The 57,224-nt window shown below is 45.7% G+C and overlaps 2 protein-coding genes and 1 non-coding gene across 3 annotated transcripts; 1 reads left to right on the plus strand and 2 right to left on the minus strand.

The window, feature by feature from the left end:
* Positions 1–3,035: 3,035 nt before the first annotated feature.
* Positions 3,036–27,731, minus strand: PTH1R (parathyroid hormone 1 receptor). Its single transcript, XM_048517683.1, has 13 exons — positions 27,343–27,731; positions 19,006–19,111; positions 16,839–16,949; positions 15,407–15,531; positions 13,022–13,116; positions 12,065–12,257; positions 9,306–9,459; positions 8,261–8,321; positions 6,454–6,520; positions 5,539–5,633; positions 4,975–5,116; positions 4,846–4,887; positions 3,036–3,642 (listed from the first exon to the last, which is right to left on the minus strand). Exons 1-13 carry the CDS (start codon positions 27,418–27,420, stop codon positions 3,253–3,255), a joined length of 1,659 nt encoding a protein of 552 aa, XP_048373640.1. The 5' UTR covers positions 27,421–27,731; the 3' UTR covers positions 3,036–3,252.
* Positions 27,732–33,985: 6,254 nt separating this feature from the next.
* Positions 33,986–34,057, minus strand: TRNAC-GCA. The gene has a single exon. It is a non-coding gene; the product is annotated as a tRNA-Cys (tRNA).
* Positions 34,058–38,553: 4,496 nt separating this feature from the next.
* LOC125444013 (dickkopf-related protein 1-like) lies at positions 38,554–49,585 on the plus strand. Its single transcript, XM_048516451.1, has 6 exons — positions 38,554–38,565; positions 40,824–40,906; positions 41,283–41,463; positions 43,724–43,901; positions 45,032–45,227; positions 49,262–49,585. Exons 1-6 carry the CDS (start codon positions 38,554–38,556, stop codon positions 49,314–49,316), a joined length of 705 nt encoding a protein of 234 aa, XP_048372408.1. The 3' UTR covers positions 49,317–49,585.
* The last annotated feature ends 7,639 nt before the right edge of the window (positions 49,586–57,224 follow it).

The following is a 57,224-nucleotide window of genomic DNA, read 5'->3' on the forward strand; positions in this document are numbered from 1 at the left end:
TTCCTCACCTCAGTTGCTCAAGTCATTTTATGTTTTTTTCTGCTGGTGAACATGAAAGGAGGGGATTTTCCTCTGACCACCTATGCTGGGGCTTGTGGGACCTTCATGAATGGAAACCTTGTGGACAGGGGCTGTACAAAGGAGGAGAAATTGAGTGAGACTCAGTGAACGAGCTGACTGGATTCAGCCCATGATGTTTAAAAGCTTCATCTACTATGCTCCAATCCATGTTCATGCAAGATATGTCTTTCAGCCTAAAGCGTCCTTGGCAGCAAGTGCAAGGGACTTATTGGTGCTCCCTAGAATCATAGAGTTGGAAGAGACCCCAAAGGCCATCCAGTCCAAGCCCCTGCAATGCAGGAACAGACAATCAAAGCACTCCTGACAGAGGACCATCCAGCCTCTCTTTAAAAACCTCCAAAGGAGGAGACTCCACCACACTCCAAGGCAGGGCATTCCACTGTTGAACAGCCCTTACTATTAGGAAGTTTTTCCTGATGTTTAGGTGGAATCTTTTTTCCTTCCCCTTGAACCCATTACTCCTGGTCTTAGTCTCTGGAGCAGTGGAAAACAAACTTCCTCCCTCACCAACATGACATCCCTTCAAATATCTAAACATGGCTATCATGCCACCTCTTTATCTTCTCTTCACCAAACTGAACATCCTCAGTTCCCAAGTCACTCCTCATAGTGCATGGATTCCCGACCTTTTAACATTTTGGTTGTCCTCTGAACCCATTCCAGCTTGTCAATATCCTTCTTGAATTACGGTGCCCAAAACTGTACACAGTATTCCAGGTGAGGTCTAACCAATGCAGAATAGGGAGGTACAATTGCATTCCTTGATCTTGACACTATAGTCCTATTGATACAGCCCAAAATCACATTGGCTTTCTTGGCCGCCGCATCACGCTGCTGACATCACACTCCTGACTAGTTGACACCCTTTCCATAAGGTTGCTGTCCTTAGGAGAAAACAGCCACATTTCTCCTTGAAATATAGGCCAGAATCTATGTCAACCAATTTGTGTTTCCAAATTTCTACAGCGGAGGAAAAGGCGGCAGAAAAATTCTGCTCGGCTACACTTATTTCTTAACCATTCTGCCTCCAGCTGGGAGCGCAGACACTTATTTGCAACAAAAAACATGGCAATGGAATCTCAGCAGAGGTAAAGTTGCAGGGAGAAAACAGCAGTGGAAAATTTTAAGCATACTACTTCATGTTTTTCTGCTGCAGCTGGGTGCTTGGAAATGCAAGTTGCACGTTATTTTCAACCTGAAAGAGATTCTATAATTGCCTTGAATAGCTATTCTAGTGGGGGAAATGGTCCCGCCTTGAACTATAGTCTATTGGGCTTGTAGATTGCCTGTCACCTCTTGTCTGCTCTTCAGAGTATAGGCAGAGTGAATGAATGATCTAATTCCCAGGTGTCAAACTCGCGGCCCTCCAGATGTTATGGACTACAGTTCCCATCATCCCCTGCCAGCATCATGCTGGCAGGGGATGCTGGGAACTGTAGTCCATAACATCTGGAAGGCCACGAGTTTGACACCTATGATCTAATTCTTACCGCTTTCTCTGACCGTTCCACTGCTGTAGTTCATTTTGGGTTCAGAATTCTTTAAAAAAAAGATTTCTAACAAGATGGCAACGCCTCTCTTTTGCTATCGATCAAACCAGAGCTATGCAAATGTGTCCGGTTTTCCTGTGAGATTCCAAGCCCAGATAATTTCAAACAGAGAAAAAGGGAAGTGAGGTTTGCGGCTGGTGAAGATCCGTGTGCATATTGTTGGAGGAATGTCGAGGAGTGACCAAAAAGAGGAGAGAAAAGAAAGCCCTATAATAAACCTTTCATTGTCCATATATCCATATATCATCCATCCACTACCTCAGAGTGTGGTGGAGTCTCCTCCTTTGGAGGTTTTTAATCAGAGGCTGGATGGCCATCTGTCAGGAGTGCTTTGATTGGGTGTTCCTGCATGGCAGGGGGTTGGCCTTGATGGCCCTTGGGGTCCCTTCCAACTCTATGATTCTATATGAGCAGATCCAATCTTCGAATAGAGAAAAGTGTCAGGGATACCTTGGTCTGCCAAAAAAAGGTTGAAGGCAGCAGGAAAAGAGAAAGACTCCACCTGAGATGGATTGACTATAAGGAAGCCACGGCCCTCCGTTTGCAAGACCTGAACAAGGCTGTTAACTATAACTATAAGGCGTTTGAGAGGACCTGGATTCATAGGTCGCCACAAGTCAGAAACGACTTGCCAGCTCTTAACTCACACATACAGTCTAAGAGTGGGAACCTAGTTTCGTTTAACTTCCAACACGAAGGCCCACAAAGACACCAAGTTCGAGAATGGTGCCATTCTTTGTCAACAGACAAAGGAAAAATAATGACGAAGGACAGCTTTCAGGTGTTACAGAAGTTCAGACTATATGCCGATCCGGGAGGTTTCTATTTAGGTGTGGCGTTCAGCCTATTAAGTATCCCTTACTGTTGGCAGAATGCTTGCTTTCCTCTGCCAGAAGCGTTAATGTTTTTCCCTGTTCTTTATAGTGTTTCTAAACAAGGCATAGGAGCCATGTGACGTAGTAGTTAAGTGTTTGCACTACCACTCACACAGGAGTTCAAACTCCCTGTGGGTCAGATATCCTGGCAGCTGGCTCTTGGTCAACTCAGCCATCCATCCATTTCTTGGTCGGTAAATGAGTACCTAGCTCATAGCTAGGGGGTAAAGAGTAGTGGGGGAAAGCAATGGCAAACTACCCCACAAAAGAGGCTTGCCTATAAAATCACTGCTCACAGTGGTACCCCAGGGTCGGACATGACTGAAGGGGAAACTTTACCTTTTTAAACAAGGCATAATATCGTTTTCATTCTACGATAAAACAAAAATTAGGACAGTTGCCTAACTAAATTAGTTTGTGTTGCTCAATTAAGAAGCCGATGATTACATTAAAGTCTCCCAACCCCCCTTTTTGAGCTGTTGGAGGAAATTGGGGTGAAAGTTGTAACTAATCGACAAGCTGCTATTCATTGCAAGAAAGAAACGCCTTGCGTGCTTTATTCCTCATTACAATAATACAGCTAAGCCAAAAGAGCCTTTACAATGAAGTGCCCTTAATTCTAGGCCTACAGATTCAAATTGCTCCTCTATGTAAAGCCTCAGTTGAATATCTTGCAGCGCCAAAATTCTCTCGCCTGCCGATTCTGTGGCCCAGTCTTAACCCAGCTGGTCGTCTTCTGGGCTTTTTCACAACATTGTCTCGAGCTCCTTCTTGAGGCCAGAGTGGCTTCCCTCTGATTCGAGGGACCTCCTTAATGCCTTTAGGTTCTCCTCAAAGGCTGTCTCAGTCATCTCTTGGCTGGGAGGCCTGGGCAGTGTAGGAGAACCAGATGTGTATTCCAGGGCAGCTGTAGAAGCGGGGGTAAGTTGTAGCAGCCAGCTCTTGGCTCCCAGAGGCAAGGCAACGGCTGTTGAGGCTGTCCCCCAGCCCGCCATGCTCAGACTCACGCTGTTGGTGACGTGAGACACAAGCCCTCCGTAATAGTAGCTACCCCCTGTGCTGGTCACTCTGGTTTTCTGCTTGATGTCTAGGACCAGGTTTCTCCGGAAACGGGCTTTTTTAATTTCAGCTTGTACCTAGGGATGAAGACAGACCATCAAAGGACCACAGCTGGGACAATCCTAGAGGTGATGACATGTTTGCAGCAGCAAAACGGAGCAGGGATCAAGAGGCACCTCAGATGTCAAACGTGCCTCTTGACTCCTTATTTAACTGAACAAGACGGGTGCTTTTTTGGGGACTCGGACACTGATCAAAACAACTCACAAACCAGTGGCTAATTTCCCATGTCCAATATCCACTTTCTTTTTGGTGTCTTCCTCCTGGCTTTGTTTCCACTAAAAAGTGATCGTCAAATTCAGCGCAGGTATAACTTGAGATTCCATGGATGGAACGCTGTCTGTACCTGAACTGCCTTGCCACATTAGAAAGGTGGGAGATGCAGGTTATGGGAGGGAAATCTGCCTGGGTACAGGGGTGCAAACAGGGCTCATACTGGGCCAGGGCTGAGGAATGCAAGTGTATGTAGTGGTTAAGAGCAGGTGCACTCTAATCTGGAGAACCGGGTTTGGTTCCCCGCTCTGCCACTTGAGCTGTGGAGACTTGTCTGGCGAACCAGATTAGCTTGTGCACTCTAACACATGCCAGCTGAGTGACCTTGGGCTAGTCACAGTTCTTCTGAGCTCTCTCAGCCCCACCCACCTCACAGGGTGTTTGTTGTGGGGGGTGGGAAGGGAAAGGAGATTGTAAGCCCCTTTGAGTCTCCTTACAGGAGAGGGAGGGGGGATATAAATCCAAACTTCTTCTTTAAGCATTGGATGTGAAGTTGCTAATGAGAAGAACTACTGGGAGAAACTTCGGGAAGACAGGTGATGATGACAGAATTCTGAATGTTCTTGGGATGAGAACTTGTGAAGTGGTGGCAGGTATTTCGTTTCCAGACAATGTTTGGCTTTGATAGGAGAGGGCTGAGGGAATTTTGGGAGGTGACCATCTCTGACCATCTCTACAATTAGCCTATTTAAATCAGAGATCAGGAAGAGCAAATGCCACCTCAAAGGATCTGGTTTCTTGGGAATACCTTCCATTTTAAAAGATTAAAAGATTGCCATGGAATATGTGTCCATTCCCCAGAGAGACAGTGGGGAGCAAGATAGATCATCCACATCTCAAAAGATGAAACTACACATAAACATACATGTCTTCCTGCAGAGGGAAGTGGAGATTTTGCAGAAATCATACACATGCATTCCCTTAAGGTGAGTGAAATCTTAACTTACCTCGCCATTGCAAAAGCAGTAAATGAAAGCCACAAAGAAACCCTGCCAGGAGAAACAAGAGAGCTGTGGATGAAAGAACAGAAGCAGTGGAGTAGACCAAAGATGAATTTCACAGCCACAAAGACTCACCTGTAAAGAATTAAAGAGCATCTCATAGTGCATCTGAATCTGCCACAGGGTGCTGGAGACATCTGTGTAAGGTATGGCCATAAACACCACATAATGGACACCAAACAGGGGCATCAATACCAGAGTAGATTTCAGGAGCTTCCTGAATGGAGAAAAAAAACCCAGCATGCCACCTCTTAGTCTCTTGGCTACAACACAAGGACTAGAACAGTGGTGGTGAACCTTTGGCACTCCAGATGTCATGGACTACAATTCCCATCAGCCCCTGCCAGCGCCTTAGCCGGCAATTGGGGCTGATGGGAATGCTCAGTCCATAACTATCTGGAAGCGTAAAGGATTCCTGCCACTGGACCTTGCAGGGAATTTAGCTGTTGGGGTTGATAACGGTAAGGAGAGACTCGTAATAAAGAGGAACCATAGCACAAGGGAAGGCCAGCAGCAAAAGGCCTTTATTTATTGGAAATATTTATATTCCACCTCATCCGGCTTGCAAGCTTGACACAAAAAGTTTGCACGAAGAGTCTAAAGCGCTAAAAATGGCAGCTTTCCATCCAGACCACATACCTATACTGCTGGCGGGGGTCCAATTTTCCTGCATTCGCTTCCCACAGTTTGGATGCCAGGACTCTCACAATGTTGAGGAAGAGGAAGAAATTGACCTAGCAACAACAACAAAGCATAACTTTGCCCTCTGTTGATTTTTTTAAAAAATCAGTAGGTTTGCAAGAGTATAACAGTACAGTGGAACTTCGGTTTTCATCGGTTTCGGTTTTCATCGATCTTTTCAGTGAAAAAATTGTCTCGGTTTTCATCGATTTGCAGTAAGGTGCAGGGGTTTGTGGAGAAAAATCACCCAGACAAAGCTGTTGCAGGCCGTGTCTGCAACTTGTTTAATGACAATGTCTTGCCCCATTTCAGACAAATCTTAAAGAGGCGTCAGAAACAGACCTCTTTGGACAGCTTTCTGGTGCGACATTGGTCCACTGGCTCTGAAGCTGGTACTAGTGTTATTGTTTGTTACTGTTTTCAGCATTAAGCACTATATTTATTCATCAAAAACGTGTTTTTGGTATGTTTTTTGGAGTGCCTCGAACGGATTAATTGGATTTATGTTGATTCCTATGGAAAAGTTTGCCTCGGTTTTCATCGGTTTCGGTTTTCATCGATTCTTTTCAGATGGATTACCAACGAAAACCGAGGTTCCACTGTAGTTTTGATGCAGTGCCCGGGAGCAAGAGCCAGGAACATCATTCCTCTCCCCCACCCCCACCCCTTTCTTTCTGTACTGCACTGGTGTCTTGTCAAACTGTAGTTTCTTATGAGTTTCTCTACAAAAATCCTGGCTATAGCCATCAGCAAAGCAATGCAAATATGAGCACTTGGGCGTGGCTACTGCAGGTGGCTATTAGAAAGTACCCTCTCCCTACCCAGTGGCATTTGGGGGCTATTTTTTTTAGCAGCTCACAGTGCACACCTTACCACAATTGCTGCTAAGATTGGGGTTTGGTAGATCCATTTCATGCGTCCAGCGCTGAGGTCCCAACACCTGATGAAGAGAGTCTGCAGTAAATACAAACGGCTATTGTTGGGGTGAGCCAGCTTAACCCAACAGAGCCTCAGACAGAGCACAGGGACACCTGTGCCATCTGTTGCCTTCTGGGCAGGTGAGCTCACCTGTCGCAAGACCCCATGACTCACGGTCATGGGATGCCCTGGACAAAGGGACAAAAGGTACATACCCCCAGGTATGGATTAGGCCCAGACAGGAACATTTCCTCCTGCACGTATGCAGCCCCCATGAGTCATGTACTGTACAGTATTCTCCCACTCTCCCGCCTCCTGACCTGCCTCTTGGGAAACCCTAATAAAAGGTGCCAGGGACCAGAGCTCGGCGGATTAGCTAGATCGATCTGCCGCTGGCTTCTCTCCACCAGACCCTGATATTGCTGCGTCCTGCCTATTCCTTGCGCCGAACGTAACGACTTCATGCTATGACTACACACCATCCCCCACTTGACCGCTTTGAAACTCAATTTCACTGTGCCCTGTTCCTTTCATAAGTCTCAACAAAGCACAGAATTTAGGCTACTTTCTAGCTACTGAAGATCAGAATCTGGGCTTAGAAATAGCTGAATTGTATAAGCCAGAAGGAAGTTTAAAATTTATATAGCATCCTGAGAAAGGTTTGTAGAATCGTAGGGTTGGAAGAGACCATAAGAGCCATCAAGTCCAACCCCCTGCTACGCAGGGACACACAATCAAAGCACTCTTGACATGTTCATCCAGTCGCAGTTTAAAAACCTCCAAAGACTCCACCACTCTCCGAGACAGTGAATTCCACTGTCGAACAGCCCTGACAGTCAGAAAGTTCTTCCAAATGTTTAGGTGGGATCTCTTTTCCTGCACCTTGAACCCATTACTCCGTGTCCTAGTCTCTGAGGCAGCAGAAAACAAGCTTGCTCCCTCTTCGACATGGCATTCCTTCAAATATTTAAACATAGCTACCATGTCTCCCCTTAACCTTCACTTCTTCAAACTAAACATCCCCAGCTCCCTAATTCTCTCTTTGAAGGGGAATGGATTCCAGACTTTTTACCATATTGGTTGCCCTCCTCTGGACACGTTCCAGCTTGCCAGTATCCTTAAATTGCAGTGCCCAGAACTGAACACAGTTTCACATATTATTTTTCTTGCACGGAAGGATGGAAGAATCTGAGGCTGAGGAATACCTGATCTAAAGGGACCAGGTGAGTTCAAGCCAAAATTTTAACCCAGTACCTTCCTGATTCAGAGATTACATTATTTCAGCCTTCACACTTTAGGGCAATTGAAGGTTGTTGCACAAGACTTTATCTCTTGGTGATCCATGGCATTGTGCACCTGCCCTTCCCAAACCCCATCTTACCTTGGTGCCACTCCCAGATCTCCAGGAATTTCATAACATAGAGTTGGCAAGCCTAGCTAAAAATGTTGCAACCCTACCTAACGTGATTAGAAACGTCAATGGTTGACGTTGATTTTAAAAAATGCAGTATCTAGCTCAATTCATAAGCAGATTGGGGTTTATTTGGGAGAAGGATTTTCTTTAACACAGAATAACCAGCTGAGCTTATTATGCCTCCATTATTTTTTTGGTGTGAGGGGGGGTCTTTTTAGAACCATAAAAGTTGGTCCCAAGGTGGAAATGGTTAAGCACGTGGCTCTCATCCTTCTCACTGACTCCTCCTCCCGATTTACAGACTTGTTCCGTATTTTCCAAAATACCTTTGAAGAGAACAGTACGTACTGTGTATCTGCCAAAGATGCTCTGACACTGGCCCATATTGACACAAAGACAGCAGGCACCCCTCGAGGGAGAAAAAAAGGGGGGAAACAGAAACATAACTAGGTTTACAATAAGATCTTAAAAGGATAATAGGGGGGAAAAAGTCCTGACCTGAACAGACCAGGTTTGTCCAATCTCATCAGATCTTACAAGTCGAGGAGGGCCAGTCCTGACTAGTAGCAGAAGAGTTTGGATTTCTACCCTGCTTTTCTCCAGGATAAGGAGTCTCAAAGCAGCTTATAAACTCCTTCCCTTCCTCTCCCCACAACAGACACCTTGTGAGGGAGGTGAGGCTGAGAGAGTACAGAGAGAACTGTGACTAGCCCAAGGTCACCCAGCAGGTTTCATGTGGAAGAGTGCGGAAACACATCTGGTTCACCAGATAAGCCTCTGCCACTCAGGTGGAGGAGTGGGGAATCAAACCCAGTTCTCCAGATTAGAGTCCACCTGCTCTTCACCACTACACCACGCTGGATGTGGATGGGAGACCTCTACGGAATTCCAGACTCGTGGAGGCAGGCAATGACTAACCACCTCTGAACATTTCGTGCCTTGAAAGTCCTACAGCACAGGTGTCAAACTCGTGGCCCTCCAGATGTTATAGACTACAGTTCCCATCATCCCCTGCCAGCATGATGCTGGCAGGGGGATGATGGGAACTGTAGTCCATAACATTTGGAGGGCCACGAGTTTGACACCTATGTCCTACAGCGTCGCTATAAATCAGATGTGACTTGGTGGCACTTTCCATCACTGAGAGAAAATGGTACACAATGACTACATTGTTCCCCCCATCTCTCATGCCAGAGAAACTAGGCAAATAGGGTGAAGGGAATGCTAGCTACTGTGACAAGGGCATCAAATACACACGTGCGAGGGGTGTGTGTGTCTCTTCCTGTATACCCCTTTGACCTAGCCTTTAGGTAAAGTTTCTAGTCCTGGCTGAGGATCCCCATAAAGATTATTGTTAGGACAGACAGTAGAACATGAACTGGGCTGTGCTTACCCCAACCGATGAGGGTAAGGGCCCACAAATAGCTTTTGTTCGAGAGGAAAGCCATGAAGATCAAGCTGTGTAGATAGAGACCTTCAACCAAGATCCAGTAATGGTTGGTGGCCAAGAAGTAAAGGAAAATGGTTACAGCCACCTTGCAGCCTGCCTGAAAGGACACAGAACGACACAAGGCTTATCAATCGAGAGCATTTTTATTCCAATCTAGAGCATTTTTATTCCAGCTGATTTTGTCCTGATCAGCTTTGAGCATATACGATTCTCCTGTCCTCATTTTATCCTCCCAGTAGCACTATGGAGTAGGTTGGACTCGCCTGAAATCACCTGGAAATGTCCGAATGGAAATTTGAACGTAGGTCTCTTGGGTCTCTTAACTGTTCCCCCATTGTAGCTCTCAGTAATCTACTTTCTATTATACGCCCACAGCCAGCTAATCTAGGATTATGCAATCTCGTTGGTCTAGTACAGTGATGGCGAACCTTTTTGAGACCAAGTGCCGAAATTGCAACCCAAAACCCGCTTATTTATTGCAAAGTGCCAACACCGCAATTTAACCTGAATACTGAGGTTTTAGTTTAGAAAAAACAGTTGGCTCCAAGGCGTGCGTTAGTCAGGAGTAAGCTTGATGGTAGTCGGTGGTTTTGCTTTGAAGCAACCGTGCAACTCTTCCAACGGGTGAATCACGACCCTAGGAGGGTTTACTCAGAAGCAAGCCTCGTTGCCAGCAACCAAGGTTACTACCAGGTAAAGGATCACACTTTAGTTCTTCACAAGAATATCAGTGGGGTTTAAGAGCACTTAACAGGGTTACCTACACTGCTTTCCCAAAACCAGGGCTTAGGTTTAATGCTAATAATTGAGCACAGTAGCCCAGGCCAGCCTAGATGTGTGGGGGGGGGCACTCTGAGAGGTCTCTGAGTGCCACCTCTGGCACCCGTGTCATAGGTTCGCCACCACTGGTCTAGTATCTTTATCCCAGCCCGTTCTTTTCTTCGGTTCCGAGATTTCAATGATCTACTTAAGGAACTGAAAAGGGAAACACGTTCACACCTCAGAGATCACCCAACTCTGTTCTTGAAGGGTTTTTCCTTTCTTGCCAAACTTGAAGCCAGATTTGTCAGAAACGTTGAGTTACCAATTGGCCATGCTGGCAGGGGCTGATGGGAATTGTAGTCCATAACATCTGGAGTGCCAAAGGTTCGCCACCAAGGAGTTAAGCACATTGAGTCTGCTTAATCTGAAGTCAGGCAGAAGGAGGCAGAAGGAGTCTTCTGCCCGCAAGGGAAACAGTTGCCACCTGTGCTTCCCTCGCAGTCCACATCATATCATGCGCCATTTTGTTCCCCTGAACCTCACAAGCAGCAATTTGGGAAATAACAATTTGGCTGCATGTGGTTGGAAGTGAGAAATTTGTCAAGATGCAACACGTTCTTCTTGTTACCTAAAAAATACCTGAAGCGTATTGTCTTTGAAGCAGGGTTGCTGGCTCCAGGTTGGGAAATACCCAACCTGGATTTTGGGGGTGGAACCTGAGGAGGGTGGGATTTAAAATCATAAAGTTGGAAGAGACCCCAAGGGCCATCCAGTCCCACCCCCTGCCATGCAGGAACACACAATCAAAGCACTCCTGACATATGTTCATCCAGCCTCTGTTTAAAAACCTCGGAAGAAGGAGACTCCATCTCTCTCCGAGGCAGTGAATTCCACTGTCGAACAGCCCTGACAGAAAGTTCTTCCAAATGTTTAGGTGGAATATCTTTTTTCTGCACCTTGAATCCATTACTCCAAGTCCTAGTCCAGCCATTCTCAACCAGGGTTCCGTGGTACCCTGGGGTGCCGTGAGCATGTCCCAGGGGTACCGCAGCAACACTATGGCCCCCGTCATTTTTGTGGTGTCTCCCACCGGCGCCAGCAAGGACATGGAGCTGGCCCATGGGGCAGGGCCTGCCACAAGGTCAGCAGCCCCCCACCCCACCCCCGTGCTTCCCTTCACCCTGGGAGGGGAAGGTGGGGGGTGTGGCAAGCAGGGGCAATGGGAGGGGAAGGTGGAGGGTGGCGGCAGGGGTACCGTGAGATATGAAGAGTGAGGTCAAGGGTACCCTGACCTCGAAAAGGTTGGGAAACACTGTCCTAGTCCCTAAGGCGGCAAAAAACAAGCTTGCTCCCTCTTCGACATGGCATCCCTTCAAATATTTAAACATGGCTATCATATCCCCCCTTAACCTTCGCTTCTCCAGACTAAACATCCCCAGTTCCCTCAGTCTCTCTTTGTAGAGCATGGATTCCTGACCTTTTACCCTTTTGGTTGCCCTCCTCTGGACCCGTTCCAGCTTGTCAATATCCTTCTTAAATTGCGGTGCCCAGAACTGAACACAGGACTTTAGGTGAGGTCTGACCAATCAATGTGATATATAATGCCATTAGAGTTCACCTTCCAATGTGGCCACTATCCTCCAGGTGAACTGGTCTCTGTTGCCTGGAGATCCGTTGTAATCCCAGGAGATCTCCAGCTACCACCTGGCAACCTTACTGTGAAGATTTAAAGCCCCTTGAAGATTTAAATCAGAGCTGTCCAACTCTGGCTGTTTGGATGTTCATGGATGACAATTCCCATGGACACTGGCCATGCTGGCAAGGCCTGATGGGAATCATAGTCCATGAACATCTGGAGAGCCAGAGTTGGACACCCCTGATTTAAAGCTATCTGAATTCTAATGGGTTAATGAGAATCCTGTCTCTGCACTGGTACTCACCAGCTGAGTTTTCTTAGGTCCCCAAGAGAGGTTGAGCTCTTCAGCATTCCAGTCCCCAATATGTCCTTTTTCCGGTCCCTCTGGGATGGTGCTGGAATACAGCACGACGTCCTTCACAAAGATGCTTGTCGCTCGGCAAACGAAGGAAGCAAAGAGGTGGAGATGGATGTAATTCCGAGTGCAGTGGAGTCGCCTAAAGATACCCATAACCCATGCAGGAGGAAAGGTCATAATGACCATCAGGTACAATTAAGAGGATACAGGCTAGTAAGGAGCACCGGAAAGGAAGTGGCCAAGGTGTTACCCCCTATCTTCCGTTTCATGTCTCCCAAATGTAGGAGAGTACTGGTAAGAAATATACATCAATTTAATCTTCGTATTGGTCACAAAACAGTCAATTTCTATGGCTGATTCCGCATGGGCCAAAAACAGCAGTGTGAAAACGCTGTGAAAACAGTATAAACTCTTTTTCACCATTTTAAACCCTTTTACACCATTTTCACACTGTTTTCACACTGCTGTTTTTGGCCCATGCGGAATTACCCTATGTGTCTCTCAAGACGCAAATTACCACCCCCCCCCCTCATCTGCAATGCAAAATAAATTTAAATGACTTATTAACAGTCTCGCCCCTCGTGTGTTGCTGGCCATGCGGCACTAATGGGGCGCTACAGGTCAGAACTTTTTCCCATGCCACAAACTCAGATCTGTGACATAATAAGGCAAGAGGTCCACTAAGCATGCACAGAGTGTCTTTCCTTACCTCTAAATGCATTGCTGGGATTTGGTAGCTTGGAGTTTCCAAGTCAGAGAATGTGGTCCCCATGCAGATTTGGAGCCCAGGTGTATCTCCTTTTGCTAAATAAATCCTTTGCCAGGCAGTTGAGGAAGGATGCTCTCTGGGTACAGGGGATAGTACAGGATGTGTATAGTAAGTGTTTCCCACCCCCTACTTACTTGAAATAACAAAGGATGAACATGGCCACCACAAGAGAGGCAAGGGAGATGGAGTAGCCAATGGTATATATGATGTGCAGGCGGTCAAACACCTCCTGGGTGGGGGGAAGAGAGAGAAATTCCTTTACTGATGGTCTCTTCAAGAGCAGTCTGCTAACAGCTGGTGTGAAGTTTCTATCCTCTACCTCTATTGAGAACCTTCCCCAAAAGGAAACTCCTTGGTCTCTTTACAAGCCCATAACCAACCTAACCAGTAACTATGTCTTAGGAATTCCCTACCCTGAGCTAGCGCAGTGTAGTAGTTAAGAGCAGATGGATTCTAATCTGGAGAACTGAGTTTGATTCCCCACTCCTCCGCCTGAGTGGCGGAGGCTTATCTGGTGAACCAGATGTGTTGCCGCACTCCTACATCCCTGCTGGGTGACCTTGGGCTAGTCACAGTTCTCTCAGAACTCTCTTAGCCCCACCCACCTCACAAGGTGTCTGTTGTGGGGAGAGGAAGGGAAAGGAGATTGAAAAGCCATCTTGAGTCTCTTTACAGGAGAAAAAGGTGGGATACAAATCCAAACTCCTCCTCCTCCTCCTCTGATGATTTTAGGAATGTGTACTTTTGCAATCTCGCATTTGGACGTCTGCAATAGGGATGCTAGACTCCAGGGGAGACCTGTGGATCTCCCAGAATTTCAGCTCAGCTTCAGACTACAGAGATCACTTCCGCTGGAGGAAATGGATGCTTTGGAGAGTAGGCTGTCTGGGACTGAACCCCACTGAGGTCTCTTTTTGCCTCAGGCTCCACCCCCAAATCTCCAGGAATTTCCCAACGAGCTGGCACCAGGGGCGTAAGGAGGCAAACTGGAGCCCTGGGCAAAACCTGAGTTGGACCCCCCCATGGGCAGTCACCCCACCACGACCCCCTCTCCAATTTTTTTTTGCACCAGGTCATTGGTGCCTGCAGGGGGTACATTTTTAGACATATCTGCACCAATATGACATATCAGCATCCCGCCGGCCAATCAAGCGGGAGGAGGAGGAGGGGGAGGAAGGGCAGCGGCCCAATCGGCGCGCTCTCTCGGGACTCCTCACCCCGCAGGCGACGGGGAGGGACGGAGGGAGGGGCTCCCGTCATTGGCTTCAAATGCCCCCCCCCCCACTTGGCCTGGCTCCCCCGGAACCCCCCTCTCCCCCTCCTGATCGGGTGCCGCAGCTGAGGAGAATCTGCCCCACAGTGCTCAGGAGAGACCCCCGTCCCTCCCCTGGACCACGCCACGCTGACCGCCGCCTTCGCACGAGACCGCATGTGGGTGTTATGGGGTGATTCCGCTATCTTCCCTAGCCTCTTTGAGCTTGGCAGCCCGTTTGGACAATGTAGCCCAGAGGCTACACCTTCGCATGAGGCCCCACGTCGAGGTTGTGGCGTGTGGGAGCCTCTTTGGGCAGCGGAGCCGCTCGGGATTCTGCTGCCCTCCAGTGGCCAAAGGTGTGAATTACAAGCACAATCCCGAGAGCGTGCTAGCGCTCCAGCTGCTGCAGAGGGCTCCCCCAAGAGCGTGGTAGCACTCCAGCCGCTGCCCCGAGAGCGTTGTAATGCTCCAGCCGCTGTCGAAGGGGGCTCTCGGAGAGCGTGGTAACGCTCCAGCCACTGCACTGTTCTTTCATCAACTGGGCAGGGGAGCCGCTGGGGATGCTGCTGCCCTCCAGTGGCCAAAGGTGTGAATTACAAGCGCAACCACCACCCCCACAGCATTTCTCAGGTTATAGTTACTATAATGTAAAGTGTCTTTGGGCAGGGGAGATGCTGCGGAGGGCTGCGTCACCACGCTCTTCGAGAGCCCCTTGGCAGCGGCTTGAGCGTTACAACGCTCTCGGGAGAAACCCTCTGCAGTGGCTGGAGCGTTACCACGCTCTCCGAGATCCCCTGCAGCGGCTGGAGCGCTAGCGCGCTCTCGGGATTGTGCTTGTAATTCACACCTTTGGCCACTGGAGGGCAGCAGAATCCCGAGCGGCTCCGCTGCCCAAAGAGGCTCCCACACGCCACAACCTCGACGTGGGGCCTCATGCGAAGGTGTAGCCTCTGGGCTACATTGTCCAAACGGGCTGCCAAGCAAATAGAGGCTAGGGAAGATAGCGGAATCACCCCATAACATCCACGTGCGTCTGGTGCGAAGGCGGCGGTCAGCGTGGCGTGGTCCAGGGGAGGGGGGTCTCTCCCAAGCATTGTGGGGCAGATTCTCCTCAGCTGCGGCACTCGGGAACCTTTTGTTTGCAAAAGATGTGGTTCACCGTGGAGTCATGACCACTCCTCCACAAAACCCCCAAACCTCTATTTTCTTCTGTGATCCCCCTTCCAGTTCTTTCCCCCTTATTCATTGTATTAAATAATTCAACCTTCTCTTTCTTCTGTTGTTCCGGGGCAAAGAAGATGGCACATTCTGTATAATTGGCCCATGTCTTGTTCATGGTGGGTACCAAGTCCCAAGTCCCGTTGCCATTGCAGTATCGGTAGGCATGACCTGAAATAAGGGGAAAGCGGAGGTCCATGGTCAAAACCAGACAAGGGGGAGTTGCCAGAAGGTGCAAATCTAGCACTTCTTTCTCAGTGCAAATGCCTCCAGCATTGGAGTATGCAAACATCAAGTGAAAGAATACTTCTCTGTGTGTGCTGAGCCGCTTTAGCCAATCATGAGGGATGGTTGAATGTCGGCCAGTTTGGTTCATGTCCTGTTTGCCAGGTATGAACAGGGAGCCGATTTTTCAACGAACTGTTTATTGGCCAGTCCACAGCTGTTTGTTTCACTTATTATTTCCTATCAGTGCAGTTGGCTCTTTGTGCAAGTGCATTCTCACACAGCCCAGCTAAGTTCTATAGTCCCCTCTGCTGTGTCACGGTTGTGTTCAACAGGCAATTGTTTAATAGACAGTCAAATCAGTCACTCACCATAGAAATTAGTCATAAATAAATGCTGGGTGGTGTAGTGGTTAAAGAATAGTGGACTCTAATCTGAACCAAGTTTAATTCCTCATTCCACCACATGAGCAGTGTGGACTCTACTCTGGCAAACTTTGTTTTGTTTCCCCACTTCTCCATATGAAGCTTGCTGGGTGACCTTGGGCTAATCACAGTTCTCTCAGAACTCTCTTAGCCCTACCTATCTCACAAGGGGTCTGTTGTGGAGAGGGGAACGGAAGAAGTTTGTAAGCCACCTTGAGTCACCTTACAGGAGAGAAAGGGGGGGATATAAATCCAAATTATTATTCTCCTCCTCCTCCTCCTCCTCCTCCTCCTCCTCCTCCTCTGTTGCTTTTGTGAACCTCTTCGCCCTTCCAAAATTATGGGCTAGAAACCAGTGTGGCATTCAAACATACCTGAGGGGGGTGGGGGAATCATCGTCGTTGGGGAACCTGCATTTAGAAGCAGTTTGTTCATTCACTGCCCCTGAACATAAGTTTCATGTTCAGCTAGCCTGATACTCAGGAGTTCAGTGTTAAATACCAGAAGTCACTGTTTTCTCCACCATCTCACTCTGTAGCAAAACCAACACCAAGGATGGATCCTACCAAACGCTAGTGCTCTCAGAACTAAGAATAAGGCATGATTTAGACATGTGGGGCTGTGAATTCTGTGTATGTTAGGAGAACACACAAAGGATCGTATTGGACTACCATGTTCCAGAACATGAGATGTTCCCCTAGGACACCTGGCAAATCTATCACCATCCCAAGGCCCATGAGGTAAAAACCTGGTTGCCCATATTTCAGCCATCTAATAAGCTCCCTAGGTATCAGAAGCGTACAGTAATGCTTGAAGGAGAATGCATACCATCATGGTTGAAGTCATAGACGTAATCCGGACATGGGACTGCCACCAGTTCATTGGAGAAGCTTTTCGGCCAGCAAATAATTCCATCCCACTCAGGCAAGCAATTCTCATCTGACAGAGAAATAACAAGTGGCAGTACTTTGTGTGATCAGGGAAAGATATTCTTAGTCAGTGAAATGGAGACGTTAGAAGCATTCATTTTGGTCTTCAGCACATTCATCCTAGTTTGCAATTTCTCTCGAGTGTCTTTTTGTGATCGAAAGGTTATCAGTTACTATGACCAGATGCTGAGGGTTTGGGATTTTTCCTCAAGAGCTCTTTACAGATATCCTGTGGGTAGGTTATGGCAGCAACTGTCCCTCCACATCCCTATTTGCTTTCATCTGCACAGATGTATCGTCAAAGACTTTCATGGCCAGAATCAACTGACTGTTGTGTGTCTCAATGTGACATGCCTCTGACGATGCCAGCCACAGAAGCAGGTGAAACATTAGGAGCGAAAGCTATCAGACCACAGGCATCAGACCGGAAAACCCAGAACTGCCATCTGTGTAAAGCCAGGAATTCTTGTAGATTATGTGCTCATACCCTGTTTCCCTGAATATAAGACATCCCCAGAAAATAAGACGTAGTAGAGGTTTTGCTGAAGTACGAAATATAAGGCATCCCCCGAAAGTAAGATGTAGCAAAGTTTTTGTTTGGAAGCATGCCCGATGAACAGAACACAGAAAAATAAGACATCCCCTGAAAATAAGACATAGCACATCTTTGGGTGCAAAAATTAATATAAGACACTGTCTTATTTTCGGGGAAACATGGTAGGCACACCACTGCCTATGGAAACAGATCTGTTTTGCTGTGAAATATTTACATACCACAGAACAGGGGTCTGCAACCTGCGGCTCTGCAGATGTTCATGGACTACAATTCCCATCATGCCAATTGGCCATGCTGGCAGGGGCTGATGGGATTTGTCGGCCATGAACATCGGCAGAGCCGCAGGTTGCAGACCCCTGTTCTGTAGCATGTAAATATTTCACCATAATAATCAAGGCAGGTGTACAACAGGTACTGTCACAAATATTACACCCATGCGTACTCCAACTCACTAGGTGAGAATCATTTTAACATTATCTTACTATCACAAATATACAAAAAATGTTTAGTAAGTACACCGTCAGGTATGGCTATAAAACCTCTAGATTAGGGTTTTTTATCCTTTGTATTTTGCAGTCCCTTTTGTCAAAGCCACATAATTGTTGTACAAAGTATTCTTTTTTCTTACTCCTCTAGGAGCACATGAGATCCCTGATATCCAGAGAGAAGGACTATTTAAAGAAGGAAGAGCCTATTGAAATTGAAACTTTGAGAATTCAGTTTGGAAAACTATCTGGTGTGAAAAAACGGTTGGTGCTCTAAGAGGGAGTAAAGAAGAATACTTTGTACAGCATTATTGAAAACCGATGAGACTGCGAAATAAATCTAAAGGATTTGAATGTACTGACAAAGCATACTTTTTTAGAGATACCAGCTAGTATTTAATAGCCGATAATCACCTAGTGAAGTTAAATGCATGGGTATATAGATAATTCAGACAGTAAATATTTCACCATAATAATCAAGGCAGAGTGTGCAGCAGGTACTTGTGTAACAAATATTACGCAAAAAATGTGTATCCAACTCACTAAGTGAGTATCATTTTAACATAGTCTTACTATCATAAATATACAAAAAATGTTTACTAAGTACACCGTCAGATATGGCTATAAACCCTCTAGATTAGGTTTTTATTTCGGCAGTCCTTTGTCAAGCCAATCTGAAATGTACAAATACAAGTGTCAATTAATCCTTTCGACAGCTATAATTAGAAAACAAAAATCCAAAGAACCCTCCCACTGCACTTACAATTGTTGTACAAAGTATTCTTTTTCTTACTCCTCTAGGAGCACAACTGTTTTTTCTTACACTATACAAAAAATAAAACATTCATATTATTCAATATTAAACCTAAATTTTCATATCAATAATAATACAACAATTTTCATTGTTAAAATTATACTCACTTAGTGAGTTGTAAATATTTCACAGCAAAACAGATCTGTTTCCTTTTTTTAAAAAATGCCCTTGTTTCCATTCCAAGTGATGGAAACGTATGAAAATCATGTACCTTTCACACTCTCTTGCTGGGCACGGATCTCCCTGTGACAATTTGCTTTCGCTTTGTCTAGCAAATACATCTGTTCTTCTTTGGTCAGCACGTCATCTGTGTCCACCTGCCGGAGGAGAAAAAGAGGAGAGAGGCTCAGAGGAGGGCTGGAGGGAAATGTGCCAAGACTTGTCCATATAGTTATGGTACAAATGGTCCAACAGTGGAGCAAAACACCCAAGATGGGGGTCAGACTATTTCGTCGCTGTGTGTGTGTGTTCAAAAATGCTAACTGCACATATTTATGGCTCCATGGTATCGGCGAGCAATTTTTTTTGAAAAGTGCATGTAGTAAGTCTAGCAGACTAGAAGGGGTTCCTGAAGAAACTCCTGCCTTGTGAACCAATAGGTTGGATCCAGCCAATTTTTCCATCTTATCCAATTTTCCCATCTTATCCTAGGATCATAGAGTTGGAAGAGACCACAAAGTGCCATCAAGTCCACCCCCTGCAATGCAGGAACACACAAACAATCAAAGCACTCCTGACAGATGGCCATCCAGCCTCTCTTTAAAAACCTCCAAAGAAGGAAAACCAGCTTGCTCCCTCACCAACATGACATCCCTTCAAATATCTAAACATGGCTATCATGTCAACTTTTAACCTTCTCTTCACCAAACTAAACATACCCAGCTCCCTAAGTCTCTCCTCATAGGGCATGGATTCCAGACCTTTTACCATTTTGGTTGCCCTCCTCTGGACCCGTTCCAGCTTGTCAATATCCTTCTTGAATTGCGGTGCCCAGAACTGTACACAATATTCCAGGTGAGGCCTAACCAATGTAGAATAGAGAGGTACACTTACATCCCTCAATCCTATCTCTTCGCTTCCATCCATGTATGCCCCGTGATCCCCTCCTTACTGGAGAGAAAGACGGTGTATAAATCCATTTTTTTCTTCTTCTTAGGCCTGCGCATCTTGTCATGCCTCAACCTGAAAACAGTTTTTGGACCACATATTGCGCTCTGCAATAATTCACATCTTTGACAGTCCCGAGCAAGACGCAAAACCATAAGCTCCATCTACCTTGTATGGCTAGTGGGTTTCCTTTGACGCGGTACCTCACAGATTGTGCTAGACTTTTGAGCAGCTACATACCGTGTTTCCCCGAAAATAAGACAGTGTCTTATATTAATTTTTGTTCCCAAAGATGCGCTATGTCTTATTTTCAGGGGGTGTCTTATTTTTCTGTGTTCTGTTCGTCGGGCATGCTTCCAAACAAAAACTTTGCTACGTCTTCCTTTCGGGGGATGCCTTATATTTCGCGCTTCAGCAAAACCTCTACTACGTCTTATTTTCTGGGGATGTCTTATATTCGGGGAAACAGGGTATTTGAACAGTGATATAGAACACAACATTGTGTGTGTGTGTTTGTAAAGGCATCAGTAGAGTGAAATGTTAGAAGAAAGGACAGAAACGGGTCGGGAGAACAGATAACGGCCAAGCCATCCGAGCGGAAATTGAGATGAAAAGGAAATCCAGCAAAGGACCCTTAAAGGTTGGTCCAGGTACCCAAGTCCTCTTGGCAGCCTCAAACGATCATAAACTATGTCCAAAGGCGATGAGATCGCTTGGCATCTGGACAGGCTCATTTCCCTTGCAAGGATTGTCAGGAAATGGGAGCAGCTTCAAGAGATAAAACAGGACACTGAGAAACAATGAAAACGGGTGCAGGCATTGACAGCTGCAATTAAATTGCCACTCTGCCCAGAACGTTTTGTGAAGACTGATAAAGTTTTCTCAATAATGAAATGTCCATCACCATTGGCAGGAGCAAGACCAGGACACACTGAAACCCTGGATGCAAACAGGGTGATCTAATGGGATAAGAGAGCTAAATATTAGTTTAAGATTTTTTAAAAAAGATTTTCTATTGCTGTGTCTTTTCCTCTTTTCCTTTTTAAGTTTTTATGTTTTTCTTCAGTCAACAATGAAGACTGATGAAGTTTTCTCAATAATGAAATTTCCATCACTGTTGGAGAGAACGAGACCAGGACACTCTGAAACCCTGGATGCAGTCAGTTTATCCCATGATGGATCATCCTCTGGTCTTATATGAATCCTGCCTGAGTCCGTTTATTAACTGGATTTTTAAAAAGTATTTTCATTAAAGTTAAAACCAGCAAGGAGCAGCCGAATAGCCAATTCCATCCAGCAGAGGTTTAAAGTAGACAAGCTCCAAGTGGTGGTAATGCAAACATTCACCAGCAGTTAGCACTGTTTAGTTGGAGAAGAACATACAGTAATAGCCTAGTACAGGAGTCTGCAACCTGCGGCTCTCCAGATGTTCATGGACTACAAATCCCATCAGCCCCTACCAGCGTGGCCAATTGGCCATGCTGGCAGGAAACTGATGAAGTAGCGAACCTCCATAATTTCTGGAATACCGCGGAATTACCGAACAATCTAATAAAGGGGTCAGAGGCAGGCAATGGCAAAACAATTTTATCTGGACTTAGAAGCCTAACAGTTTGCAGGAATTTGGACTTGCGATGATGATATTTTACACCCACAACACAGTGGTCCGGGACCTTTCTGGCACAGTATGATGGTCACAGCGATAAAAAATGGCTGCCACAAAGTAAGCTTGCAACGCCAAAGGCGGAGCCTGTCAAACGTGCACAACAATAGTAACATTGTGTAGATCCTTGGGCTGTGGTGGCAGCTGCTGCCGAAACAACACTTAAAAAAAAATCTGCACAGCCAATCGAATCTTCAACAGTTAATCGGAAGTCTTGCCGGGCAAAAGCCTGCCTTGCCCTGTCCACTTTTTAAAACCGCTTGGCGGGGTGCCAGAAAAGGTGTCAGTGGGTGCCATGTTGGGGACTCCCATAGTAACACAAAATGGGGTCACACAGTCTTTGGAGTCATTAAAGCTCACATATTCCATTGTGCGAAATGTGCAACGGAGATTCTTATGAGATTCAAACATCAGTGGTGGCGAACCTTTGGCACTCCAGATGTTATGGACTACAATTCCCATCAGCCCCTGCCAGCATGGCCAACTGACCGTGCTGGAAGGGGCTGATGGGAATTGTAGTCCATAACATCTGGAGTGCCAAAGGTTCGCCACCACGGAGCTAGGTGATCGGAATATATATAGTTTACAAGGTTACAAGAATGCTAAGGTTACAAGAATGCAAAAATTGAAGCCAAGAAAGATAATGGGGAGAAAAACAGGATTGGTTGATAAAGCAACCAAAATCCTGGTACAGGGCAAGGGGTGGTATGACATAAAGAGCATGCCCAAATATGGGAGAAGGTAAAAGTAAGCGGTGTGTGTGTGTGTGTGTGTGTGTGTGTGAGAGAGAGAGAGAGAGAGGGGGGGGGGGGGACCGGCCCAGCCAATGAGTAAAGAAACAGGGTGTGTACACTCAAGAAGGGAATAAGTAATATTTGCAAACAATAGAGCGCTGATACTCCTCCCTGAAGCTCACAAGAGATCTCCCTAAACTGCAGTTTTGAACAAATAAAACTTTGAAACAGAATTTTTTTAAAAGAACTGGTTCATTTAACCTGACAGAGTTCTGCTCTGTGGCAGAGCTTTTGCTCTGTGTCTATCATAGGCATTTCAGATCTTTCTGATTAAAAAAAAAAACACAATTCACCAGTAAAAGAGAAACGGCTGAATTAGGATTTGTCAAGAAGTTTGATACCATTTCCCAAGGACTGGGGATTTCTCAATCGTTACGGGTGTTAACTGGCTTAGCAAAGCGAAGGAAATTGCGTTACTCCCTAATTACTGCTTTTGCAAATGGCCTGTGTACTCTTCTTCATTACATTTGAATTTTACCAAATGACAGCTACCCTGTGTGCAGAGGTGGGATCCAGCAGGTTCTCACAGGTTCCCGAGAGTAGGTTACTAATTATTTGTGTGTGCCGAGAGGGGGTTACTAATTGGTGATTTTGCCACGTGATTATGCCCCTCTTCTCAGCAGTAGCGCGCAGAACTTGAAGCAGCCTAGCAGGAGGTGCACCGGTGTGTATGGCAGTCTGCGCCTGCGTGCATTCGTTTCCTGCCCAAGGACCGGCGCAGCGGCTGCATCCTTGCCACAGCCCTGCCCAAGAATGCCCCGCCCCTGGAATGCCTGGCCACACCCCCATCGTGCCCTACCCAGCCCCATTGGCGCTACGCCACAGTTTGAATCCAACCACCATGGGAACCTGTTACTAAAATTTTTGGATGCCACCACTGCCTGTATGTCCTGCATTGCACGCTCCTTTGACCCCACTGTTTAAATTTTATTGTCTTCATAAGCTCATACATAAATGTCTGCCTGAAGAGAACCTACCGCATGAAGCATCCATGAAATAATCTGTTAGAAGAAAAAATTGTTAAGTTTTTCTGGGGTCACAACAAGACTCTGGTTTTGTTTTGTTTTTCCCCTACCCAAATGTGTGGCTCAGAAGAAAAGTCATTTCCAGAACTGTTCTTTTTTTCTTTTTACATAACTTGAAACTGCTAAAAATGTTGAACTAGCCCAGAGAATATGCAAATAGGGGGGAAATACGAGTCCAAGGTAGTTGAAATTTCTCAGCCCACGGCCCCTTCCTCTTTCACTATCGAAGGAAACAATCCTGCTGACAAAACAGTCCTCACTTTTCACCATCGTTTCTTGACTGAAAACGGCACAGACAGAGGTGGGATCCAACCAGTTCTCACCACTTCTCTAGAAGTGGTGACTAATTTTTTCTGAGTGCCGGGAAGGGGTTACTAAAGCAACCTCCCTGCCCAATAGGGACTGGAGGTGCGTGTGTGCGCCGCCGCCACTGTTTGAATCCCACCACCATCGGAACCTGTTATTAAAAATTTTGGATCCCACCACTGGGCACAGAGTATCTTCATTTCAGTCTCTGCACAAAGTTCAAACAGCCCAAGTAGAGGTCTGAGCCAGAAAGTATCATGACTATAAGCTGGGTCAGGTCTGGCTAGTAGTCGGATGGGAGACCACCAAAGAAGAGTACATAGAGGACGGCAATAGCAAACTACCTCTGTTAGTCTTCTGCCTTGAAAACCCCACTGGGTTGCCGTAAGTCAGCACTTTACACATACAACAGTGCCGTTCTGTGCAGCGTCACGACCTCCTCAGTCCACCAACAGCTTCGGACCACGTTACCAATCATCCAGTGGTCATTCTTGTCTTTCAAATTGCTGCGAAGCCCCCTTGTCTCAAACTTTTCTTTATTCAAATATACCCCTGCCTTCTTCCCCAGTGGGAACCTAAAGATACTTGCATAGCTCTCCTCTCCTCCATTTTATCTTAACAACACCCCTGCAAGGCAGGTTATGCAGAGAGTGCAAGACTGGGCCAAGGCCACCCAACAAGCTTCTGAGGTAGCATGCGGATTCAAACTGGGATCTCCTGGACCCTATACACTAACCACTATGCTCCCCTGCCCTTGGTTCATAATATAAACTGACAAGACCTTTGAAGACCCATTGCAGTCCTAGGGGTGAAAAGAAGCGCCAAAGATTCTCCTGGGATACATTTCAAGGTTCTGTGCCAAGCGTCAGGATTTCTACACCAGCTTGTTATTCCCGTCACTACCCTACCACTCCTTTGCCTGGGGGTGGCAGACCACCCTGCGAAGAACAAACCGTCTCTTGTCGTGCTCAGATTTCGACAGCCTTGTGCAAAGAGGGGCCAGCGACAGAAGAGGGGCCAGCGACAGCGACAGAAGGCAAGGCGGACCCCGAGGAACGAGAATTGACACAGTCCTCAAAATCTGTTTTGCAGTCAAGCCCGTGTGGGGGAATATGTTCCTATCTGCACCCCCTTCATCTTGCGTGTCCATCTTTTTATTGCATTGTTTTGACTTGAAGATGTCCTTCCGGGCTGGGGTGTGTTTTTACCTCCTTTTTGAATGAGCAGTTGTTGACTCTCGCTCTGATTCCAGCCATCAGAGCTCTTCCCTTCAATGCCGTGTTTGCTGCCTTAGTTCAAAAGCAGTGGTTCTCAACCTTCCTAATGCCATGACCCTTTAATACAGTTCCTCATGTTGTGGTGACCCCCAACCTTAACATTTATCCATTTTACAGATGGAGAACACTGATGCAGAGAGTCTTCGGCGACCCCTGTGAAAGGGTCGTTCGACCCCCAAAGGGGTCCCGACCAGGGGTGGGATCCAAAAATTTTAGTAACATGTTCCCTCACCAGCCCCCCCTCAGCAAAGGGGGCAGAGGCAAACCTGAGCCCTGGGCAAAACCTGAGTTGGATGCCCCCCCCCATGGGCAGCCACCCCACCACGACCCCCCCCCCCAAATTTTTTGCACCAGGTCATTTCTAAATCATCATCACATTATAGAAAATGCCCCAACTCACAAATCTGAACCCAGCAAGGGTGAAACACACAGGTTCTTTGATAGAGACTGGTGAGATAAAAGGCACGAAAGGCTGAGAATCAATGACTTGCAGTACCTGAAAGGGATTAACCCAGTTCAGGGAGTTACATGATTAGTCGCAATTGCTATATGGAACCTTCAAGTTCAAAGGCAGTGTGCCTCTCGGGGAGACGAGGGCGAGGAGGCGGAAAAGAGGACGCAATTAGCAACCCCCTCTCGGCACACACAAATAATTAGTAACCCCCTCTCGGGAACTGGTGAGAACCTGCTGGATCCCACCTCTGGTCCCGACCCACAGGGATGAAACTTCTGGCTCAGTTTTGTCGCCACAGTGAGAGAGAAATGTAGCAGCTCTCCTGTATTCACTTGCCTTTAGTTAAAGAGGCAGAGGATGCTGCCCTGTCTACTCCTGTTTCAGAAATCTCTCTTTCAACCATCCCCAAGGAAACAGCAATCGCCTGCCTGCATCTACCAGTAGCCATTTGTCATCAAAATGTCAGTGATGAAGACAGAGGTGGGCAGTTCCAGCCATCCATCAGGACTGGAGCTACTAGCCAATACAAGCCCACATCTTGTGCATGGATTAGACCCTATCAAAAGTCTGCTCAGAACAAAGCCTATTGTAATTTTTTAAAAATTATTTTTAAGCAACCTAAGTTTTGGAAGCTCTAAAAAAATATATCTAGGACTAAAATCAGTTTGCTGGTTTGTGTTACAAAACAAAGGTGTAGGGGTGAAGAGCAGGTGGATTCTAATCTGGAGAACCGGGTTTGATTCCCCACTCCTCCAGGCTTATCTGGTGAACCAGATGTGTTTCCACACTCCTACGTTCCTGCTGGGTGACCTTGGGCTAGTCCCAGTTCTTGGGAACTCTCTCAGCCCCACCTACCTCACAAGGGGTCTGTTGTGGGGGAGAGGAAGGGAAAGGAGCTTGTAAGCCACCTTGAGTCTCCTTACAGGAGGGAAAAGTGGGGTATAAATCCAAACAACAACAACAAACTCGTCTTCCTCCTCTTCCTCCTCTTATTCTGATTGCCCTCACCTCCCCCCAAAAATGCCCTCAGCCGCTGCACTTATCGCAGAAAGCTGCAACCCCACAACTGGGGAAGGTGCCTGTCAGGTTGCAACAGTGTGCCTTTAGTAAAGTCTATTCAGGAGTCAGCCAGTTCTCAGCAACAGGAGCACTGACCTTCTTAAAGAGGTTGGATAGGCAGACAGCTAATTAAAGAAGTCCAGGGGAAAGGCCTTCCCTGTAGGGCAGAGCAGCAGGGTATAACTGGACATAGAGAGGAGAAAAGTCTGCTTTGAATGACTTGTGAAGAGAGCACATTGCTGTCTTAATTCCATCCCCCCTCGCACAGTTCAATCCAAATATTTTTATTTCATGGGTGACCAAATAGAACCGAAAGTCTCCCATGGTTTTCTGTGCTGCACGAACAATCCCAGAACTACATCCATTACTGAAAGATTTCCATTGAATCTACCACCGCTTTCCCGTTTTCAAAATATACAAGTGGTTCTCTTTTCCAGAAAAAAAAACACCAGTCTGGCCAAATGACGGAGAAAGTTCATTTTGTTTTCCAGAACGTGATCCGGACTTGATCGCCCCATCAAACATAGCAACACTTTCTGTGCCAATCCAGATGTTATGGGAAAAGGAGGAAGAAACACATCTGGGGAGGAGGATTTCTTTTTCATTTCTCTCATTCGGTCATTGCTCGGTCGTGAGATTTGAAAACAGGAACTGTCCCTCAAGCACAGGACAATTTGGATGGCTCTTGCATAAGGCACAGAAAAAACTATTTTCACTTTCTGGAGACTTTTAGAACACCCACTGAAACGGATGGGATTTGCACCAGACTCTTGCACAAGTTCAGGGAGGGGGGAAAGCATTTGCAGGCGATGTTCCCAACGCTATAAACAGGGCCAATGAACACAAACTGGAAAACGACTTACCAAAGCCCCAGCCAAATTCAGAAGGGAGAAGCAGAGGGTGACGGACAGCACACTTCCTGCCCGGGTCAAAATGTCCATGGTTCTCAGAGTTTTGGTGTCATCCAAACTGGAAGTGAGTTCTAAAAAGCCAGGCTGGGAGGGTCACCCTTAAGAACCACTCACTCCACACTCATTGATGTGAACCCCATATGCATCCTCAGGAGGTATTGGGTATCCGAGCTCGTTGTCTCCCAGCCGGCCTTCCTCGCCGCTTTCCCTCAGAAGCAAAAGAAATCCTCCAAAAGACTGACCAACGTCAGCCGTGGACAGTCATTTAGACAGATGGTTGCCGAGATTGACGCATCACGATGTTCCGCATCTTCGTTTGGTCCTTTTGTGTCTGCGCTCGGCTTCTTCAGGGAGCGCTGGCGACTATCTCCTGCTGTTCCTTGTTCCCCTCCAGAGCTGAGGAACTCAGGTTTGTCAGATCACCCCTAGGTGCTACATTTTTTCCTCCTTATTTTGCATTCGGTGGCAAGAGTTTTTCATCACTGCTCTCCCCCCCCCACCCCTTGCCATCTTCAGTCATACGTGTCATAGAACCATAGAATCACAGAGTTGGAAGAGATCGCAAGGGTCATCAAGTCCAACCCCCTGCCATGCAGGAACACATGATCAAAGCACTCCTGACAGATGGCCATCCCAGCCTCTCTTTTAAAACCTCCAAAGACAGAGACTCCACCACACTCCGAGGCACTGCATTCCACTGTCGAACAGCCCTGACGGTCAGGAAGTTCCTCCTAATGTTTAGGTGAAATCTCTTTCCTGCACCTTGAATCCATTACTCCATGTCCTAGTCTCTGAGGCAGCAGAAAATAGATTTAATCTCCTGGTACTGAGTTTGGGAAGATATTTTAGCCAGCGTACCAGTATGGGGCAAGGGGGGACGTGACTCTGATTTTCATTTGTTTGCTTTCTTCATTTCTACCACTGCTTTCTCCCCTGTGGTGACCCAAAATAGCCCACATCTGTCTCTTTCCCACCATTTTTGCCCCCATAACAACCCTCGGTAGGTTAACTGGGTGGTCACCCAACAAGACTTCATAGGCCCCTTCCGCACATGCGGAATAATGCACTTTCAATCCACTTTCACAATTGTTTGAAAGTGATTTTTGCTATTCCACACAGTAAAATCCAGCTGCAAAGTGCTTTGAAAGTGGATTGAAAGTGCATTAATTTGCATGTGCAGAAGGGGCCATAGTCTAATCAAGTGGGGATTCAACCTGGGATCCCCCGGATCCTAGTCTGACCCTGACCACAGCCTCGAGCTGGCCCATACCTTTTCATCACAGAAAAATTCATAATAATAGGAATGAATCTGTCATCAGGCTTGCTATGAAAACCAGGACTGCATCCCCATATGTATTGTGAAAGAGCGGTAATTTGCAACTGGATCAGCTCGTCGACACGAGAAAATCCAATTGTGAATTAAAGCTACCGAGCAATGATAGCCGAATGCCCGGCCACCAGGACTATAATGCACTTATCTATTGAGAATCCTTTGCAGCTGCCTCTCCAGGGAACCTGAGCCGGGCAACTCGCGCAAAATCAAACATAAAACGTTAACAGTTATTCATTAAAACCCAGCACTAAAAACCCAGCCGGAGCACAAAGACATAAATCACTGAACAGCTTAGAGTGAATTGAACAGTTTTCGGGCACGCGATAAAACGGGCGTTAAAAGACTAATTAAAACTCTGCAGTGTCAGGTGGCCTAGGTTTGCAAAGATTTGATGGTCGCCTGTAGTAACTGGAAAGATTTGTTCCAGATTGGGTGGAGGATGGTGTGACCCGGACTCGGGTTGAACTCTGGTTTCTAGTGTTGAGTTCTTCCTCGCTCCCCTTCTCACTTCTTCCCCTAGCAGAGGCACTTCTTAGGATCATAGAAGAGTTGGAAGAGACCACAAGGGCCACCAAGTTCAACCCCTTCCCATGCAGGAACACACAATCAAAGCACTCCCGACATATGTTCATCCAGCTTCTGTTTAAAAACCAAAGAAGGAGACTCCACCACTCTCCCAGGCACCGTCAAACAGCCCTGACAGTAAGAAAGTTCTTCCTAATGTTTAGGTGGAATTTCTTTTCCTGCACCTTGAATCCATCACTCCTGGTCCTAGTCTCTGAAGCAGCAGAAAACAAGCTTGGTCCCTCTTTGACATGGCATCCCTTCAAATATTTAAACTTAGCCTCTCCCGACTAAACATCCCCAGCTCCCTAAGTCTCTCTTCATAGGGCATGGACTCCAGACCTTTTACCATTTTGGCTGCCCTCCTCTGGACACGTTCCAGCTTGCCACCGTTTCCTGCAGTAGCATTTATGTCGGTCCCCCCCCCCCCCCAATTCCTCTACAGTCTTCTTCATCCAGAATATCCCCATCGCTTGTGGGTTGTTCTTAAAGCTGATTTGCAGGACCACTGATGATAGACCACCCCCTTGATGGAGGGTTGCCAGCCTCCACGTGATCCCTGGAGATCTCTCACCCTTAAAATTGCTTTCCAGGTGGCCAAGATCAGTTCCCCCGGGGAAAAATGATTGCTTTGGAGGCTATAGTCTATGCCAGGGGTCTTCAAACTATGGCCCTCCAGAGGTTCATGGACTACAATTCCCATGAGCCTCTGCCAGCATGGCCAAGTGTCAGGGCTGATGGGAACTGTAGTCCATGAACATCTGGAGGGCCATAGTTTGAAGATCCCTGGTCTATGCTATGGCATTATACCCCTCCCCTCCCTGCCCCTCCCCAAACCCCACCTACACCCTCCAAAATCTCCAGTTATTTCCCAACCCAGAACTGGCAATTCGAGGTGAGTGGCAGGTTGAAAAGTGTCACTTTGCTGCTTCCCCCTCCCCCCCCATCTAACTTCCTGCTGCAAATTTATTCTGCATGAGTATCCAGTACACCAGCCGTTCTCAAAACAGCACCCATTTGCAAGCTCCCAGTGCAATCCTAAGCAACGTTATACCCTTCCAAATCCATTCTTTTGGGTTGCACTATTAGTCTACTTCCGGGGACGCGCTTTTATCTATCTGTTTAGCTAATTTTTAGGCCGCCTTTCTCCCTGAAGGGACCCCAAGAACTTTATTCAAAAAGAAAAGGTTGCTGGCAAAGGAACTCTGCCTGACTCAACTCTCCCTTCCTCCACATAAAATGCAAGAATCTCATGCTCAAGTCAGTTAATACCAAACAAGTCTCTGAAAAGACGATGAAAAAGTTGGTTCCAAACCATTACGCAGAGGCAAACCCAAAATGTCCTACTTCTTCCTGCTTCTTCCTGGCTTTGTGACATACCTACAACAGAGAGAAAACCAAAAACAATCCTGTCTGTTTAACAGAACCTTCATTTGTGGAAGTGGGCAACAGAAGTTTTTCAGAGCATGGAAATAAATAAATCCCATTAAGCTGCTGTTAAAAGGATTGGGCATTCTTTTCTCCAGGTTATTGGCAACTGTAACTGTAAAAGGATTGGGCATTCTTTTCTCCAGGTTATTGGCAACTGTAACTCAGTGTAAGAACTAAGCTGTAACTCAGTGTAAGAACTAACTGTAACTCAGTGTAAGAACTACTGCTGTCCATACATGGGTTTTGCTCTGGATAGCTTATAGGTGAGTTCCTCTAGTGTAACAAATCTGCATCGCTCTTGCATAATAGCCAGATCTAACTTGAGAAACCTGATGACTGTTGAGAGTTTTTCTGTTGGTCAATTTGCTTTCACTCAGTTCCTTGGGTTGAGAATGTGTCCTCTTTAAGAGCAGTGGGTGCTTTTCTAGGTACATGGAACATGGATATCTGTCTGGTTTTGTCTCTCAATGCTGGACAAATTTAAGGATGAAACAATTGGCTCCTAAATCTAAAAAAGTCTCAATAAAGTCTACATAAAATCACAGTAGAACTCAGCAGTAGACTTGATGTTGGTGAAAAATCTGAGTCCAGTAGCATATTAAAAACCAGAACAGTTTTCCCAGCATTAAGCTTTTGTGGGGAAAAGTTATCTATGTCAGGCACGGTCCTCTTCCATAGATCCAGGATTTTCTCTCATGAAAGTGTAATCCCAGCAAAATGTTGTTTGTCCTAAGGGCACTACTGAACTCGAATTTTGTTCTACTATTTCAGACTAACATGGCTACCCACCTGAAACTATGCTGGCATGTAGACATGAAAGCCACACTACTGACTTTTTAAATGTACTTTTTTTAGGTTTCTGTTCTCTGCAGGTTGGAGTGAAAAATCCTCCTGGTGGCAGAAGAGAAATCCCAAACCTTTTTCTTAACACACCATGGTAGACCTTTGGTCGGAACAGGCTTTCTCTGGCCAGACTAAATTGAATTAGGGTTGCCAAAAGGTCTATAGGAAAATGTCCCATACCTTGAATATTTACTGTATAGTCAGTCTTTCTCACTTGGACTCAATAAAGATTTAATGCGTGGGAAAGGGCTGATGAACTTTATCAGGGCATGGAGGTAGAACATATCACCTGGTAAACAACATCCCATTAAACTTCTATTAAAGGGACAGGACTTTTGTTTTTCTTCAGACCTAAAGCAGAGGAGAAGGTGTGCAGTTATTAAGTTCTGCACGGTTTAAATTGGATTGGTGTTAGATTGGAGAGCAGGTTTCTGTGGCTCAGGGGAAGACCATCCCCACTATCTCAAATTAAAAGGACTAGGGACTTAGTGATAAGAAAGACCTCAGGCCAGACCCTGGAGAGCAAGCCGCTAGTCTGCGGAGACCATTCAGACATCGATGGTCCAGTGATGTGATTCAGTATGAGACAAATTCACGGGTGATGTTAAAGCTGGAGGCCACATTTGTTTTGTAATGTTTTGTAAGCTGCCGTTTAGAATGGGGGAAGCCATACATGTAAACTGAAAGATTATCCACCCTGCCATGAAACTTACTGGATGATCTAAATGCCAGTTTAAAGCTAAACCTCTGTCAGCCTAATCTTTTAACACTTGATCTTAGCCAAAAGGCCGAGAAGCCAGATTCAACAGTTTTCCTTCAGCCTCTACCAACGGAAGGTATCACCAAATTCCAAAACAACAAAGACACTGTCGCTGTGGCTCCACTGACTCTCTTACCCATGTCCTCCTAGAGTGCCAAATAAATGCTGATGCGCGTCTCAGACTAATCCACCCTTTATTAGTGGCGAGGAAAATTTCTAACCCTACTGTTGCCATACGTTTTCTTCTTGGAGATTACAATGCTCATACAACACGTATGGTAGCTCTATACCTGTCAACCATTTTAAAGTGCTAATTTATTCCCATTTTATTACTTTTAACTGTATTTTAAAAATACATATCTATATATATTATACCAGTACACTAAACCATATTGGTTTATCATTATTTGGCACAGAATCAAATTTTAAATATCATTATCAGACAACGCTAAAACGATTAATTTGCTTTAACAGTACAGAAGCTGAGCTATCTGAAGTTGTAGCTAAATTTCTTTTGAAAGTTTTGTGGAGTTAGAAAAATACCTCAGGTTTTGCTAAGCTTAGCCTTGTATTACGTTTTGACACTTTGTCTTTTCTTCTTGAAAATGCCTAATAAAGGTTATTGAACTGAACTGAACTAATCTTTTAACAGGTTTTCTTGTTTGTATGTCGCAATTGTTTCCGTTGTGTTTGATTTTATCATTTATATGAGTTTTATGTTGTAACCCGCCCTGAGACCTTCGGGTACAGGTGGGATTGAAATACATACATGTAAATAAATAAGTAACCTACCTCAAAGGGTTCTTGTGAAGACAACATGTGGAAGAGAGAGCAGTCACATGCACCATTGTGAGATCCATCGGAGGACAGTATAATAATAATAATAATAATAATAATAATAATAATAATAATAATAATAATAGATCTTGTTTGCTGTATAACTGTTTTTGTATCATCATCATCATCATCATCATCATCATCATCATCATCATCATCATCATCATCAATACATTAATTAATTAATTAATCTTTTGACCAGCCACCTTAGGATCAGGAGGTACAGTTTGTCGGTCGCCTGTTAGTTTATTAACTAGTAGTAGTTTGCTGATTCAATCAATGTGCATTTTAGTATGATTTTTGATTTGTTGTATGTATTTATGTAACTATGTTGTTTGCCTTGTTATGAGCCGCTCTAAGCCCATGTGGGAGAGCGACATATAAATTTAAGTAATAATATTTTCCCTTCCTCCAAAGAACCTCAAGATTGTGTTCACGTTATTAAACTTCCCACCGCTTGTCCTCATTAAATATCAGTACAAAGTCATCAGCGAGCCTATTGGCTAAGTCTGAAAAGATGTCAGAATTTCCTCCTGGGTAGGAGAAATCTGTCACAGCTAATGAAAAATCCTATCAAGGACGGCCTGATTCACCATCTCTTTGCAGTGAAACTGGAGAGATAAATCTTGTTCTCATCCAAAAAAAAAATGTTTAAATTGCAGCATAGTAGCTAGATTGTTGAGCAAATATGTAACATTGAGATTTAAATATATAGCAGGGCTCCGTAAAAGTTTCAATCCCTTTGCTAAATATTTTATTGAAGAATTCAGCTTTATTTTTATTTTATTTAAAAATTCAGATTTATTTAGGGGGGAAAAAAACTTATGAGGGGGCACCCGGATTTGAACCAGGGACCTCTTGATCTGCAGTCAAATGCTCTACCACTGAGCTATACCCCCTCTGCTGGTTGAAACACTTGCCAGACGTTCCTTTAACAGTCCTGACGACATAATTCCAACCTTGCATACATTGGCAATGGTTTTTTTTTTCATTCCAAGGAAAGGTAAACAGGATTTCAGAAGGCGGAAAATCGTTAACAGGAAGGACTAATCGGGACTCGTTCAGTAAACAAAGAAACTCCCAGCAGAGATGGAATTAAAAGCAAGCTGGGCTGAAAAATGTTCAGCATTTTTGCACGTGCAGCTGGAAGGGTCTGTAAGTCGCTTGTGTGGCCTTTTCCGCACGTGTGAACGTGGCTGTTACAAGCTAAAAATAGCAAAGCACCCAACTGTTCAAAGGAGTGTACAGGTTTGCAGTGCAAATGCAGCGGAAACAGAAAGGGTAATCTAAGTAAGATTTGTCTGTAGGGGATTTTTAAAAGGGGGCTGGGAGAGACTTTAAACAGCCAAAGAGAGTTTTGATCATGCACAGATCTAAGATTTCTTGGGGAAATGTTTAAATGTCTTTGTCTCTCCTGAGAGCAACAAAGGACAAGGCTTCCGAGCATGTGCAGAGTGCCTAACTCCCCGCAAAGGCACCTGAGACTTCCAAACAAGACTTTAAACAGCCAGAGAGAGTTTTGATCTTGCACAGATGTAAGATTTCTTGGGAAACTGTTTTAATGTCTTTGTCTCTCCTGAGAGCAACAAACGACAAGGTTTCTGAGCATGTGCAGAGTGCCTAACTCCCCATAAAGGAAACTGGGGCTTCCAAATACGTTTGAGGCCTGCCTTCAAATGAATAAATCTCATTATTTGTATGAAACAAAACACCTATTATTTCACTGCTTTCTTGCCTTGAAGATACTTAGCATGTTAACCTACACGCATCAAAGATGCGAAATAATGTTTACCGTTGCTTACTTATAACTTTATTTATACTACCAAAAAAAAGTTCCTCCTGCATTTTTTTAATTGCAAAGACTTTGAAGGTATCTTCGTTTCACAATATGTGTGAAGCAAAACTGTGGCTTTTTTTTTAAAACGAAGGGAATAGGAACATGCAGAACGGGAATTCTGCAAGGCACGTTTTATAAGGTGAAAAGGACTGTGGGGTTTGTTTTGTGTAAACATTTTTGGCAGTTCCCTGTTATCTTCTGCTGTATTGTTTCTCCCCTCCCCCAATTGCTTATGGCATAAATTATACATTTTATTTCATTCTTCTCTAATTAGGCAATCCCCCTTTTATTGCATTGTTTATTACATAATTATACTGGGGTTTTATTGCATTGTTTTTCATAGATCTGCAGGTTGCCACCAGTTGCAACAAGAAAGGGGGATGGATGATAAGTAAATAAATAAAGATCAAACAGCAAACTTATGTTACCGTCGCTGTGACATCTGAAGATGGCAAAAGCATTTATGGCATGGTTGACTTCAAAACTGTGTAACTTTTTTCCTCGGAGGTTCGGAAAGCTACATCTTCCCAGATTCCAGAAAGGATGCACAATATTATTTTCCCCGAAAGGCATTTCACTGATTTAAAGTTGACAGTTTTATATTATCTGCTTTACTGGGGATGAATTGTTTTACACTATTTTTTTTTAAAAGACTGTGTTTTGTTTGTGGGTGAGCACAATAAAAATGCTTTAAACCAATACCAGCACATCAGTGTGCAGTGGGAAGAAAGTTGAACATACCAAGTTACCGCTGAGAAAACGGCACAGAAAGATTGTAAACTGTTTCCGATCAGGGTAGCCTGTTTACTGCTGTTAGTGCCAACAAGAGTTATCAAGAAGCTGGAGAAAAATGTCCTCTCCCTTTAACAGAGGTTCAGTGTGCAGACACGAGAAGCTGTGCACGCCATGGAGGTAAACACCATCCCATTAAAGCAACAAGATATATTTCCCCTCCAGGCAGCTGGCAACCTACCTGATCACCCTGCTTTCTGATTGTTAAATTATCTCTGAGCTGAAGGTAGGTACTTGGCATAGACGTCGTTAAACAAAATCCTGTCCTTGGAGACACAGGAATCCACCCAGAGCATTCCAAACAACCACAAAAGCTTGTTTGTCCAAAGATCTATTAATTATCTTCCTAATTGGGCCAATCTATCCAGGGCATCTTGAAGGTGCTAAAGACATCAGGAAAGTAAATATGTCATTTGCAGCCCCATTAAAGAAGGCGTTAAAACCATCACTAGGGGGAGACGAGTTGGAGGGAGCGTTGAGGTGTGGGGAGATCTACCCAGATAAAGGTTCAGGCAGGTAAATCTCTTCAGCGGTGGTGGAAGAGTAATGGTAGCGTGCCTTGGAAAAAGTGAGAGCTGCATAGAGAAATGGGTAATATGGCATGAATGTTGAGGAGGATCCACAGTTCGAGATCTTGCTGCTTGGGCAGAAAACTGTGTGTGTTACAACAACAACCTTTACTTGGCATTTAAAAATAGGTTCTAGAGCATTGCCAGACATTTTTGAAATATAAATCAAGAGTACATTCAAAGCGCAGACAGGAAGACTATATAGCAGTATACATTACTTAGAAAGTTTGGTCACTTGTAAAAGAAATGTTGCACTTTTTCCAAGAGCATGACATCTGTGTTGTTTCACAGAAGCTCCACAACAGAACAGTCAGAGTCACTTTCAGATTTGTCCAGGGCCAGCCTGGGAGAGAAATTCCTAATGCCCACATATCTCGGACAGTCAAGAATAATGTGAGCAAGAGTCTCCACTTGATTTTTACAGTGTGGACAAACCCGATCCTGGAGAGGAATGGATAAGTAGCGACCCTTTGTAATGGCCGATGGGAAGGTATTGGATCTGGCCCTTGTGATAATCCATCTATATTGGGGTTCAGTTAATAATTCAAGGTATTTGGCTATGTGCCCCTGTTCCTGTATTATTCCGACAGAGAGTGGTGAGCATGATTTATTTGCTTGCCCCAACAAGATATGATATTCCTGTCCTAGAAGTTTACTTTTCAAGGTTTGGAAAATTTCTCTGGGTGTCAGCATACAGAGATCTTCCAGTAATAAACCTATTGAGTAAATTTTTGATTTGAGAAGTTGATACCATTCGGAGGCAAATAGGTCTGGGCACGCTGTGTATATTAAACTGCGCACATCAGAGTTAAAACATAATTTGATCCAATACTTGAATGTATTCAGCCATGCTCTTGTTTCAAGTAGGTTCTGACCAGTTTCTAAGCATAGTACAGCATATGGTACAGAGTGTGGTAATCTGAGTATTTTATAGAGGAAGCCAGATTGTATTCTTTCAACAGAATTGTTCCATGCAGTTATCCATAAGGGAACTCCATAGAGAAGTTGGTGTGTGTGTTAAGACCTGTCATGTGGCTTCTGACTTATGGCGATTGTCCTCCAAAATGTCCTGTCAAGTTTTGGGGCCCTTCCGCACATGCAGGAGAATGCACTTTCAATCCACTTTCAAAGCACTTTGCAGCTGGATTTTATTGTGCGGAACAGCAAAATCCACTTTCAAACAATTGTGAAAGTGGATTGAATGTGCACTCTTCTGCATGTGCAGATGGGGCCTTGCAGAATGAGGGCCGTGGCTTCCTCATTCCTTAAGTCAATCGATCCCAGGTCAATTTATCTCTTTTCCCGCTGCTTTCAACTTTTCCTAGCATTATTGTCTTTTCCAGTGACTCTTGTCTTCTCCTCATGTGACCAAAGTACACCAATATTGTTAATAGATAAATCAAAGGAACTGTAGTGTTTTAGATTGTATGGCTTACTATCAGCTTGTTTCTATTGCATGATTTTCTAATTTAAACACATATTTTTGCAATATTTAATGGAAGAGCCCTGTGGCACAGGGTGGTAAGCTGCGGCACTGCTGTCAAAGCTTTGCTCACTCCTGAGTTCGATCCCGACAGAAGTTGATTTCATGCAGCCTGCTCAAAGTTGACTCAGCCGTCCATCTTTCCAAGGTTGGTAAAATGAATCCCCAGCTTGCTGGGGTGTAGATGACTGGGAAAGGCAACGGCAAACTCCCCATAAACATACTTTGCCCAGTAAACATTGTGATGTGATGTCACCCCACAAAGGACCATCTGTACCTTTTATCCATCTGTTCTACAGGGGTGGATCCAACAAATGTTTCTGCTGGTGACAATGGGGAGAGGAAGAGGTCCCCTTCACCCTCAATGAAGCCCATGCTGGAGATCATGGCACTTGCATGGATAACAGCCACGTGGGACACGGCTGCAATGAGCAGGAGCATTGGGTGAGATACAGGGAAAAAATTCACTGTTGTTTTTTTCCTGCGTTGTTTTCTTAATTTACGATCCAGTTTTATTGTGTTGCTTATTGGATGTCATATACTGTTGCTCTGGCGTGGTTTTTACATTTTGCAGTCTGCTTTGAATCGCAGTGAGGAGGGTGGGCTATATCAATGAGTAAACCAGTTATACAGATGGGCCCTATACAACATTAGCTAGCTTTAGGGAATACACAGGATGCAGAAGGAATTTGGAAAGCGAGGATGCCATAGGAGATGGTTGGCCAGGTAAAGCTGAAGAATGAAAGGGGGGGAGAGGGGGGAGGGATGGAGGGAGATGATAGATTGAATGATAGATGAATGATAGATGGATGTTAGACGGATGATAGATAGATGGATGGTAGATAGATAGATAGATGATAGACGGATGATAGATAGATGGATGATAGATGGATGATAGACGGATGATAAACGGATGATCGATGGATGATAGATGGATGATAGATGGATAGATGGATAATAGATGCATGATAGATGATAGATGGATGATAGATGGATGATAGATAGATAGATAGATGGATGGATAGATAGATAGATAGATAGATAGATAGATAGATAGATAGATAGATAGATAGATAGATAGATAGATAGATAGATAGATAGATAGATAGATAGATAGATAGATAGATAGATCGATCGATCGATCGATCGATCGATCGATCGATCTGTACCATCACAGCATAATATTCTCATACTATCACCACAATGGTCCATTCAAAGATCACCTGTCCTATTTTTCTCTCTCTTTATAGACAACCTTAAACATCCTGAAAAAGGCATTTTCTCTTGGTCAGGATTACAATACCCAAGTGTGCCTTCACACCAGTGGCATCTATGCCTGTGTCCAGACTCCAAAAATAGGTGCAAAGAGATGTGATCTAAGGTGTAATCTTCACGTGGAACAGAATAAGGTGACCGAGTTCGGAAATGCTTAAGGAGGCCGTCCCACTTACAAGTGTTCCTGTATGTAAACAACTTTCTGAAAACAGGAAGCTAGTGTAGGCTGGGCTAGATCCTGTCTATCTGATGCACTAGATTTGGATTCAGGATATGGAGGGGATGATTGGAGAGGATTGACTATTTCACCCCAGCACGGTTTGTTAAGCAAAATAGCCTCCCCTCTCAGAATTGTTAGCCTTTTCAAGGAGGAAAAATACCCAAGCTCCTTTCCCCTCCTCACATGGCCTTTGACAGAATCAAGGCTTCATGTTGTTCTCATCATGCTGCTGTTGATCTCAAAAACGCAAGGGAAAGATCCCGTTACAGATCTTCCAGAGTCCTGCTTAGACAATATGCATGAAGGGGAGTGGAAGAAACAAAGGCCCCTTCCGCACATGCAAAATAATGAAGAAGAAGAAGAAGAGTTTGGATTTATATCCCCCCTTTCTCTCCTGCAGGAGACTCAAAGGGGCTTACAATCTCCTTGCCCTTCCCTCCTCACAACAAACACCCTGTGAGGTAGGTGGGGCTGAGAGAGTTCCGAGAAGCTGTGAGTAGCCCAAGGTCACCCAGCTGGCATGTGTGGGAGTGCACAGGCTAATCTGAATTCCCCAGATAAGCCTCCGCAGCTCAAGCGGCAGAGCTGGGAATCAAACCTGGTTCTTCCAGATTAGATACACGAGCTCTTTAACCTCCTACGCCACTGCTGCTCCTTGCACTTTCAATCCACTTTCACAATTGTTTACAAGTGGATTTTGCTATTCCGCACAGTAAAATCCGACAGCAAAGTGCATTGAAAGTGGATTGAAAGCGCATTATTCTGCATGTGCGGAAGGGGCCTAAAGAGAGATGTTGTCAGTAGGCATTTGTATCTTTGGATTGATACAAATCAGGATAGGCAAGCTCCAGGAGGTAGCGACAGTGATGCACGGGACGATTTTGATTGATGCACAGGGTCAGATATCTGACCAAGCAATCAGGATATTGGCAACGTTGTGGGGATGGGTCATGGCTCAGGGGAAGAGCATCTTCTGGCATGCAAAAGATCCCAGGTTCAATGCCCGGTCTAGTTGAAGGGATCAAGTAATAGGTGATGTGAAAGAACTATTCCCATGAACCCATCCTGAACCTCCTACCAGCCATCCTCCTCCTTCTAAGAACATAAGAACAAGCCAGCTGGATCAGACCAGAGTCCGTCTAGTCCAGCTCTCTGCTACTCGCAGTGGCCCACCAGGTGCCTTTGGGAACTCACATGCAGGAGGTGAAAGCAATGGCCTTCTGCTGCTGCTGCTGCTGCTTCCAAGCACCTGGTCTGCTAAGGCATTTGCAATCTCAGATCAAAGAGGATCAAGATTGGTAGCCATAAATCGACTTCTCCTCCATAAATCTGTCCAAGCCCCTTTTCAAGCTATCCAGGTTAGTGGCCATCACCACCTCCTGTGGCAGCATATTCCAAACACCAATCACACGTTGCGTGAAGAAGTGTTTCCTTTTATTAGTCCTAATTCTTTCCCCCAGCATTTTCAATGGATGCCCCCTGGTTCTAGTATTGTGAGAATGGCTTTTCTGCTGTCCGGAAGATACCTGCAACTCTCTCAGAGGAAGGGAGAAAGCATTTTATTTTTAGCAGGTAAATGAAAGAACAAGCAAAAATGTTACGAGGGGACGGCAGTGAGTCGCAGGGTGTTTTTGAGAAAGGGAATGCCTTGAACCCTTCCCCCGGCAGACACTGTTGATCGTTTTATAACATCGGTCCATTTTGCACCTACGTTTAACACAACCAACGCGATCAGGAGACAGAGGGGCATCGCTCTGCGACCGTGGAGCCAGACTTCTGGGCTTCCGTTTGCTCTCCCGGAGCGCCAGGGGAGCCGAGGCATTATGTTAAGCCGCTAATCCCTGATCGGCCTCCTCCCCCCACCCCATTAGATTGGCAAACAGCTCAGATCAGCAGGAACGGAGATAGGCCTGGCTATATAATCTTCCCCGGCCCTGCTGTCTTGCAGTCTCCTTCAGCCCAGGGCCTTCATGATGAAGACGCATCTCTGCCTTATCATCGTCCTTCTCTGCTCTTCACCTGCAGCGCAGGGCTACATCTGGGCATGGATGTACTCGTTACCTTATCAGAATCCCGGTGAGGTGGCATCCTTCAAAGGCTCCAGACCGTCTGCTCACCAGGACCTGAAGGTAAGGATGCGACGCGTACCATTTTAGCAAATGAAGCGGTAGCCTTAGCACCTGTATGCACCACTGAATTTAATGGACCTCACCTCTGTGTAAACAGTGGCATAGGAGGTTAAGAGCTCGTGTATCTAATCTGGAGCAACCGGGTTTGATTCTCCGCTTTGCCGCCTGAGCTGTGGAGGCTTATCTGGGGAATTCAGACTAACCTGTACACTCCTACACACGCCAGCTAGGTGACCTTGGGCTAGTCACAGCTTCTCGGAGCTCTCTCAGCCCCACCTAATTCACAGGGGGTTTGTTGTGAGGGGGGAAGGGCAAGGAGATTGTGAGCCCTTTTGAGTCTCCTGCAGGAGAGAAAGGGGGGATATAAATCCAAACTCCTCCTCCTCCTCCAGATAAGGTGTACTCTAATCTGGAGGAACCAAGTTTGATTCCCCACTCCTCCATCTGAGTGGCAGAGGCTTATCTGGTAAACCAGATGTGTTTCCACACTCCTGCATTCCAGCTGGGTGACCTTGGGCTTCTGAGTGAAAGCCTTTTGGTTGAGCTCCACAGCTCTGCCGCTTGAGCTGTGGAGGCTTATCTGGGGAATTCAGAGTAACATGTACACACCAACACACGCCAGCTGGGTGACCTTGGGCTAGTCACAGTTCTTCTGAGCTCTCTCAGCCCCACCTACCTCACAGGGTGTTTGTTGAGAGGGGGGGGAAGGGAAAGCCCCTTTGAGTCTCCTACAGGAGAGAAAGGGGGCATATAAATCCAACTCTTCTTCTTCTTCTTCTTCTACTACTACTACTTCTACTTCTACTTCTACTTCTTCTTCTAAACATGGATAGGATAGGACTGTAGGTTACACTTATGCAAATGACAGTGCAGCTTCTTGCAAGGAGAGGGTAGAGGGCATTAGCATGAGCCAGCTGGTCCCTACAGGTAGGTGTGTGAAATGAGGGGGGCAGGGGGCTTACCAGGGCTCACAAGAGCACCATTGAATATAATGGAACATACTTCTATGTCAACATGGATAAGATAGTACTGTGAGCTGCATTTAGGAGTTGCATTTAGGACAGTGTAGTTTCTTGTAATGAGGGGATAGAGGGCATTAGCATGAACCACCTGGACCCTATAGGTCAGTGTGTGAAGTGAAGGGTAGGGGCTTACTGAAGCTCACAACACTGTTGAATATAATGGAACTTACTTCTGTGTTAACATAGATAGGATTGTATTGTGGGGTTATGCCTAGGGATATGACAGTGTATCTTCTTGTAAAGAGGGGCTAAAGGGCATTAGCATGAATCACCTGAGCCCTGCAGGTAGGTGTATGAAGAGAAGGGTGGGGGCTTGCTGAAACTCACAGAGGGCTTGCCCCAAACCCATTTCCTTTTCCCAGACTTAGAGCAAGATAGATGAACACTAGTATTGGTTCTTGAATGAACACCAGGGGTTTAAGGGAAGAGATAAAGTTGAGGATATAACTTGCTGGGATTTGGAGAAATAAAAGATTATGATTGAAGCCCAGAAAACGAATACCTAATACCCACAGAAAGCTAGGGTTGCCAAACTCCAGGCAGGGTCTGGAGATCCCGCAGAATTAAAACTGATCTCCAGATGATGCAGAGATCAGATTTCCTGGGGGAAAAATGGCTATGTTGGAGGATGGACTTGATGACATTTTACCTTCCTGAGGTCCCTCCCCTTTGCTATGCCCCTCCCTCCTGGGCTCCACCCACAAATCTTCACGAATTTCTCAACCAGGAGATGGCAACTCTACCAGAAGCCCTGGTTATGAACCTTGTAGTGTGAGAACAGGCTGCAGTACCTTAGTTGGGATGGATATGTCTTTCATACACCTACTTCCTACTGTCCTGGCTGAGTCTTGGTTCATCTTTAACCTGTTGTTGTTTCATTTGTAGTCTGCCTTTCTTGCACGGACTCAAAGTGGAGTCCCAAAGTTTAAAGCAAGGCTATAAAATAAACAAGAAACTGTGGGTCATTCTGCACATGCAGAGTAATGCATTTTCAAACTGCTTTCACTGCTCTTTGAAGCTGTGCGGAATAGCAAAATCCACTTGCAAACAGTTGTGAAAGTGGTTTGAAAACGCATTATTTTGCATGTGCGGAAGGGGCCTGGGACACAACCCTCATCCCCTGCCAGATACTTGGAAAGCCTACTACTTTGGGAAACCCTTTGAATGCTAGTTTGAGTTTCCTGAAGCAATGGAGGGGTATGAATGCAATCCACCTGTTTTTCTCTTTTTCTCAACAGGTGGCTGTGTGCAGCCAGGAAACCCATTGTCCCCACGGGTTCTTCTGTGACCACCATTTTGGGCTCTGCCTAACCCTCCGAGAAGAAGGGGAGTACTGCCGTCGGGATGCCCACTGCGCCAGGGGCTTGAGCTGCATGTTTGGCAAATGCCACACAACTGTGCCAGGTGGACAGGAAGGTATGGCAAGGAAAGGCAGGCCGCTCTCTCTGACCTTAGGGCAGGAATTGCATGTTTTCCATTCAGGATCTGAATCAGGGTTTAATTTGAAGTAATTGCTCCCTCCTGGGGCACGTGCAGGAAGCGAGCATGCTTGCATGCATGCCAGGAATATGTTCTTGGACAATTAATCATCCCACTCTGCTGTCTGGAATTAGAGGGTGAGGCCGGTAGGTCAAAGGGCATGGCTTCCAAACAGAGATCTGCCGCCTTTGTGTTTAAATGCATCTCATATGGTCCATTAATGGGAATAATATCTGCAACACAGATGTATTTATGTGACTTTCATCCAAATAAAACTAATTAGGTGACAAATATCAAAATTTTGAACTCATAAAGAATAAATATCCCCAAAACATCTGGTATCCTGCTGTCCTAAATAGAGTTAAACTCTTCTAAACCCTTTGACTTCAATAAGTTTAGGAGGGTGTAACTCTGCTTGGAACAGCAGTGTAAAGTCTTTCTTTCTGATGAGAAATATCTCACCAGTTTCAGGTCAAGTGGATGGCATTTGTTATATGTTCAGATAAATTCTTAAAAACTCATCCTTACACAAGTATTTTGGAAACAGCTTGGTATGTAGAAGAAGAAGAGTTTGGATTTATATCCCCCCTTTCTCTCCTGCAAGGAGACTCAAAGGGGTTTATAATCTCCTTTCCCTCCCGCCCCCGCCCCTAACAAACACCCTGTAAAGTGGGTGGGGCTGAGAGAGCTCAGAAGAACCGTGACTCGCCCAAAGTCACCCAGCTGGCGTGTTGGAGTGCACAGGCTAATCTAGTTCCCCAGATAAGCCTCCACAGATCAAGTGGCAGAGCAGGGAATCAAACCCGATTCTCCAGATTAGAGTGTAGATGCTCTTAACCACTACGCAACCGCTGCTATAATGATCCAGCTTTTTTGAAGCCGGTTTAGGGAGGGAGATTCTCAACTTGGTTCTCAAAGTTTGAATGGAGGCACTCAGACTTTTGAAACGAAGGCTAGAACTATTTGAGAAGACGGAATCTTGACAGCTCAGATTGTTAAAATGGATACATTTCAAAGTAGTGCACAAATGGAGCTGGTGTTTGAATGATTCTCTTTGGGTCTCCCAGGTTCTCGCTGCCACCGGGATACAGACTGTGCGCCTGATGCTTGCTGTGCCCGACTCCACGGGGAGATGGTTTGCAAGAAACGGCTGCATTTAGGTGAAGGATGCTATATCCCCCAAGGAGGAATTGCATTCAGCTTGAACCAAGTGTGTCCCTGCCTAGAAGGGCTGGTTTGCAGAAGGACCCCTCCTAACCAACAGTAAGTAACCCCAGTGTATAATCCCAGATATGCAAGCTTGTTAGTCTGTAGCAGCAAAGTGAAACAGGGCCCGGCGGGCACCTTAAAGACTAGCATTTTTGAGCCAGGGCTCACTTCATCAGATACACTGGAGTGTACATGTATAGCAGTCATTTATACTTAGGCCGGTTATGCATGGAGTGCTTTCCTTGACATTCCTAGCCCCACCGTCCCTCCACAGTGGGGTCTCCTTGCATTTCCCTGTTTAAATAGAAGGAGCTACCCCAGTGTCTGCCACGCGGCTCGGGATCAGCTGTTCCCACGTTGCTCTACTCAAAAGTCTTGCCTCCCCCCTCCTTCCAGTCCACAATATCAATATAAGCAATATCAATATTGAGAGCCAGCATGGTGTAGTGGTGAAGAGCAGGTGGATTCTAATCTGGAGAACCGAGTTTGATTCCCCACTCCTCTGCCTGTGTGGCTGAGGCTCATCTGGTGAACCAGATGTGTTTCCACACTCCTACAGTCCTGCTGGGTGACCTCGGGCTAGTCACTGTTCTCTCAACCCCACCTACCTCACAAGGTGTCTGTTGTGAGGAGAGGAAGGGAAAGGAGCTTGTGCAAGCCACCTTGAGTCTCCTTACAGGAGAGAAAGGTGGGGCATAAATCCAAACTCTAGGAGGAGGTTAAGAGCTCGTGTATCTAATCTGGAGGAACCGGGTTTGATTCCCAGCTCTGCTGCCTGAGCTGTGAAGGCTTATCTGGGGAATTCAGATTAGCCTGTACACTCCCACACACGCCAGCTGGGGGACCTTGGGCTAGTCACAGCTTCTCGGAGCTCTCTCAGCCCCACCCACCTCACAGGGTGTTTGTTGTGAGGGGGGAAGGGCAAGGAGATTGTAAGCCCCTTTGAGTCTCCTACAGGAGAGAAAGGGGGGATATAAATCCAAACTCCTCTTCTTCTTCCTCTTCTTCCTCTTCTTCCTCTTCCTCTTCTTTCTCTTCCTCCTCTTTTTCTTCCTCCTCTTCCTCCTCCTCCTCCTCTTCTTCCTCCTCCTCCTCCTCCTCTTCTTCTTCTTCCTCTTCTTCTTCTTCTTCTTCCTCTTCCTCCTCTTCCTCTTCCTCTTCCTCTTCCTCTTCTTCTTCTTCTTCTTCTTCTTCTTCTTCTTCTTCTTCTTCTTCTTCTTCTTCAAAACAAAACAAAAAACAAAACAAAACAAAACAAACCAAACCAAAACCAAAACCAAAACCAAAACCAAAACAGGCAACCTTCAGTCTTGCCTTTAAAGCCACCCGGAAGGAGAGAAGCCCTGCAGAGAGAAGGAAACCCCGTGTTTCCTCGCTCTCACAAACTGCGGGGTGTCAGGGATTTTCTATGATGTAACTTTAATGGCATCAGTACAAGTATCTCTTCCCCACAGGAGCCATATGCTCACTGCCAGGCTGAGTGCCAGTGTATAATCAGCCTTAGAGTTATACTCACGCATGCCAATTTACCGGATGAAGAAAACTGATGTGAAATAAATGTTTGTTCGTCTTCAAGGTCCACGGTGCAGTGGACTCTTGATTTATTTTACTGCCGTGAATGGGAGATGGGAAAGGGGAGAGTGACAGTGTTGCCCCCCTGGATGAGTTCTTGAACACAGCATCTTCCATCAGTGGGGGTGCCACATTTCCAAAAGGGACTTTAAAGGAATGAATGGAATAGTTAGAGGCACCTCACATCTATCTATCTATCTATCTATCTATCTATCTATCTATCTATCTATCTATCTATCTATCTATCTATCTATCTATCTATCTATCTATCTATCTATCTATCTATCTATCTATCTATCTATCTATCTATCTATCTATCTATCTATCTATCTATCTATCTATCTATCTATCTATCTATCTATCTATCTATCTATCTATCTATTTATTTCTATTTTTATACTGCCATATCCCCTGTGGGGGAGGAAAGATCCCAAGGTAGCTTACAAAATATGTTGGATTTTTAAAAAATATAAAACAAATTTAAAATTAAAAGAAAACCACTACCCATATATAAATGATCATCTGAGCTACCAGTTGCTGAGAAATGGGTTTGTGCAACATTGTGTAATATTACTGACCGGAACAGAGAAAATTCCAAACTTTTTGTCTACCTGTAATAAACGCATTCCTGAAGTTACCTCTTACATCCTTTGAGCACTAGGCCCTGCTTAGTGAAAAGGAAGAGTCCCCCCCACCCCCCAGATAACTTAAACACGGTAAAGACGAAAGGAGGAAATGTTGCGTCAGCCAAGGAAAACGAGTCAGGTGGGCGGCATTTGGAGCAAAATTATATTTGCGTGGCATCAGCCTCCGCTTCCTCCTTTTGAAAACCAGATGTCATAGTCTTACAAATGCTCTCATTCTTTAAATGTACGTTGTAATACCCCACATTAAAGAAGCCAAGATTTTTTGGGGGAAAGCTTTAGGTGGGGCAGGAAGTACTCCAGGCAGAACAATGTTTGGTTTATCTAGTAGCCTGCCCTGACTACAGCACTCTTTCCATGGGCCAAATTCACACATTACAAAGTTCTTGTGTCCCCCACTCACAGAGCTGTAGTGAGGGGGAACTGCGCCTGGGGCACACAACGCTCCAGAATGCCCCTGCCCTGCCCCGCCCCGCCCCACCCCTGCACCAGAGTGCACCTGGGGCAAGACGCGTCCCTCCCCCTGACTTCCTAGGCGCTACACCACTGCCCACACATCTGGTCCACCATTGAGCTCTGGAAGCAGGGCCATAGCCATGGTGGTGCAAAATGGGGCTGGACCCCATCAATCATTTGTTTTGCCCCTCCAATCTGTACAAGAGTTAGTGTGAAACCCATCACAAGTATTTCAAGTGCAAATTTTCTACGTAAAAAAAGAAGGAATTAGTGGAGGTAAAAAGGTCCAAATCCTACCATAAATCTTCAAAATGTAAATTCTCTATGCAGTTGGCTAGAACTGAATAAGCAGTTAGCATGGCTGAAGGGTCCTAATTTTAAACGCCGGTGTGTGTGTGCGTGACATAGGATCTCAGAACCTTTTTTGCACTTTTCTAATGTAATCCTAGCCCTATTGCATTGCTTATTAGATCCCTCATGCTAGCCAGTTACATTGCTTTATACTGTGTATCCGCCTTGACTCTCAAGGACAACATTGGTAAATAAATAATAAAGCACAAATAAATAAATAGTAAAGGAAATAAATAATGACGGGCTGACCACCGGTGTACTTATTTGCCACACACACACACCCACATGAAAGTTTTCTGGCGTTGGATCTGCCTGGGGGTTTTGGGCTCACATCTCAGTTCCCAGATGTGTTCTGACCTTATATAAATTGGGAACCACAGCATGTGAAGAGGGTTTCGTGATGTGACTTGCTCCCATGAGCCCTCATTTGTCCCTTTGATGAAACATATGAATAGCCCATCTATACCTCTACGGTTCCCCAGCAGGGCAAATAGCAGCTACTGAGGATGTTTCAGGCCCATGCAGAATAATGCACTTTCAATCCCCTTTCACAATGGTTTGCAAGTGGATTTTGCTATTCCGCACAGTAAAATCCAGCTGCAAAGTGCATTGAAAGTGGATTGAAAGTGCATTATTCTGCATGTGCGGAAGGGGCCTCAGTGTAGGCCAGAAGACTTTAAGCAAGCCCCCTCTTACCACATGCCATGGTCCTGATCCAAATCAGTCCCACACATGCCTGGGAATTGAGTTCTGAGCACAGAACCACCAGAGAACCTGAGGTCGACATTCAATACATGGGGGACACTAGGACATGTGAATTGACCCTTATAAATGAGGCTGTAGAATGTAGAAAAAGATTTAAGGAGTGCTCTACTGACTCATGAAGGTTTATTCTGAGCCAGAGCTGGGCCCTGGGACCCTTTTACCATGGAGTTACAGCTGTCTGCAACATCTGGTATCCTCTGTTCTATCTTCTTTCGCTGCCTGTTGAAGACTCTTGTGTAATGCAAAAATCTACACCCACAGAAGTCAGTCTAATCAACTGTTTCTCTCTGTTTCTTCCAGGGCCCCATCAGAGTACTGGCCGGATAAAGGCGATTGGAGATGCCAGAAAAAATAAGAAAGTGGCCACCCACCTCCCCGCCCCAACCAGCCCAACATTTTTAAATAACCTGTGTAAATATCACTGTATATAGAGTTGCTCCGCCCTTTGTTTCTCAGATATGGGCATTTTCAAATAAAACAAGTTCTTTAAGTGTGGGTCTGCCCCACTCATGTGTAAAATCTCTGTAGGGTTATTGTTGAAGGCTTTCACAGCCAGATTCAACTGGCTGTTGTGGGTTTTCTGGGCTGTGTGGCCATGGTCTGGTAGTTTTGCCTCCTAACATTTCACCCAGATCTATGGTTGGCGTCAGTGGTGGGATCCAAAAATTTTAGTGACAGGTTCCCATGGTGGTGGGATTCAAACTGTGGTGTAGCGCCAGTGGGGCTGAGCAGGGCATGATGGGGGCGTGGCAGGGCATTCCGGGGGTGGGGCATTCCTGGGGGGAGGGCTGTGGCAAGGACGCAGCCGCTGCGCCAGTCCTTGGGTGGGAAACGAATGCACGCAGGCGCAGGCTGCCACGCACGCCGGTGCACCTCCTGCTAGACTGCTTCAAGTTCTGCACGCTACTGCTGAGAGGAGGGGCGTAACTAAGGCAAAAATCACGTGGCAAAATCACCAATTAGTAACCCTCTCTCGGCACACACAAATAATTAGTAACCTACTCTCGGGAACCTGTGAGAACCTGCTGGATCCCACCTCTGGTTGGCGTCTTCAGAGGTATGTCACGGTGAGATGTGTTTCTCTCCGTGGCATCAGGGGCTGCTTATGACCTGTGCAATCCAAGGAGATTTTTCACTCTCTCTTACACTTCACCGAGGAAAGCACACATTTTCAAAGAAATCGAAAGAATTTTGTTAGGCCCCTTCCCCACATGCAGAATAATGCACTTTCAATCCACTTTGTAGATGGATTTTACTGGGCAGAATAGCAAAATCCACTTGCAAACAATCGTGAAAGTGGATTAAAAGTGCATTATTCTGCATGTGCGGAAGGGGTCAGTCGGGCTTAATCCCAGGAAAGTGTTTTGAGGGTTACTCTTGTCAGAAATGTGTGTAGTGGTGAGAATGTTCTGGGAGACCCACATTCGAATCCCCACCCTGCCACAGAAACTTGGGCCACACTTTCAACCTGGCCTACTTCACAGGGTTATTGTGAGGATACAATGGCGAAAGGGAGAATTTTTAAAGTCATTTTGGGTCCTCACTGTGGAGAAAAGTGGGTTACAAATGAAATCAAATAAGAAACAAAAGTATTGTGCCTAATTTAGCCTTTAGCAGCTTCCTCACCCCCACAGAGTTCCTTTCCCTCAGAGACTTATTAAAATCCGAGCCAGAATATTTTCTTGAAATGCAGTCAGTTTTTATTTGGGGCAAGCTTTTCGCCTGGAGCTTTAAGCAAGTGTTGTTAAATTTGATTTCATTGCACGACGCTTTATGGAATAGGCCTGCTGCATGCAGAATGTAATGTCTTCTTGTTTTGCGTGGGTGCCTCTCCCAAGATTTCGGTCTGAATTGGATGTTCAGATAAAAAAATATTTTTACAATGACGGAGTTTCTAACAGTCTGTTACATTTGCTTCCTGGAGAAAGAATTTCTTCACGAAGCGCTTTGAGGCAGCAGAAGGAAACTGCTTTCCAAATGCAAGCAAGCACATTTTTGCAGTTTTAAAAACAGCATGGGCATTCGTTTCAATGAGCCAAATACCACAAGCAAGGACTTTTGAAAGGTGGGGGAATGGCTCCATAGCAGAGTGTTGGACTGCTAATTAAGAGATCCGTGTTGTAAATCTAAATATTCTTTCTTTGCTGTTCAGTTCGAGATGTCTAATTTCCCAGTTGAAGTGAAGGAACTATATTTTCTGGCTGCAGATGAAACGTCAAGTTTACATAAGGGGAGAAACATAAATATTTCTCCAAATGAATACTCTTTCAGAGTATCTCGGCAAACATGTGTGGGACGGGGCTTACTTTAGACACAACACGAAGCTGTCATTTATTTTAAGAGTGGCTTGTTTTTGCGACTAATAAGATCTGGCTCACAGACGAGCGTTCAAATCCTGGCTTCTCTCAGCAAATGCTGTTTCATTCTGTACCTTCCCCGTAGAGCAGTGATGGCGAACCTTTCCGAGACCGAGTGCCCAAATTGCAACCCAAAACCCACTTATTTATTGCAAAGTGCCAACACGGCGTAAATTTAATCCTGAATACTCTAGGGCTCTTTAGCCTAGAAAAATGGTTGGCTCCTGAAGCATACGCTTTACCTTGGAGTAATGTTTGCCACTGAAGGCGTGCTTTTACCTCGGGGAGTAAGCTTGGTGGTAGTTGGTGACTTTGCTTTGAAGCAACTGTGCAACTCTTCCAACGAGTGAATCACGACCCCAGGAGGGTTGAAGAAGAAGAAGAAGAAGAAGAAGAAGGAGGAGGAGGAGGAGGGAGGGAGGAGGATGGAGGAGGAGGAGGAGGAGGAGTTTGATTTATATCCCCCCCTCCTGCAGGAGACTCAAAGCTGGGCTGACAATCTCCTCTGCCCTTCCCCCCCTCTACAACCAAACACCCTGTGGAGGTAGGTGGGCTTTGTGAGAGCTCCAGAAGCTTCGTGGGACTAGCCCAAGGTCACCCAGCTGGCGTGTGTGGGAGTGTACAGGCTAATCTGAATTCCCCAGATAAGCCTCCACAGCTCAGGCGGCAGAGCTGGGAATCAAACCTGGTTCCTCCAGATTAGATACATGAGCTCTTAACCTCCTACCCCACTGCTGCAACCAAGCTTACTCCCAGGTAAAGGATCGTGCTTTAGTTCTTCACATGAAAATCAGTGGGGTTTAATCAGTGGGGTTTAACAGTGTTACCTACACTGCTTCCCCAAAACTAGGTCTTAGGTTTAATGGTAATAATTGAGCCCAGCGTCCTAGGCCAGCCTAGATATGTGTGGGGGCATTCTGTTTGCGTGTGCCACAGAGAGGGCTCTGAGTGCCACCTCTGGCACCCGTGCCATAGGCTCGCCATCACTGCCGTAGAGTGTAGAAACGTAGCTAGTAGTATCCAGGTTTGCATTGTGGTGAGAGCAAGACTTAGGGCCCAAGCTGGGATGAAGTTAATGTCTGAATTCATTTGTTATACAAGTCCTGTGGTTATATCTGTGGTTAATAAACCAGCTTCAAACCATCGTTTCAGAACCATAGTTATACTCCATTTCACATAAAGATGTGAGTAGATTGTATATTACTCCGCCACAGAACATAGCATCCCAGACTTTCTTTGTTGTAGAACAGGGGTAGGGAACCTGCGGCTCGAGAGCCGCATGTGGCTTTCTGCCCTTGCACTGCGGCTCCACGAGCCGAGCTGCCGGCCCCATCCTTGCCCCTCGCCCTGCAAGTGCAGGCAGTGGCTGGTGCACCAACCGCCTCGCTGCCGCCAGTTGGGCCGCGACTGGCGGGCTTCCTCTCTGGCCCGCCCCGCTGGAGCAATGGGCCAGGCGCTTTCCCGGCTGGGCGTGGCGCCGGTGCCTAGCCAGCTTCATCCTTGCTCGCCCTGCAGGCAGCAGGGCAGGTGCACCAATTGCCCGCGGCCGCCGCGGGCTTCCCCTCTCGCCCGCCCCATTGGAGTGGGGCGGGCGCTTTCCTGGCAGCTAGCAAGGCTGAGCCGCTGGCCCCATCCTTGCCCACCCTGCAGGCAGCAGGGCGGACGGATCCATGCGCTTCTCAAAATGAGCGGAGTAAAAGGTTAAAAAACCCAATATATACAGTGTTATCTTTATTTTATTTTAAATTATTTGCGGCTCCAAGAGTTTTCTTTTCCCGTGGAAAATGGGTCCAAATGGCTCTTTGAGTGTTAAAGGTTCCCTACCCCTGTTGTAGAATGTTCCGCCTGGGTCCTAGTGCCTACCTAGCTCTGCTCCCCCCATCCATTTGAAAGTTTGAAAGTAAAAATACATTTTGGCATAAATGCTCTTGTATCAAAGTACCATGTTCAATAACGCACCAAATAACAGTTTTGACAAAGGCAGCATGTAGAAACAATTGATAATTCTCATATTCGTTCGGGACTATATTCTAATGTGGAAGCAGAAATTTTTTTCAACTGCTTCACCTCAACTGACCAAATTAACATCTTTAAGTGTGTCTCATTTGGACACTAACCACAGTTCAATTCCGGGGTCTCCAACATGTCCTCCATGGGCATCATGGTATCTGCTGACCTGTTTCTTGGCACCCACCAAATATGCCTGGAAAGTGGATGGAACCAGGTAGGATGCTGGCCCATCAAGTCTTCTGTTTGGCCACTGAAATATACTGTTTTGGTGGCCATTTCCACCAGTGTTTGTTTTATTCTCTCACCCCTTTTACCAGTTGCCTGCTCCAGATTGGGAAATACCTGGAGATTTTGAGGGTGGAGCCTAAGGAGGGTGGGTTTAAGGAGGGGGAGGGACTTCAATGGGGTATAACACCACAGAGTCCACCTTCCAAAGTAGTCATTTTCTCCAGGTGAACTGATCTCTGTCACCTGAAGATCAGTTGTAATAGCGGGAAATCTCCAGCTTCTACCAGAAGAAGAAGAAGAAGAAGAAGAAGAAGAAGAAGAAGAAGAGTTGGAGTTATACTATGGTGACCAGCAGTCCCGCTTTTGGTGGGACATTCCCGCCTTTAACGAACTTGTTTCCACCAAAGTCCCGGGTTTTAGAAGGCTGCCACACTGCCTTCTGGGGCTCAAGGCAGTGCGGCAGCCTCCTGCGCGGCCGCAGGAGCACACGGCATTCTGGGGAGCTGCCGTTTCCCGCCCTGTGACAGGGTGGGAAACGGCAGCGCCCCAGAAGGCAGTGCGCTCCTGCAACTGCGTGTGTGTGCGCGTGCACACGCTTGTGCACGGGGGGTCGCCCACCCACCTGTCCCGGTTAGCGAAGGTGACCATCTGGTCACCTTAACTTATACCCCCTTTCTCTTCTGTTAGGAGACTCAAAGGGGCTTACACTTACAATCTCCTTTCCCTTCCCCCCTCACAACAAACACCCTGTGAGGTGAATGAGGCTGAGAGAGCTCTGAAGAACTGTGACTAGCCCAAGGTCACCCAGTTGGCATGTGTTTTGGAGTGTACAAGCTAATCTAGTTCACCAGTTAAGCCTCCACAGCTCAAGTGGCAGAGCGGGGAATCAAACCCAGTTCTCCAGATTAGAGTGCACCTGCTCTTAGCCACTACACCACGGTGGCTCTCACCTGGAAGTTGGCAACCTTATTGTGGCCCAGCTACACATCTGGAGTTCCAGTCATGAAAGTCTGTTGCCCCTGGTAGATTCAGTCTTACAAGCCAGTAATTTGGAAACACAACAGATAAACCTACAGGTCTGAATACTAGTGGGGAGAAAATCAAATCTTCAGGATTCTCCTAAATGTCACAGTAGCGAGGCCTTCTAAAATCTCAGTTCACTGGGGGCAACACATATTCAGAGATACCGTCGATTTTATTTTGCCTATTTGAGGCATACACTGTCAGCATTGGAACAAGTTACAAAATTTAGTCACAACTAAAGATGATGATTCAGTTTCTTAAAACGTTTCTGCAAAAAATCCAAACTTCACATACACGCTACAGGGGTCACTGCTATCAGTCACAGACCAGGAAAGGGATTTGGGCGTCTTAGTTGATAGTTCCATGGGAATGTCAACTCAATGTATGGCAGCTGTGAAAAAGGCAAACTCTATGCTGGGGATAATTAGGAAAGGAGTTGATAATAAAACTGCAAGGATTGTCATGCCCTTATATAAAGTAGTGGTGCGCCAGCACTTGGAGGCAATTGTGTATCTAGTTCTTGGTCACGGCATCTCCAAAAAAGGATACTGGCATGAGATAGAAAAAAGTGCAGAGAAGGGCAACGAGGATGATTTTGAAGGATTGGAGCATCCTTCCTTATGGAGGAGAGGCTGCATGCGTTTGGGACTCCCTTTTAGTTTGGAGAGGGAGACGCCTGAGGGGGGATATGATTGAAGTCTATAAAATTATGCATGGGGTAGTGGAAAATGTTGACAGAGAGAAATTTTTCTCTCTTTCTCACAATACTTAAGAAACCAGGGGCATTCCATTGAAAATGCTGGGGAAGAATTAGGACTAATGGCAAAGTGCCACCCTTCTTCACGCGCATCGCAGGATTGGTGTTTGGAATATGCTGCCACAGGAGGTGGTGATGGCCACTAACCTGGATAGCTTTAAAAGCAACAGATTTATGGAGGAGAAGTCAATCTATGGCTACCAATCTTGATCCTCCTTGATCTGAGATTGCAAATGCCTTAGCAGACCAGGTGCTCGGGAGCAGCAGCAACAGAAGGCCATTGCTTTCACATCCTGCACGTGAGCTCCCAAAGGCACCTGGTGGGCCACTGCGAGTAGCAGAATGCTGGACTAGATGGACTCTGGTCTGATCCAGCAGGCTAGTTCTTATGTTCTTATGTTCTTAGACTGACACATTCAACGTATCATATAATCCTCCACTTCATCTGGAATATGCTTCATTTCTGCTCCTGTTGAGTGTAAGTAAACTAATAGGAAAGGCCGGGTAAGAAGAGTTACTATGGTTTTTGTTTGGTCACTGCTCCACACAGAATGTGTGTGAGGTGGGGAAAATTACCACGTCACCAAGAACAGGAAATTTTACACGCTTCCTGTCTTGCCGCCACATAACCCAAATCATGCTATTTCCTTATTTCCTTCCTCAAACAAGAGGAGAAGAAATAGGTATTCTAGGGTTGGCAGGGTTTCCAGCTTGCTGGCGGTCAATGGTAAACAACCCTTAAACATAGTCCGCCTAGTAAATGTGGTGAATGGACGTTACACCACGGGTCAGTAATGACCTGGTGCTACCTTGACTTTTCTCTTTTAGCACTCAAACAGTTTATGTTACAGAGAAATGTAGAAGTCAAAAGTACAGTTCTGATAGCCTTTTGACAAACTTCTCAAAACATCTGGTATTCTGAGGTAGTCTCTGGTGGATTCGGCTCAGCAAATGTATAATGGGCTGCAGTAGTTATAAAGGCTAAATTTTTAAATGGTGTTATTTTAACTCGTCAGAAATTGTAAAGTTGTAAAGGCAGTTATTATCTTGCTAAGTTAATCTTAAACAATTTATATGCCATTAAAGGTATTCGAAATCGAATCGAATAGTTATAAGGAACTGATTTGCCTTTTCCTCGTTCATACGCATGCCATTCAGGCAGCGATGGGAGCCCATGGAAACAATCCGGGCTGCTTTTGCGCCTTTGCACAGGGACAGCTTCTCTCTCTCTTTTTTCCCTGCAACACATGCGTAGCTGCACAGGCACACAGAAATGAACCCCTGCAGCCATGCCAATTGTCCCATAATATGACCAGCTGCACCTTCATAGCTGCACTTGTTCAAAATAATAATAATAAAAGGGACCTCTCTGCAATGGCAGGGCAATAATGAACATGTTGCTCTAGATCGGTCATACTCTGCCGCGGGGAGACCACATGCTTGGGGGGCTTTCTAAAAGACTAATTTTATGGACACTTCAGAAGCACAGGCACATTTCCATTTAAAAAGGGCTAGCAGTTTACACACAACAGGACAGCGGAGTCAGTGACGTTATTCTTCAAACGAGGTTGTTGCCAAAATGGGGAATGTACTGGAACTTTGTAGAGATCTACAGGGATGCTTTGCCTTGGTGTTATGAATGTTGACATTATTATTAACAACATCATTTATAGCCTACCTTTCTTGTTGAGAGTGCAGGTGGATTACAAAATACGACAAACAATTCAGCAAAGACCTCCAGTAGACAGGACTAGAATAACAAAACGGGAGTGAGCTTGTTTTAAGCAACAAAAACCATGTCTACCTATCATGTTTTTATTCTACCTGTTCTCCAAGGAATTCACTGTGTGCATGTGGTTTGCCCATCTTCTGTTTTGCCTTACTGTAC

Source organism: Sphaerodactylus townsendi, linkage group LG15, assembly GCF_021028975.2.
Source record: "Sphaerodactylus townsendi isolate TG3544 linkage group LG15, MPM_Stown_v2.3, whole genome shotgun sequence".
Taxonomy (NCBI): domain Eukaryota; kingdom Metazoa; phylum Chordata; class Lepidosauria; order Squamata; family Sphaerodactylidae; genus Sphaerodactylus; species Sphaerodactylus townsendi.

Excerpts from the sequence above, each read along its gene's own strand:
- LOC125444013 (XM_048516451.1), top strand. Across the intron at positions 41,464-43,723 it reads CTGCTCACCAGGACCTGAAG|GTGGCTGTGTGCAGCCAGGA; the intron begins GTAAGGATGCGA and ends TTTTCTCAACAG. Across the intron at positions 45,228-49,261 it reads AGGACCCCTCCTAACCAACA|GGCCCCATCAGAGTACTGGC; the intron begins GTAAGTAACCCC and ends TGTTTCTTCCAG.
- PTH1R (XM_048517683.1), bottom strand. The coding sequence starts at position 27,420 with ATGGACATTTTGACCCGGGCAGGAAGTGTGCTGTCCGTCACCCTCTGC. Across the intron at positions 15,532-16,838 it reads CTATGACTTCAACCATGATG|GTCATGCCTACCGATACTGC; the intron begins GTATGCATTCTC and ends CCCTTATTTCAG. Across the intron at positions 5,117-5,538 it reads GACCCCCGCCAGCAGTATAG|GAAGCTCCTGAAATCTACTC; the intron begins GTATGTGGTCTG and ends TTCTCCATTCAG.